This window comes from Sturnus vulgaris, chromosome 2 (assembly GCF_052056855.1).
Source record: "Sturnus vulgaris isolate bStuVul1 chromosome 2, bStuVul1.hap1, whole genome shotgun sequence".
Taxonomy (NCBI): domain Eukaryota; kingdom Metazoa; phylum Chordata; class Aves; order Passeriformes; family Sturnidae; genus Sturnus; species Sturnus vulgaris.
In genome coordinates, this window is record NC_142244.1 from 85,376,763 (window position 1) to 85,448,851 (window position 72,089).

At 37.8% G+C, this 72,089-nt stretch overlaps 1 protein-coding gene across 3 annotated transcripts; it reads left to right on the plus strand.

The window, feature by feature from the left end:
• The first annotated feature begins 22,664 nt into the window (after positions 1-22,664).
• Positions 22,665-41,911, plus strand: CRLF2 (cytokine receptor like factor 2). Of its 3 annotated transcripts, none has more exons than XM_088159922.1 (9): positions 22,665-22,750; positions 25,379-25,474; positions 31,595-31,709; positions 32,420-32,592; positions 34,085-34,224; positions 34,968-35,127; positions 37,139-37,253; positions 38,298-38,382; positions 39,546-41,911. In XM_088159922.1, exons 2-9 carry the CDS (start codon positions 25,399-25,401, stop codon positions 39,816-39,818), a joined length of 1,137 nt encoding a protein of 378 aa, XP_088016048.1. In that variant the 5' UTR covers positions 22,665-22,750; positions 25,379-25,398; the 3' UTR covers positions 39,819-41,911. The 3 variants fall into 3 exon arrangements, with proteins under 3 accessions (XP_088016048.1, XP_014747743.1, XP_014747735.1); XM_014892257.2 differs by lacking the exon at positions 22,665-22,750 and adding an exon at positions 22,844-23,100; XM_014892249.2 differs by lacking the exon at positions 22,665-22,750 and having other exon boundaries at positions 25,357-25,474.
• The last annotated feature ends 30,178 nt before the right edge of the window (positions 41,912-72,089 follow it).

The window sequence follows — 72,089 nt, forward strand, 5'->3', positions numbered from 1 at the left end:
ATGGCCAAGGAAAAGCTGTTTATGTGGAAAACAGCACCAATATTCCTTAGGATTAAATGTATGGTGCATGTGATGTTCTTAGCATACTGCCCTGTATTTCTCCATTGCAGATGTGCAAATTATCTGCTGGCATTTGATTAGCCAGTGCCAGCTGACTGATACAACTTGGTCTACTTATATTGAAAGGAACCAGATGGCTCCTACAAAGTAACTCTAAAGATAAAGGTGAAGATTTCATTGGGAGATAAAAATGCTTTGGTGACTGATGCAGCACAGGGTTGTGCAGTTACATTACTGACTCTCGTCAGAATATATACATCAGCCTATTTCTGGTAATCTCAGAAAAATTCCAAGTCCAGCTTTGAATGCCAATTGCATACAAAGCCATGTTCTGGTTCTTCTGAATCCTGACAGGTGATCAAACCCCTACCCATTGGATAAACTGTTAGTTTGGTATTTAGTACACAAAGACACTTGGAGAGACAGAGAACAAGCAAAGCAATTGATATCTTTGAGTAAAACCTACCATAGCTTTACTCAACTTTCCTCTTAATATTCTCTAATTTTTAAAGATTATTAAAGCAACCACGATTGTACGTATCTAGTGCCAGTGAAATCAAAACATGAAAGGATTAAAAAATGCCAAGTGTAATAGATAGGCAAAGCAAGGCATTGATAAAGAAGGCAAGAATAGATGAAAGTGGGAGGGAAGAATGAAAAGAATTAGTATTCCAGACCATACAATACTATTATTATGTTCTCATTAACTCACAAAATTAGTTTGGATTCAGCAAGCTGCCACTTTGCATTCATATAGATGAAAAATAACTGTGTTTTAAAGCTTGTTTCGGCTTCTGGCTGTCATTTGGCTTTTTTAACCAACGACAAAAATGAGAAATAGGGTGATTATGTAAATATTCTAGACCACAATAGCTAACAAAAATTCATTTCATCCTTGATTTTGTGCAAAAGGCTATTATGCAGGGAGCCTTTTTCCAGTTTTTAAACTACTTGCCGTAGGATGGTGAAAATCTATATGAACTCAAAAGGAAACTTGACAAAAACCATGAAAACATATCTTTTAAAGACTTGTTAGATACAATGTCAATTCTTCTGACTCATGTGGTTACTTGTTCAAAAACTGCAAGACACAGGGAGGATACTGCTGTCCTCTCATTGCTTTCTCCCCGGGCTCCTGCTACAGGCACTGCTTGAGAGAAATGGACCACTGCTCAAGGTCAGACACATCTTTGGAGCAGCTGGAGGAATGGCTGAGCCATTGTATATGTTTCCAGACTGAGGGATTAATGAGCTCACTGCTAACGTTGAAACCAAGTGTGCAACCTCTGTCTTCAGGAAAATCGCAAAACTTGTGGCTCAGCTAGCACCTAAACCCCAAACCAGCAGAACTCTGTGGCTGCTTAGTCTCCCAGTTCATCTTCACTGATGAACTTCATCTTCCAGGCAAACTGTATTTGCCCAGATTTTCAGTGATACTACGGCAAAAGTTTTTATCTCCTTGCATAATTTCAGTAGCATCTTAATTCACAAGGTGTTTTTTATAGAAAAAAATGTTTTATTTAAAACACACAGGATGGAAAAGCTTTATCCCTGATCCCTTTTGGACATTTAATAAAAGGAAATAGTGATGTATATATCGTGGCCTGTTTCGACATCTGGCAACAATAGAAAGAGATGGACACAAGCAAAATTGTGCCCACTTTCTGCAGGCTGGGGAGAATTTACAGTAACGTGCACTCATTATATTGTTAATATAGTCAGCTTTGATTCATTGTAAACCTGCCCTGCTTGATTGAAGAGTCTGGAAAGTATGAGGTCTTCAGGGTCATATAGAAATTGTAAATTATTTGCATCCTTACATCTTTCAATTTAGTTTTTTGTGAAAACCAATAAAAAAATATAACAGAATACCTGTCTCATGCATAACACATATTTTGGGTTGCTTGAAATTGAAGATAGTGTCTGTTATAGGAAAGGGCTGTGCTTGGTGAGAAGGCTAGTGCTGGTAATTTGAAACTAAGAGGCTTCAAGATAACTTGTTTGAGGATTTTTTCTTGTTCATCTCCTGCCCTATTTCTATCCCAGGGGCTTGTAATAAAACTGTTGATGAAACAAACCACTTCCCTGCAGTGGAAAGTAGGGCACTGCTGGGCTTTCTGGGAGCATGAGCTGCCAGGGCCACTCCACTAGTGAATGACAGGTTGCTTCCCTCCCAGCTCTAGAGCAATGGCTTAGATGTACCAACACAGGGAGATTTGGGGTGGAGGCAGCACAGTTCAGATGATTAAACTAGTGGAATCATGATGATTATCAGACCATGGTGATTATTGACTTAGCAAGACAGTACGTCATGTGGGCTCTTTAAAAGCTGCTTTTATGGAACATCTCAGCCCTTGTCTTGGAGGAATGCTGATGAGGTGGTACTTTGAAACAAATGGGAGCTCTTCTTGCTAGAAATAATCCTTTTTGGTTACTTTTTTTTTTTTTTTTTGGTGTATGTTTATGTGTGTGTGTGTATACACCTTTCTTTTCTTTTTTGAGTGTGACTGGATTTTAGACACTAGGTGTCAGTCAGTCACCTCTCAAAGGCATGCTCTCAAGCACTAGCACATTCGTCTTTGGCAGCAAAAACTTTTAAAGAGATAATGTACAACAATATACCCATTAAATTATAATTACAATCATGCCAAAGTCAGGTGAGGCAATTATTCCATAGGGCTGTTTAGCAGCCAGACAGATCCCAGAGCCTGGAAATGTCAAGGAAACCCTTTTGCAAAAAGACCCTTGCACACTCTGTGGTGAATATTCACACTTTCATGATAAAATATTTGTTAATCTGTTGTCTAATGCTACAGGTGACCAATAAATTTCTCTCTCTTTCATGCATTCAACTTCAGCTTCTGTACCATTTCTAAAAAACTTATGTTTCAAAAGAATGCACACCCATCCTGACCTGTGGAGGTTGCTCCCGACAGGGCATCCTTGGCATGTGCAAACTCCTGCCTGCAACAAAGCTGTTGTGACAGACAAGAACTCTCTAAGAAAAATTCTTATATTGACAATAGTTTGAGTACTGCTCCTTTTGCCAGTTCTTCAAACATGACATTTTCACAGTGAGCCACTGGACTTAATAGATCAGGCCTCTCGGGCTCCTCCACACTGAGGATCTCCAGTTTTGTGGATCTGGATTTTAGTGATCTGGTACCTCAAGAGATGCTGATAACAAAGCTGTCTCCATAGAATAATGGTATACAAAAGGAACTGGTTTTTTAAGCACTGCTGTGTGACTACAAACATACTGCCTGGGGACTCAAACTCATATGTCCTCACTCAGCTCCCAGCACGGATATCTAGGATATCTCTGCTGTGTGACTTGGGCACATATGTACTTTGGTTTGCATCATGGACCTGTCCCAAATGCTAGATGTCAGGATACATACATTCTCTGGGTCATTGAAACAGTTTCTGTATTTTGAATTTGTAGGTATTGAGGTTTTTTATTAATCTCTTCAGCTTCAATATGATTCAGTAATCTCAATAGTCCTCCAAGAATCTACTGCCTATTCTTGAAACACATTCAGACTGCCTTTCTTTCCCGGAATCATATAAGTGTGTAATTTCAAATATTGAACTATTAAGACAATGCCACTGTGTAGCTTGAATGGAAATTTACTCTGGAGTGCATGAAAAAATGTATTTTACAATTATGATCTTTATTCCTTTACACATATATTTAAAATTTCTTCATCTCTGCTGTGAGAGTCTGAGCAGAAATGTCTTTTATGATATGCTGACTCCATAATACATAATTTTTTTCACCCAGCCTGTGATATCCCAGGTTGCTAGGCTTATACTGCTCTTGACTGTCTGACCCTGGAGTATTAAAGGTTGGATTAGTGTAGCTCTCTCCATGTGTCAGCCCACAGATTCAAGGACCACTGAGGGCATTACATTAGAGAAGGTAACAACTTCCAGGCTAAAAGAACAGAGCTGGATTTTTCAGTGTTCTGTATTTTGTGAGAGAATACATCCATGTGCAGGGCTCCCCCACGAGAGCACTTGCCTTTCAATGCACATTTCACTCATCCTGGCTGAGCATAGGTCACTGCAGAAGGCGAGGGGACTGGAGAACCAACCCCTTTGATGTCTAGAGCATCACTGTGTTTGGGTCTTTTTTATTTTATTTAGTTTGTTTAATCTCACATCAGGGCTTTAGTAATTTTTCTTCCTGGTGATAGAAAGAAACAGCAATGAATGAGCTCCTCATCGAGGTGCCTCTCTTCCTACAGTGATCATTTCAGGGTACTTTTAGAGCTGCATATCATCATGATGGCCATGGCAGCTCCTCAAATCAGTAAAAATTAGACATGTTTGTATGACAACTTTCTACCAAGATAGCAGCTGCCCTGTGTGGAGTGACAAGCAAACACCTATACCCAGATTCATTTCACCTAAGAAAGGTGAATTTGCCAGAAAACCAGAACACTCCCATATCTCATGGAGAAAGACAGACACCACCAAAGGATGGCTCATGAGGATGGCTGTTCTCTTCTACTTTTCTCCCTGGATTTTCAAGACCTCCCTCTTGTTCCCACTCTTACTGCAAGAGCTCTAGTTCAGCACATAAACTCAGTTGAAAATAAAGAAGGGAAAAACACTAGTAATAATATCAAACAGCATAAATAGAAAACATAGTTAAAGCATAGAAAATACAGAGATGGAGGAAACATTATAGTGATGAAGAAAATAGCTCACAGGTGTCCTCTGTCTTCAGATCTGTCTTCTTACCATATATATCCACTAGTTTTTCAAGTTCTGTTATTTTTATAATTCTTTTGAGGACTTGCAAGACTGATAACCATCACCAAAAATGTCCTTCTGAGTGCTTGAAAAGGTAAATTATGACTGTCTGAAGTCAGTTCAGAAGAATGGATGAATTTTGAACTCATGTTCTGCTTGAAGCCTAAGACTGACCTGGTGTCACAAGTGTTGTCTTTGCCTGACTTGGGAACAGAACATGTGCTATTAAGCTGGTTTGATCTATGAGATGCAGTGATATGCAAAAATTATATCCTTCCAAATTATCATGTGGATCTTCTGTTCCAAAATGGCTGTGCAAAGCTCAATTTGGTGTTTTACTGCTGAAGTAGAGCAAAAGAACTACCATAACAAAAGAACTCTGCATTCTTTGCCTATGGGGAGCCTTTCATGGCTGTGAAGGTTGAATGAATTGGCTTGATAGAGTCTGCTCTATCCCTTCATGAGTACTTTAATGTTTGTGAACACTGAATATTTATCAGTCTTTTACTTTCAGTCAAACTGTAGCTGAATCTGGGGAGTAGGATTAAGGAAAAAAAGGTGACTAAGAGACGTAGGTCTGTATACACACACAGCAGGACCAATCCGACTTCATTTACCTAATAAATCAGGCTCAAAGTTCCTGAAGACACACTACAATTCTGAAAAATGAAATTACCAAAGTACTAAACTTATGCATATTATCTGATATGTAGATAGGTTGGTTATATTTATTTAACTCAACTAAATCAGTCTCATGCATACTAAGCAATCTTCAGCTAATGAGCTGATTGGTATGTCTCATATCTCATAGCTTTGAAGACTAAATTTTATTTTTGTAATCAGTAAAGAATAAAAGACTTTTCTTTTCTCCATATAAGGTATTTCCTTAAGTGACACTGAGTGAAAGGGCGCTCTAAAAAACAAAATCAATTGTTTTACAAGGCATCTAAAATCAGGAAATTGTCAAGGAAACCAAATGAGATAAACACTGAGCTGCTTGGAAATAACATGCTTGGGTTTGTTAAATATCTGCTTTAAAAGCATGTAACTCATTACTGTGGTTGCACACATCCTAAAGATGTGTTCAGCTCTGTCATTAAAAAATAATTTTTGCACTTGTGCTGAATGCAAATCAAGCAATTATGAAATCTTTATGAGGGCACACCAACCTTGCTCTCAAAGAAATTGATAGCAAAGTTCTCATTGAGTACGTGGAATTTCTTTATTCCTTGAAACACTCGGAAATACAGACAGTTCTTGCAGAAAGTCTGGCTGTTTAGCACAGCAAGGTAGAAACCAATGTCAGAGTCCAGTCTCATCCACAGAAGGAGGGAGTGGTAGGTGCCATCTGAGCAAGACATCCAGTGAAGATATATTTTTCTTGGCTTAAAAAGCCAGTATAATTGTGCAAGCAGAAACTATTTCAAAACAAATCTGAAGCTCTTGAAGCAAGTGATATTTAAATAATGCAGAATCACATAGTAGAAAGGATTAAAGTGTATTGGTTTTTGTTATCTGACTGGGGCTGGTTGTCTGGGGCTTTGTTTTTGTTTTGTCGCTTTTTTTATCTTTTTTTTTTTTTCCAAAGCCAGATGATAAGTGATATAAAGCAGCAATTTGATTTCTTGAATCATAACACAAACATCCTGTCAAGACAAATGGATGATCTATCTACTTTTTCTGATGTAGTTGTATGGGCATGCTTTATTTTTTAGTTTTGAATAATTTTTGGAATTATTGAGGTAAAAAAGAGCATACCAGAATATATTATAATAACATTGCAAAGCTTCAGGGTGTAACGGTGGCTCAAAAGCTGCCTGCAGGTTTGTTTGTCCAACCTAGAGGCATAAAATACATCTAGAAAATGAAAGGCAACAGAGCTAAAAGGTGTAAAGCAGCTTGTACTTGAAAAAGAGCTATGTGGCATAGGATCCTTCAGCCTGGAACAGAATAAGTGGAGGGATGGTTATACTGGTTATAAAATAAACAACTGGCTATCAGCTAAGAAAATCAGACACTTCTCTTCCAACAGCATGCATTGTTAATCATTAAAAACCTTTTCTGAGGAGTGCTATGAATGTTGATGAACATGGGTTCAAAAGGTGATTCAAAAATCTCGTACAATAAGCCTTAATTCATCAAGAACTGTCAAACACGCTTCTGTAACCAGACAAGGCACTGAGCTACTGTCCTGGTTTTGGCTGGGATAGATTTATTTTTCTTCTTAGCCAACCAGAGAGGAGGAGGTTGCATGCTACACTTCTTACATCTTTCCTTTGGCCTTTCCAGGTATTCCAGCTGGAGGATGGGTTGGCTCAGCAGTGCCAGGTGTCCTCCCCACCGATACTGGGACCTCAGCTTTGGCATGGAGTTTTCCAGACTCCCTATGGAGGGGCTCAGGATCTGCCCTGTCTGCCTGAGGAGGAGCGGGCTTTTGGGAAACCAAGCCATGCTCTCCCTGGGAGGGAATAGAGAGATTTGGAACAGAAATCCATCTTGCTTGTACACATGTCTCAAGGGGAAGAAAATATACAGTCTTTAAAATCTAGATAAGCTTATCACCTTTGATGAGTAGGTGTAGCCTATATATTTTTCCTGGAATCTGCTCGCTGAAAGGCTGTAGAAAGTTCCTAAAAATGGTGATCATTAAAATATAACCTAGCACAGTAAGAATGTAATATAGAACAGCCATCCATGATTTTGGGCAGGGACATACGACCTTCTGTGACCCTTTTTAATGGCCACACAGGCAGGTCTATTACTGCTGAGTTTTGGGTGCAGGCACATCACTGGCTGCAGCAGCTTCCATCTCTGCGTGTGAATTCAGAGGTGTGAACCTCTGAACCAGTGGGCACATTCATCTTCTGACTCCCTCCTCTACCTTCTTTCTTTCCCCTTGTAAAGAAAATGCTGCCTGAGCATGAATGCGGAACAGACAGAATCCATTTTGTTCAAAACAAAACTTTAAACTTGCTCAATGTGTTCTGCTTTCTCTGTTTTGCTGATTGATTAAGGAGATAATAAAATTGGAGATAAGAGAAAAAAGAAAACTGTTCTGTCTTGATCTGTCTGTTTTTTTCCCTGTAAGTAGTTTGTATTACATGTCTCTAAACTTTGCTTCTGTTTCTTAATGTGACATTGAATTCAGTAGAATTTCTTCATTCCATTTCTTACTATCCAATTTATTATCCCTAATAATCTGAATATATTCATCCCTAATTTTTGGTTGTATTTCAACACAGAATGGAGATAGATCATAAGCCTGACTGACAGTATGTTTGCTATCCCTGGTGAGAGGGGTGGCAGAGATGGGTTGCAGCCACCCACAGTTCTTGCAGGGTAAAGTGGGCTTCTTTAATCAGCAAGAGAGCGATGAAAATATTGTCTTTTGTTGTTTCATGGTTGATAGCTGAAGGATGTAGAGAAAAAAAGAAAAATTCCACTTTGCAGGCTGGCACCAAAAGCCACAATGTACACCAGGGTAAGACAAAACTGAAGCAATTCTATTATAGTATTGTTTTCCACTCATGCAAAAGAGCAGGGAATCAATGTCTGTGCTGAAACACCCTGAGGATTCAGCCTGACCCTTCCTTATCTGTGAGCTTTGGTCCTCTTGTCATGTAAATGAACCAAGAAAGCCTCTGCTCTGAAAGCCACACAGTTAAAGCAACATAAATAACTTTATATGGGAGAGGAGCAGTAGAGGTGGGAAGCCTGTATTTATGGCTTCTAGATCTCTTAAAAATATAATTTAGAAGTGCTTCTTAGCTAGCTTTAGAAGTGCTTTTAACTGGCAATGCAAACGGATAGACACATGACATTCCAACCTTTTGTGAGTGTGATCCCAGGAAGCCCTCTTTAGTTAGAATCTCCACAACTAGTTTTTATGGCTACTCCACATCACTGAAGCACCTTCTACAGTAAGGGATGGAATTGGGCAAAGGGTTGCCAATATTGTCAAACAATATTTCCTTGCAGTTATCCATGGATTTGTTAAATTAACCGTAGCTGATTTGGTTTCAGAAAAGAAAATTATTAAATATAACTATCTAATTATGAAATATCAATGTAGCATAGAAATTGCTTTGCTTTCTTTCATGTGCACAGGGAACTCTGTCAGACCCAAACACCAAGTCAAAAGAGAAAATTTTCATGGAAAAACAGATAACAAATTTTCAGCCTGATTTTCCATACCAGTATCACATTTTAAACAGAAGTAAATAGAAAGTATAATCTTGAAAAGATGTTCTATAACAAAAGTAGAGTCCTTCTTTCCAGCTCCAAAAAATATGATCTTTCCATGAGCCCTCCCAGCCTCTACTTGCCCTTTCCAGATTTCCTTCTAAAAAAATACTAAGGAAAAGAAAAGACCCTAAATACATGTTCTTCCTCTTTAGATCTAATTTGATAAAGACCACTACCCTGCATTCTCCATATGCTTGCTGGCCATGGCCATCAGAAAGTTAATATTATTACCAGAAATGAGCTCAACTAACTCAAAACATGTGTTTGCTTGTACAAGAGCATTTTAGGAAACTTTGCTTATATTTCCCCATCCTCAACTTTTCTATGGTTTGTTTGTTTGAAAACAACATTTGAAATTCAATTATATTTACTACAATTCTGAGAAGGGCCTCTGCTTCCTTTTTAAAACAACTCACAGAGAAAATAAAATGTTGAGAAAAAAACCCAAGCTGCGACTAGTGCATAAGACTGTAGAGACTGTCTTTCTCCTTCCTTCTTTAAGCAGATTTACCCATTTAAAAATATTGTTTCATACTAATTTCCAGTTAGTTTTGTACTGAAGGTTCTTCTCAGCAGTCACTAGACACTGAAGCTGGAACAGAGAATAACAAAGCAAGAAAATTTCCAGGTTGAACAGTCCCCTTTTCAGCACCCCAAAAGGTGGTTTTTGTGAAAAAATGGACAAAGACTCTATCTAGACACAGTGGCCTAAGATATAGCCTTGCTTTGAGTATTTTTCTATCCTTGCTCTTCAAGATTCAGGCAATCTTCAGTGTAGTCAGTCATTAAAAGGCACGAGAATATTTTGTTGTTATTATTAGTTCAGATAACAAAAGATGAACACCATGGACCTTATTCCTGGATGCAAAATTATCTTCCCTGAAGGCAGAGGATTGCCAGATCTCCAGAGAGATGGGTGGCATCTCCATCCTCTTTACTGTAGGATCACCTGTGAAGTATATAAATAATTCACTTGACTCATGCCTCCACACCTGAGCAGCTCTTCCCTCCAGACCTTCAGTATTACTTGGAGCACAAATAACCAAAGAGTAACTGAACAAGTACCTTCAAAAATCCGAGATTCTAATACAATTTTTCATAACTACAGGCAAATTGGGACCTGAGGGAGTAGAAATGTATTTAGCTAGTTGATGATGGGTAGCCAGCTGTTCAGTGCAAGGGAGTATCATTAAATGTCCACTTGTCACCCTGCCTTCTTTGCCACTACAAAGTTTTCCACAGTTGCAAAGAACCCAAACTCTTCCCAGGCTATTATATCCCATTCTGCTATATTGGACTAAGGAAATGGTAGGCAGGATAGAAAGCTTTCACAAAGTGTCCAGCACCATCTGTTGAGTATTGAGACAGAATCATTTTTAGGGGCACCCCCAAACTTTGGATGACTAAGACATGGGACTTCTTAGAAAGTCTTGGCGGGTAGGTGTGAGGACTTTCTTCTATAGTAGAAATCCACCTCTAATCAACAAGAGAAAGAAAACAAAGAAACAAAATCTTATTAAATGAAACACACACATTAAATAAATTGTAATTAGACGCATAGTCATAAAATAAAAATATTGAATTCCAGTATAGACTTTAAAAAAATACCTTGGATTGCATAGTAATCCAAAAACTCTTCATGACAATATAAGAAAAAATATGTACAAAAAAAAAATCTGGTATTGAATTTTCATCACAGTTTTAATCTTCTGAAAAAGTTGCATTTTGATACCGTAGGCTGAAAGAAAGGGAAACAGTTCAGATTACAGTTGGTTGGGATTTCTTAGTCCAAAATACAAACCAGGGCTAAGATGGAATGTATGAAGTTAACTTTCCTTTCCAATCTTACATTCATAAACTTTTACATATATGGATTCACTTGAGAACAGACGAAAGAAGTTGTAAAACACCACAAGACTTACATGAATCAACATAATTCTGCATCAGCCAAGAGTATGTAAAACAGAAGTCCAGGGTTTTTGGAACTTCATGACACTGAGACATGTTTCACTAAAGATTTCAATTGTTGCTGGTCTGTTACACTAAATTGTACTTTTTAGAATTGTAGAATTAAAATATATGACCTAGATAAAAACAACACTAATCATAGCTCTTCAACAATGGAGACACAGATGTTTACATGTTATTCTCGCATATTTTTATGAAGGCAGCACTGCTGGGTAAATGTAGATGCCTGAACATCGCCAGCCAAAACCCAGTCTGGAAAAGCTGCCAAAAGTCAAACCCAAACACTATATACTGTATATACACACTTACCAGAGTTACACTTTACAAGTGTTCAGAAAGTTTACCTGAAATCAGATCTTTCTAATTTGAAATATTTGTGTCTTTATGAAAACCACAACAATGCAAAGCACTTAAAAAAAAATAGATGTCATAATGTTTTACAAGAAAAGTAAGAAAATGGCAGTTACCCATAAAGAAGATTTCTGTCATATTCCCATTTTAACAGGAAGATTTTTACACTAAAACCTTTTTTTTAAGTGTATGCAGGAATATGTAGTGACAAAAAGTTTGTCAGGAAAGGCAAACTCACAGACCTGGAAAAAATCACAGAGAAGCTTTTACACACTGAAACTTTTACAAACTTGAAATGGACACAGGAATCCTGAGGCTTCACAGAGGCTGCAAACAATTGCCGTGGATTTACCATAAGTGTGTTCATCAGGATATTGTAGTGAACAGACAGGGGGAAGTGATAAGGTCTTAAACCTTGCCACACAGTGAGGCAACTGATTTTAAATATGAACTTGAGTGAATAAAATAGACTGACTCTTGGAGAAACTCAAAACAGATGATTACCATTTTCTGAACCAATTGTAAGACAGGGTGACTTAGCATACAAATGAAATTAGAATTCAGGTTGATCAGACCCACAGTGTTTTCCTTAGAGGACAGGGGAAGGGAGATTGGGGAAGGAAGAGGGGATGATAGGGAGTTTTAGGATTTTATTTTGTTTTGCTTTGTTTTGTTTAAAAGAGTGAACTAGATTGCTTCCACATCGTTGCAAGCCCACCAGTATTAAAAATATAATTACACAACATGAATCTCTGGTGCTGAAATGCTGGAGTTTATGGTGTCAGCACCAGGGGCCAAAAGGACAGTTTAGGTGATACACCACAAGTTCCTGCTGAGCTTTCCATGGGGGTTAAAGGGTTGATCCCAAATCCATACAGTTTGTTAAATATTCCAGGGACTTGGTTTTTGCCAACATATTCTCTTGGTTTTACAAACACAAAAAATAGAAATTTCCAATAGCTGAAATAATTCATCTGGACGTTCAGAGAATTTCCTAAATACTTGGTTTATCCTTGTGACTGGCACACATTCTTACACATTCAAACAGGTCAATTGAAAAGAATGATAAATCATCCATGGGGAAAAAACAAATTTATGATATTGGGACTGGGAGAGATATTTTTCCAGTTCTATGGCCTTCATTTGAGGGTTCTTTAAAGATTACTAAATTATTGATTTTATCACTTGGAATAGATATAAAAGTTTATAAAATATCTTGTTTGTGATTTGAAAAGGATGTGAAATACCCATTTAAAAAAATATCTAGAAACAGGTTATAAAGTATAAAATAAGTTTTTCTGAATTTTCTCTTGATATTGATATCTTTGTATTATAATAATCAACACCTAATTAGAATTGAGACTACACAAAAAAAACCTAAAAACGACCACCCGGAATAATTAAGTACAAGCTTTTGCTTTTCAAGTTTTCAAGACAAATGCCTATTATGGTTTATTTTGTAACAAAAGATTACTGAGCTTTTAGATATGCATGACATTTTGAGACTCAGAAATCACCAATGAATTTATCTGGATCAGCCAATGGCCAAAGCACTCAGGAAAACTCTGGATGATTCAGGAGCTGTCACTACTCTGTGAGAGACGTTGTGGGGTTGTCTGACAGCACTTCTCAGACCAGGCATAAAAAAGGCAATTTAAGGATACCAAGCATCCAAAGGTAAAAAGCATCAGGCATTGCTCTGGCTAAAAATTTGATTGTAGTGTGTTGGCTCTTCACTCTCTCCTCTGCTGGGCAATATGTGGGACTGTTTAATCTGCCAGTGGTGCAACTGTGAAAAAGGTAGGTGTGATTCGTGTCATGAGGCCATAGCAGAAATAAAACCATGAGGATATTGTGTGATGAGCAGAATAAGTGCCTAGAGTAATTACAAAAATCAATTTTAAGAAAGTCAAATAGGGCATGGAATAATGTCTGCTTGCACAGAAGTAAGGAACTTGTGGTTACATCTGTTTTCTCGTGGTTATGCTTACTTGCACAAAAAATAAGGAACTTGTGGTTGTATTTGCTTGCATAGAACAAAAATTTAGCAAATTGTGAAAACTATACTAAAAAAAACCTATAGATGTATAAATAGCTGATAACTACGCATGCAAAAAGAAAAGGTAATGAAAAAGACATTGAGGAAGATCATGAGCCTTCATCCAAAAGACCACCAAAAGAGGGCAAGAGACTCCCTAGCAACAGCCAACACCTGCACAGAAGACGACTATGGATGTGAATTCAAGGAAATGAAAGCAGGTGGGGGTTACCGGAAAACAGAAACTCAGACTGTATAAAAAAGCTGAATTAATGCTACGTGGCACACGTGGTGGGGCAGTGACTCCCCCGCACACCCAGCGCTGTTTGCTTGCTGCTTTCTCCATTAATAAATAATCATTGGAGAGATGGTAATTTCTCGTGAATTTATAACACAACCACAGTTCAGCAGAAAATTAAAAGCTCTTCACAGGTGAGTCTGCTTCCACAAGATCTGTGTGAAAATTTGAGGAGCACCAAGGTAATCGGAATGACCATTCATATGCTTAGCTAGGCATTGTGTCTAATTTTACTGAACTTATTTACTTTCTAAATCACTTTGGGGCATAGGCTGGTATAAATGGAAGAAATTCATATAATGAAACTAAAATTTTATGCCTAGGAAAAGTGCCAAGATTCATAACCATTCTGCCAGCTAAATTCTACTTTGCCTGATTTTCTGAATTAAGTGGTGGTAATTTTGTGCCTAATATGCATTCCTAGTTAACATGCTTGTCTCTATAAATTCTGTAATTGCTTATTTAAACAAGGCAACAGGCATATTACACATAATTGGCGTGCACAATTACCTCATTTGCATCAGCAGTCACTGTAATTTCATGTCACACCGATTATGCATGAAATCATGAGTATATTTTGGAAGACATTTGAAACCCAAACACAAAACAGAGGCACAACATACGTTTCTAAATCAATTATTCTTTTCTTTCACTTTTAAAAATATTTTCCTTCCCTGGTTCTATTCTGCATTCTTGTGCATTTACTTATGTTTGTCTATTTATTTTTGCTTTCATTAGCTCACTGTCCTGTAATCAGGTCTGTAGAAGATTGTTAATTATTCCCATGAATAATTCCTGCAGTTCTCCTGTGTCAGCTAAATGGTGCCTGGGTACGTCCATGTGTGTTCAAAGAAGCCTAGCATTTTCAATAAGCAAAGGTGCAGTGTTTTCATCCAGGCATGGCTACCTTCTGCAGAGAAAAGTTTTCTCTAAACACAGTTGATACTTTTGAATACATACTTTATGTATTTCGCCCTCCCAACTACTGGCATTCTTATTTCTATCTCTTTTAATAAAAACCATTTAAATCTGTTATTGCCATTAAAATTTTAATTTTTCATTTAATGAAATCAGAACTTTGGAGAAATTAACATTTTAAGATTTGCAATCTTTACAGGTGGTGATTTAAATGCTTTAAAATTTAATATGTATAAGTTTAAATAATGTTTTATGTATTAATTTTGTTTGCTAATTAAATATATACAATAAAATTTTTAAAAGAGATTGAAACCTTTATTGATGGAATGAGTTAAAGGAAGTTGTGCTCATTTCATTCTGAAATAAAATACAGGACAAAAAGAGCACTAAAGTAATTTAACAAGGTGAAATACAGATAACTGTGGCTTTGCTGGTGTTGCTATAATGGGAGAGCTGGAACTGATTGTGTTTTTTCAATGCCTATGCCTGCCTGTACTACACTTTTCAGCTCAGCTCTGCATGAAATCAAATGCTAATTTTAAAAATTTATCTGGTTTTTAACTTTTCACTACTCAGGCATTCTAAGCCATCTTATTTGCCTATGTTCCCCAGAGCATCCACACTTGAGATCCATGAAGTTGCTACTCATTAGTCCAACAACTTAAGTAGCCATAGCAGAGTATTAACTTAAGTAGATTCTGTGTTCTCTTGAGGAGTTTGTGGAGGGCTTTATCCCCATTCTCACACACAAAGACTGTGTCCTCCTGTGGGAGAGGCTGAGTTTGAAGCCTGAGGGCAGAGCTGGAGCTGCTGCCCTCGCAGAGCTGCTCCTGACCCCACTCTGGCTGTGGTCTCAAGGATCACTGGACAGAGCCCGTGGCCGTGGACAGCACTGCCTCCCTGAAACCTCCCCTGGCACAGTCAGCAAGACAGGACTCTTTCGGCTGGTGCTTCACATCTGGTCAAACCCAAGAAAAAAAAACAGTTTTGGGTCCAGTCTGTGATGTTTACAATATAAAGTCCATCATCTGAAGGCACTTGAGCATAGGTAGTCACTCCACCTGCTAAGAGAGTTCTTTCACTTGCTGTGTGTGCGTAATTTAGAAATGTAAACCAGCACATTTGGCCGTGTTCAACACTCCCACACCACAATTTGGAATGAGCCAGGAAGGCAGACTAACTGCCATATCAGACTTTCAGGGTATTAATTATGCAATATTCTGAGGGGTGCGCTGAAATCACTTTTGAAATCTGATTTTATTGGATCCAGAGATATGAACTATAAGTGTCTGATTCATCCCAGGGTAAAATAATAAAATACATGTTCATATGTCTACACAGCAATAATCTGTCATGGAATATGATTACGTGCATATTTATGTATCTATTTATATAGAATCTATACAAACAGATGTGTGTGTGAGTGCACACACAGACACATAATCAAGAACATAAAAACACTAGGAAAGAACTCAGTCTCAGAACTGAGTTCAGGAAAGAACTCAGTAAGATCTAAGGATAACCAGCCCCTGAGCTGAAAGACAAAAACCAGGCAAAGAATGAAGCCCCCATAAGCCAGCAGGAAATGGTCAGTAGGAATACAGCCCAAAGCCAGGTGACACAGTTGGCTTGTCTCCCCTCTTCTGTTGTCTGCAAGACACAAATAAATTTATTATGTGTGCTTGCAAATGAAAAACTGGCTTCACCTTGATACAATGTGAGAAGACGGTTGGGTAGGTCAAGATGCCTTGAAAGATCCAATTTTTAACAGATAGGGGACAATTTCTTGGGTATGTTATAAAAAGTGACCATTTTGTGTTTCTTTTGTAAATATTAGAAAACCTCACTTTTGGTATTTTAGTTAATTTATATCAAACCTGGCAAATTTTCAGTAGTTCTCATTTATTAAAGCCTCATTGAGAACAGTCAGAGTCCAAACCGGCTCACATTGACTTGCCAGGTGCTGGAAGTTTTCCCAGCTATTGCTCATCATTGGAAGACGTGATTTCCCTTGATCCCCCAGCAATGACAGCTCTCTGCTGTAGAAGAAGCTCTGCTCCTTCCTGGACAGCCTCAAGCAACGATTCAGAGAGCTGGGCACTTGCTAGAGTACCTCAACTCCTTGTTTTAAGAATCACAGCAGGCTGTCATGAAAAGTGCTGGCTGTTAGTCAGATTGAAACCACCCTGTGTAAAGCACAGGTTAAGTTAAAGTGGAAATATGCCTATTCTGGAGGGCACATTCAAAATAGCTGATGCTAAAATAACTGGGTGAAGAAGTGAAGAAAATAAACAATATGATCTTCCTAGAGCAAGAACCAAACTTGAAGGCCCTGTTTCTCTTTTCAGATGACCGTAGGTGTAGTTGGATGTGCTGTAGGTGTCTCCTTGATCAGCCAGGTCAGGGATCTCTGCTCCCTGCTTGCTGCTCAGTGCAGGTAACAATCGTCGGAGCAAACCTGTGCTAGATAAACTTTAACAGCTAATCTGTAGCTCTTCTTAGAGTCCTCTAAAGTTTTAGTACCATTAAAAAGACCTTCTCACACCTTATAGTCTGGCAAAACCCATCAGTCTTCAACACCCTGGAAAATTAAGGATTATTGCCGTCTGTAACAAATGCTTCTTGCTCAGTGAATTGCGCTGTTTGAACAAAAGGATCTATTTATATTTCCTTGATTCAATCAGGGGTACAAATCCACCACTGTGATTGAGGTGTATTTTTTTCCTGAGAGAAACATAAGGATTGCATAAGGAAAATAAGGACTAAGCATAAGGAGATTCTGTTCCCTACATACTTCTCTTTCACAGTTCCCTGCTCTCATATTCTGATTCCTTCACTGCCCTGTGACAGGTCTAAAATATTTGCTGATTTTAATCTTAATAAAATTTATTCAATACCTGATTTCAAGGTCAAGACAACACTGTTCAAATTATCTTTGATTTTATCATATTTTGTGCAAGAATTAAATTCAAGAAAACTGAAATATATTTAAACAGTGATTGCAGTCTGGAATATTTTTAGGACAGTGCCAACAACAGTGGTGGAATGTGGAGTTTTCAGGAGCAGAAAGTTCATGAGAGATTTAATCTGTTATGAAAATGAAAATGAACTGTTCAGTGTATCACAGGTTCACAGCTCAATACCAGCTGTGCAGATCTTTCTGTGATTGAATTTAGGCATGTTAGAGGTGAAAAATGATGCTTCTCAGTCAAAGTCCATGTGAGTTAAGAATTGTAATGATATGAGAAAGCAAATAAAAATTCTCAATAAGAAAATACCAATAGAGATCAGGTCCAGTTCAAAAATTAAAGTCCTCTGTTTCCAAATTTCCTTGCTCAGTAGTTTCAAAAGAATGGAATTTTCAGTATGCTGTAATTTTTGGGCAGTTTTTTCTTACCTAAAAAATGCAATAAATGTCTAAGGAATGAAATGACTGTGGTACCTGTATCTTTCAAAACAAATACCTGAGACAAGGATTAAAATGCTTTCCACAGTTAAGAATCTGCAGTCATCTCCGTACATCCTGAGATTATTGACTACTCTAGCTTTATTTCACACTGTTATGCTCTTTTAAAAAAAATTAAAATGTTTTCTTCCAGATGCCACAAGTTTTTGCTGCTGAGCACAGACAGCATTTAGCCTGTTTCAACACACCTTCTACCTGTCAAGCTTCTGAAATACAAACATATCAGCAATGGGTAAAATCTGGTAGTGTTTGGTTTTTCAAGGCTATGTCAGTGCATGTTGAAATTAACATCTTGCTGAAAGGCTATGAGCACTGCTTTGCTGGTGCTGTAGCTTGCATGACTGTAGCCACACAAGAAGCTGCAGGAAAAGCCTGACACTTGTCCTTTTCCAATGAATATCTCAAAAAGTTCTAAACAACGGAATAGATCTACTTCAATAATCTGACTCACAACGTTAAATTCAGCACTCAACAGCAGAAAAATCCAACAGCTGCATTTAGTCATAATACGTGAAAGTAACTGCATTCATAAGAAACTAAGAGTAGTATGGAAAAAATAATTCTTAATGTCCTTATCTTACTTTCGGTATCTCCTATATAACTGCATGTGCAGATGCTTCTCTGGAAGAGCTCTTAAACCGAATCCTTATCTCCTCCCCATCACTGTCTGCAGCAGTCAGGCGAGGAGGGGGAGGGAAGCCAGCTGGAAATCCCAGGGTGCATTTCATGGAGTTTCCTGACCATTTGGGACTCAGCAGTATGTGCAGGAGCCTTCAACATCTTCAGAGAACATAAGAATGCAATCAGTGCCTGCTTGGTCCCCACCTTCTTTGTGCCCTAGAGATGGTGCACAGGTTGCAGGCAAAACCCTTTTGGCTGTCAGCTGCTTTCCTTGCAGTCTTATCCCTCACATGTCACCCTTGGGGACAGTATCTATTCTCTACAAACACAGAAACAAATCAAGACCAAATCTTATTATTTTCCTCCCATACCCTTTCTAACATCTTAGCTTTCACAGGAGTCAAGTTTCACATGAGCTTGCTACGTGAGAACAGAATGCCACTATGGACTCCAGGAGCTGAAAAGGTGACAGTGATAGTCATGAATTTCTGCAATAGATAGGTCAGTGTGGGACATAAAAATTGATTTTCAGAAACAATGCTATTTCTCTCATGATTTGGAAGTCAGGTCAGGATTTCCATAGTGCAGCCCCAGTTGGTGACTTATGGGAGAGGCTATGATCCAATTTTGAGATGGTTATTAACCCACCAGATCTTCTCCATTCATGCTGTGATTTCTAAGATGTGTTTCACCACTTTACCTTGCATGTTTTGCTGGATATATTCCAAAGGAGTTCAAACTCAGAAAGATTAAATAATGCTCAGACATATTCCTGATGTGGTTTCCTGCCCGCTGCACTCAGCAAGTGAAGACTCTTGGAGAAATGACATACACAGGATGAAACAGCTTTATGGTTGGAGAAGGAAAGATTACTGATTTTATACCAGGTCCATTACTTATTCTTTCTTTTTAGCAATGGAAACACCAGTGACCAGTTTGAAGTTTCTTCTTGTCTCCTGTTTTACTTTTTTATTTAATATGGGAGAGGTACCTAGGTAGAAAGATGTACTTTAGTAAAATATGTTTTCTTCCAGAAATGTATTAGAAAATGAATATTTAGGTTTTGCCTTCTATGTCATCCACCATAGTTTCCTACCTATTATAGCTTATATATTCTTTAATGTCATACCTTTTTCTCATATGTATGTTCACTATCAGTTCCCATTGCATCCTTCTCATCTTCTTTACCATTTTAGGGAACAGGAATAAATCCTCTCACCTGCAATGCAATTGTTCCAGGATGGCAGGAGCCTAACCTTCTACCAGGAAAGACCAAGGACAGATGTGTTGGGCGTTTTGAAAAGGAATGTGCCAGAGCATTGGAAATCTCAAAAATAGGTCAAAATACTTCATCATGGCAGATGGAAACAGCAGACTTCTTCGAAGGAGAGTAACTGAAATGGACAGAAATTATATTTAGCCTCTAATCTTTCCTAGCATTACAGAACTGTAATACTGCAATTATGTAATTACATATTCTTATTTATTAATGATGTATTTAAGGTATATTAAATCATGAGACTCCTAATCTTACATGGTCATAAAGATTATGCAATCAAAAGGTCTTCATAAATTTACTTATACACAACTACTATGTCTTCTACAGATTGTTTTATAAACCATATGGTAAAATTTACTTTGGTGATTTTGACTTTTAATTGAATGACCCAACATGTGACACTGACATAAATAGATGGGAAAAGAGAAAGAGAATAGAAGTGCAAATGACTGTCAGGTTTCCATTTGATGCAAATCCCAAAATTGAGGATACATCCCTGAATTTATAACTTCATTATTTTCTTCCCTAGAAAACAAAAGCACAACTTGAAGAACAAAAATGTATTACTTGTTACAAATGTTTTTAAGGATATGCACAGCACGGATAAAGTTTAACACAGCAATGTAGTAAAAAATGGAACATACACCATTAACTGGCACAATGAAAGACTTTTTCTAAATGAAACAGGCAATTCCATTCAAGAAACAAATTATTGTATACTACCCATTATTTTTTTTTCAATTATATTTCAGTGCTATATGACTTCAACTATTCAATTATTGTTTTGTAGAGGTCCTTGCTTGTTTCTGATTTTTAAAAAGACATTTAACTTCAGCCACCAGATTCTTTATGGTTTTTTTAAGTTCAGAGTGGACATTGAGAAATATTTCTTTACTGAGAAGGAAGTCAAACACTTAACAGACTTTTCATACAAAAAGGTGGTCAATGCCCAAGCCTGTCAGTGTTTAAGAGGCATTTGGACAATGCCCTTAACACCAGGCTTAATTTCTGGTGGGCCCTGAAGTGGTCAGGTAGTTAAACTAGACAGTCATTCTAACTAGGTTAAGTCCCTTCCAACTAAAATATTCTATTCTATTATCTTCTATTCTATTACAGTCTGTTTTTAAAAGACTCCTTTTTTAGTTGCTGATGGAACATTTACGTTGATAAAAGTTTTTTTTAATGACCAAGCATGCTTATTCTTTTAGGTAGGATTTGAAATTTATATGGGAGCAGTGGATGTCAGTACCAGCCATGAACAAAGAGAACTTCCATTGTGTCGACAAAGGCCCTGCGCACCATGGGATTCATTTGGCAGCAGATTTATGTCTTCCTTATCCCTCCTTTTACTGTTCATACACTTGTGGATGCTTTCTTGTTGCCTTTCACATCCCTTAGCACGTTCAGCTCCATGGTGGCCTTGACTTCTCTAACCATGTCCCTGAAACACCAACCAGATTCCACCTCATGTGTGTGGAATCCATTTGATGTCTGATTTTAGACAGGAGGTCCTTGCTCATCCACATAGCCCACCTGCCATCTTCATTTGGTTTTTTCCTTCACTTCTTTCCTGTCATTCATAAAAAAGACTAGGAAAGCCATGATGATACAAGGAGAGACCACCAAGTGACACTTTCTGAAGTGATTGTATAAGAGTGTGAATTTTAAAAATTCTGGGAATACTTGAAGATTGTTGCCCCAGGCTTTTCCTGTGGGTAGAAGATGCCTCCAAAGTATGTAGCAGAGATCTCCACACATGCACATTAAAACAGGGAATCATGTTCTCCTGTCACAAAATGGGCTGCGCTGTCTTAAGCTGACTAAACTGATTTGTCATGGAGTGATGGGACTCACTATTTTACAGAAATGATTCACTGTTCCCTTTATCCCACTCACTCAAAGCACACTGAAATCACATCCTGTTAATGCTAAAAATTAAAAGAGGTCATTTCTGTAAAAAAAAGATAATCTTGCTATTTTTCAGGGCTTTATGTGGAGGCTGTGAGCAAGGCCATGAATAAATAAGTAATAATAAATGAAAATTACTCACAGACTATTGATTGTTTGGCTCTAAGTGAAGGAAAAACTAAACTGGGACAATTTGCTCTGCTGAACTATGTGGTGATCTAAGACCCATTTAACACCACCAATGAAATTATAGAAAGGGGAATAAAAAGAGAGGAAGGAAACTGATCAAAGTCAGCAAGGGTGCTGGAAGTTGCAGCTGGCAAGTGCAGCCACCCAAGAGCTGCTGCTGTGGGTAGAGGAGCTGGCAGAGGGCCAAGATCTGCTTGTGTGGTTTGATCCAAAATGAGAAATGAAGTCAAAAGGACTTCTTTTAATTTGCTTGTATTACTTGCATTGCTCTCAACCTCTGTGCAAACCACCACAGTGTCGTGCTAAGAATTTTCTCTTCCAGCAGTCAGCATCAGAGGCCCTGGCTGCTACTTTTCAGCACTCCTTCATCATTTGTTTTCCCTATTCCTACAACTTCATGTAGGATGAATCTTGTTTTCTCAGGCCAAACAATCCAATCTCCATCACACACTGCACTGTGTGTAGAGGGGCCACATTGTGACAATGCTCTGCCCTTGTCCTCTTGAGAGCAACGACCCAGAGGACATGGGCAAGATAATCAAGCACACTCCTGCAGGCAGGCAGACAAAGTCCTCAGGAGAACAGATCCTATGGTATCACTCACAGCTTTTCAGTTCATGGGCTAGGATCATGAAAAAATCAAATCAGGTAATCAGAGCTGGCTTCCAGTAAACAGAGCCCAAGGCAGGTGGTTGGGCCATGCCCTGTCTGCATGTGGGGGAGGTGGGAGGTGCCAAAGCCCTGCATCCCTCTAGTGCCAAATCTGATACTTCTCTCAGCAGTAGCAAAAATAGTGCAAGGCTGCATCAGCTTAATACAAGCAGATTTTTGACCTAGATGTCATTTTATTCCTCAGGACCTAGGTTTAGGTTCCAAGGTAGTAAAAAGAGAGATTTTCTTTGATTCATTTTTGTTTCACCTCAGTATACGAAAAAGAAGACAAGACTGGTGGGAGGGATAATTATTTGTGGTACCAACAGACATGGTATAAGAAAAAGGTGAGTGAAAACATATTGCTGTTGCTTGAGAATTAGACCTTGTTTTAGATATAGTGTCTCAAAATCAAAATAATTACAATCCAGAAAGTATTTTAGATATATTTCCATTGTTTGTTGTCTTCCTCTATCCCTTCCCTTCTAACAATGAACTACCTTAGGAGCTTTGCAGTCCCCGTGCATTTTACCTGTGGGAAAAGCAGGGAGGGACAAATTTGGCTCCATTATACTCACATGTTCTCTAAGGATAGATAAGACCCATTTTTGGAAGAAAAATGTGTTTTTAACCCAAATGGGGATGTGTGGGAGTTGCCAAGTCCTGAGGAACCAGAGGATTTTGGACCTTTGTCTTTGTTTATCTCACTGACTTTTGCAATGCTGACTGTGGAAACCATGAGTGATATTAGCTTTCCATTAACTATCACCTACAACCTAGTTTAGTGTTTGACTTTTGTGTTGCTTGTTACTTTAGTTCCAGGAATTAACGGCTCCCTGGAGGAACTTGATCAAAGCAGAGACCAGACAATTAACAGGACACTGTATGTGTGTCAGACAGTCGTGCTGGCGTTTCTAAGAATTACTGGGATTTGAATGGGTCTTCTTGGGACACACAGACTTTGATGATGTGACTAAGCTGAAAAAGGTCTCATTGGGCAAACAGTGCTGTTGGGTTAAAAAGGACAGTGAATATTTTAGGTAAGGATCTAAGAGGAATGAAAATAAGCCTAAAAAAATTCATGGCAGAACTTCTGGCTATTTTCCCAGCCATCCATAGCTAGGCATGGCAGACAATCTTCTACTCTTGAGAAATTTGCAGCAAAATGTAGTTCAGGGGTCTCAGGCAGCCTGGTGTGTGTGCCCAGGGCACTTCACATGCACCATGACTGACTTGATCATCTGCCCAAGAGAACCTCTGTGTGAGAAGGTTACTGTACATTAAAGCTCAAGACCAGCTAGGAAAAAATTATCTAACTGAGAACTGTCTGAATGGCAGATCCCAGAGGGTAATACGGTACAGGGTCGAGTTGGAGGCCTGTCACTGGTGGTGTTCCCCAAGGTTCCAAATATTGTTTAACTAATTTATCAATGACTTGGATGAAGGGGCACAGAGAACATCTCCTCGACAAGTTTGCTGATGACGCAAAGCCGGCAGGAGTGGCCTATACCCCAGAGGGCTGTGCAGCCCTTCAGAAGGACCTCGACAGCTTCAAGAGAGGGTCAGAGAAGAACTGTCTGGAATTCAACAAAGGCAAATGCAGGGTCCTGCACCTGGGGAGGAGTAACCCTGGGCACCAGCACAGGCTGGGGCTGACCTGCTGGGGAGCAGCTCTGGGGAGAAGGACCAGGGGGTCCTGGTGGACAACAAGCTGTCCTTGAGCCAGCAGTGTCCTTGTGCCAGGGCCAGTGGTGGCCGGGGATGCATAAGGAGGAGCATTGCCAGCAGGTCGAGGGAGGTGATCCTGCCCCTCTACTCAGCCCTGGGGAGGTCCCATCTGGAATGTCCAGTTCTGGGGTCTCCAGACGTGAAGCTCCTGGAGAGGGTCCAGCAGAGGGTGACAAAAAGGATAAGGTGACTGGAGCATCTCTCTTAAGAGGGAAGGTAGAGGGAGCTGGGCCTGTTCAGCATTGAGAAGAGATGGTAAGAGGGAGCCTCATCAATGCCTGTCAGTATCTGAAGTGATGATGCAAAGAAGAAGGAGCCAGGTTCTTCTCAGCATGACAAGCTTTAGGACAGGAGACAGTGGGCAGAAACTGATGCACAGAAAATTCCAGCTGAATATGAGGAAGAACTTTACTGTGCATGTGACTGCACACTGGAACAGATGTCCAGAGAGGGTGTAGAGTGCCCCTCACTGGAGAAATTCAAGAACCACCTGATCACAATCCTGTGCCAGGTGCTCTGGGATGAGCCTGCCTGAGCAGGGACGTTGGACCACATGACCCACTGTGGTCCCTTCCAACCTTGCCTGTTCTGTGACTGTGATTGATTCTGTGATTCTGTGTGATCACACCTCTGCACAGCTTGTCCTGGTTGGCATCAGGGCCATGGTTTCCTATAACTGATACAGCTATGAGAAGACACAGCTGTAAAAAGAGATACTCATATTCTGAGGATTTTTTTAACATTATATAAAGAAGGTCCTGCACTTCTGATTTGTTTGCAGCTATAGATAAGCCATTTTTTTATTTCCTGTAGTCATTTCCTCCACTTCCCTCCAGCATCTGGCATAAACTGATCAAATAGTAAATCCAGAGATTATGATTAATCATCTTTTCACAGTCTGTTGTGTCATTTCAACCATGAGACTCATCTTTCAAGCACATTCAATGGTCTTCATACTGGGCAACTTTGTGGCTTCTCAGTTACAATCTTCTGGTAAGTTCAAATTCCCATATATTTGTTTAAATGTTGATGTATCAGCTATCAATATTTCTGTGTATATTTTACTTCATGTGTTACAATATTCAGTGCTTTTTTGATTAGAAGATTAAACCAAACAAAAATTAATATCTGGCATAAATGAAAGTGGGCTCCTAAAAAAAAAGATAACAGATTTCTGTGAAAGTTTTCTAATGGAGTAGATTGCAGCCAAAAAAGACTAGCCTTCACTGAACAAAGAAGGATAAAACATTTAAGGTAAGACTTCTCCACCTAGTATTCTGAAAGAATGAACTCTATGGGAAAAGATCAGCAATACTTTGCTCCTGAGAAAGTATCAAGATAAAAATACTACTACACAGTGAAATTATTAAAGACCAGTTGTTTGGCCACCTAAGAACATCTCTGGTTTATGTATTTGTCTGCTATAGCTTGTCAAAGATAAATGCATTATTACAGAAATCAAACATAAAGCTCAACATCTACATCAAAAACCTAATCTTCACTCTAGTTAATTTCCCACAAGTTCCCTGTCATTCGATTTATAAGGAAAAAAAATTCTCTAAAGTTATGATCTCATTCTATCTATTCTATCTATAACCTATATAAGTTAGCTCTCTGTTCTGCCATACATATGGTAAATACCATTTTTGACAATGCTGCACCACCTGATTCCCCCGGGTTAATTGTCCCTGTGAGTCACTGGCTGTCCTGTGAAGGAAGGTGACTTCACCTGTAGCCATGCAGTGCTGATGGCATGCCTTTGTGGAACAAAATTATAAAATTAGAGTTGTGATACTTATTTTATGCAGTATTGTGATGCCTGGCAATGGTTAGGGATCTTCTGAGAAAAACCCCAAAGCACTCCATTCAGTGGATTCTAAGAATTATGCTGTAAGAATTATACCTTGTCTCAAAATGTTTATAAAAAACTTTCACTCCTTGTCTTTTTTCTCTTCCTGAAAAGATATTTTCTATTCATTCTCTGCCCTATGCACTCAATTCAGCAGCCTTGTGCACAAACAGTACTTTCGCCTACGTTTGTTCCTATTAAAAAAATGAAACTGTCGTTTGCTGACAGGGAGTATGAAGAGTAACTAAAGACTGTAGGTTCTTGTTCATGTTCTCCAGTAGTTTCTGTACAGTCTACTGCAATATGTGGAAGTTCAACATGTGGTTAGTTATCAGGTTTCGTCAGTGTAAGGAAATCAAAAGTGGTTTTTCTTCTTTGTTATGCATCAATGAGGTTGCAACTGTTCCAGTACATGCATGTTTCACTCTTTTATCTTTAAAGATTGATATTCTGCCTCTCTTTCCTTTTTAAAGTTTGTTCCATGACATTTAGCCTTTTAACATGTTCCCTTTCAATAGTATTTTTTCTCAGTAATAAACTTTGAAAAATAGAAAGGAGGTGGAATGTACTTGGTCATATTCTTGCTGATGGTTGTATCTGCATAATTTTTTGCTCAAGGAAATTTCTTCGTTTTTCCCCGTACTCCACACACCATAGCGGTATTTTCCATGCTTCTCTGTCCTGAGAAGAATGAGGTGCTCAGCAGGACCTGTGAGGTTCAAGCCTTGTGTGAAACCTTACCAGTCCCTGTCTGGTTTTACAGAAGGTGTAGGCATGGATAATCGTGTCTGAAGCTCTTTCTCCAGGGTACTGGTATGTGTCCTGCAGCACTGCAGCATGCTGCATACCTTGGTAGACCTGCAGGTCATCCTCAGACAGAATGTTGTGCCACCTCTTTTTGCCATGGGACTGCCTATTCATAACATTTTTGACCTTTTCATCTATCCATTATTATAATAGAATGAATAGTTATGAATGTGTTGCTTTGGTGTATTGTATGCCTCCAGGATCATAATTCAAAGAAGGCTTTAAATATTTGCAATTACTGTGGGAGAACTAACATGTCAGTTGCGGATGATCTATGATGTCACACCTGAACTCAAAAAAATTCCATCATAAATAAAGGGAGAGAAGTGGTCTCCTCTATTATCTTTCTCTTTTCACTAACTGAAGATACAAATGATTCTGCCTGCAAAAGTATAGGTATACACTTGCTTAAAATTAAACACGTTTTCAGTTAATGGCAAGGGGAACATCAAAAAGAAAAAACATATTTCAGATAAACTATATATATCCTCAGAGGATTTGATGTCAATTTAATCTAAACTTTAATGAAACTCACTTAGGTTATGCCTGCCTTCATGTTGAAATTCAAATTATGCAAAATATATGTTATAATTTGAAAAGATACACGCAAATACCCTACTGGACATTTGCAAAAAGTACAACTCACTACATTCAAAAAGGCTTCAGAACTCATGAACTTAGGAAGCACAGAAGAAAATTTCTCTGACTAGAGCTCTGACAACAAAGTCTTTATGAGAAAAGATTGGTAAGATTCTGTCCTACATACCTACTTAATTATGTTGAAACTGATTTCTTACTAGATTCTTTAAAATTGGAGCACAGGAAAGAATATGTGTATATATCACCACATGGTTTATTATCATTTCCATCCAATTTCAATTAACTTTCTATTTATTGTTAAAGAATTTAACAATAAATAATTTAATTATTACATTCTATTTTAGTACACAAATAACTGCAGTTGTTAGAGTTTATAATTTTATGTAAAAATCCCAGCAGTTAAATTCATAATATGTTGGGGTTTTTTGCAGAAAAAGGTTCTAATTAGATATATTTATTTATGTTGTTGACACAATCTGATCAATCCTGCTGAAGTCAACTATTCAGAGTTTGGTCTACGAAAGAATCACTGCAGGCGTGGAATCAAGAAGATATTCTTTTTTCACTGCCAAACCCAAGATTTAGTCTTCAACTCTGAATTTCAGCCTCTAATAAGTAGCGCAGAGTTGTAATACATTTGAAAAAAATAGAGAATAACGAATGCTGTTTGAGGTTCGGAATTAATTGGGGTCTTTTTTTTCTTCCAACAGGCTGGTCAGAACAGACACTTGGTTTTTACTTAGTGTCCACTAACTTTGTATTGTGTGGAAATGTGATATGATTCCTCTGGTTTCCTTACTAGCATCCTTCTCTTAGAGCCAGTCATACCTCAACTAACCCACTAAAGGTTTGAAGAGCTCAAACTCCCTATTGGAAGAACACTGTGAGATTCAGGGCTGTAACCTGGTGCCCTTTTCACATTGGTATTGAGGGAAAGTGTGGAAAAGGATTTCAAGAATTGACCTGCACAGAGATGGATGGGTGACTTACAGCTTTACCAAATATTTACTTCTCTGCTGGCAGGTTGTAGGATATATAGTCACAGGTTCAAGGAGATTCTCAAGCATAGATCCCCTATTTGAGAGGCAAAATCAGTCTAAATTTTGTCACTACATTTATTGTCAGATGTTTGAAAAAATTTTGGATAAGCTATTTCTATGTGCTCTCTCTCACAATTTACGAATCAGTGCTATCCCTCTTAATTATAACAATTTCCTCAGAAATATAATTTTCAAAAAAAAAGAAAAAAGCTGTTTATACTGTCCAGTAAGATAAAATCAATTCAGAAAAAAAAGCATTACAATATAATTTTAGCATTCTGAACTTGGAGGGATAGAACTCATAGCATTGCAGTTTTATCCTTTCGGAGATATTTAAAACAGACTTTTCCTCTTCTTGCCTCTGTTAGGTGTTCTGCATTTATGTTATAAACTCCTTTTTCCCTCTTCCTTCTTTTTTTTCTGTATCTGTACAGCCCTTGTGACCAAATTGACTGAACATCTCAGATCAATTGTGATGGAAAGAGACTTCTACAGGGGGCATGTAGTGACAGGACAAGGGGTGATGGCTTTGAAATGAAAGAGAATACATTTCAGTTAGATATTAGGAAAATGTTCTCTGTGAGCCACTGGAACAGGTTGCACAGAGAAGTTGTGGATGCCCCGTCCCTGGAATGGTTCAAGGCCAGGTTGGATGGGGCTCTGAGAAACCTGGTCTCGTGGAAGATTCAAAAATATGCCCTACATAGAGCATTTTGGTTTCTGTCATTGTGACCAACTATTGTACACACAGAAACAGCATCAGAAATTAATTTTGAAATTAATTACCCTTGAGAAGATGTAATTAAGAAAGCAAGTATTCTTCCTGTTCATATTTTCATAATTGAAGCGTTATTACTAGCAGTTCTTTCTCAAAGTTAAAATACAGGAAATCAGACTAATTACCCAAAAGTAAAAAGTATATATCTCGCAGCTTCTAAAGTGAATGGAAAGGATTCATGATATAGTCATAAAAATTATCTCAGGATAGTACAATATTCCCCATTCTAACATTTATATTTTTTTAATTATGTCAATTTTATTTAAATATGGAGAAAATGTAATTATACACTTAAGACACATTAAATATACCTTAAACTACTTTTATAGAAAGTCTAAGTCCAAGAAGTAAAGGATTTCAGTTACACTATATACTGCACAGCACAACTATGCTAAAGTAGTCCATAAAATTTAAAATGTGTTAGTGCAATCACTGACTAAGAATCCACTGTTAGGCACTTTGCCTGCAAATTTCTTAGTGGCTTTAGTAAAAGACAAGGTCATCTCTTAAACGTGCAGAAGGAAATTTAAAAAAAGCTTGAAATCTTATGAAAAAATGAGCTACCTAGGTACTTTTTTGCAACAGAGGTAGAACTAGCTAGATAAACTCCACTTTATTACACCTTTTAAGGTTTTTCACTTCTGGTTTTGCCTTAGCATGTAAACAAGTTTTTCTGTTTGATAAAACAATACAAAACAAGTTTGCAGGCATTAGATAAGAGATGGAGGAGGCAGTTTCAAATCCTTTTCTTGAATAAGAGCAGAATCTTTTTTTTCCACAGCTCCATGAGTCACACAGCAGAAACCTGAAGGTACATCTACCCAGTATGTTCTGGATTTTTGCCTTAACTGTCTTGAATGGTTTTGACAAAACTACTTGTTACAACACAAATAAAACTCCACAAAAATATTCTAACTCTAATTAGAGTAATAATAAAGCACCTAGACAGATACAGGCATGAAAATAGGCAAAATGCTTACTTGAACCCATTTCTCACTTTCTTCATGTTGATTACAGAGCATAAGATAGCAACCATGAGAATCATTATTCTTGATTCCCATTAAATAATGAGAATGACTGGATATGATGAAAAGCTCATAAGAAACATTTTAAAATTCTAAACCCCTTCGAAAGTCCAGAGAAACATAAAATGTACACAGCAATCAAAGCTAAAATCCTCTATTCTCCTTCTAGACAGGAATATTCCAGCAAAGATTCTTAGTGGTAGACACTTCACAGCTGGAGAGAGGTCTGAAAATTTTACCTTCAAGTGGTTTCTTGATGATACATTTTCTTCTTCTTTATTCATTCAAGTAAACACAATTTCACATCTTATAGAATGCAAAATAAGTATTTTTTGATACAGAATAGATTTCTAATCCTTCCTCCTTCTTAATTTCTTCATTTCTTCAATGTCACGCTTATCTTCAGTATCTGATTGTAGAATCCTATGTCCCTAGCAAGAACAGTAACAAGGAGATTATCAGAGAAGAAATAATATCTGTGTGCAGTCAGAGGACATTAAATAATCATGCTTGTGTTTAAGGTGGAATGGGCCATAGATCAAATATGCAATACATCTACTTGTGCTGATCTCCGTGTTCCTGTGGGTCTTGACTGGTCTGCATTTCTGCTGTTAGTTCCTTGGTTCTTACAGCAAACATCTGACAGTTTACACAGATGTTCCCTCTAGTGTTTTTAGATCCCAAACAGTTTTCCTCAGCAGGTATTATGGGGAAAGTTGTCTCAAGGTATGGGCTTTATGCAGTGCATGAATGTGTCCCCGTTTGCACTTTTTGGTCCTGGTCTCTCTCTCGTGTCATTGTGCATGCCTTCATTTCATTATTTTAAAATTCTAATTTCAATCTCTCTAAGTTATTTTACTCTATTTCCTTGTATTTTGGATGTTCTTATGTCTCCTTATTTTACGATTGTCTGAGCCTATTGCATACATATTTTAGAAATGCTGATTACTTACTAATGTCGAGGGACACTTTTCATACTCACTCCTGAAATCATATTCTCCATAAATGTCCTAGCAGGTGGGAAAGATGCTACCAACATCACAATAATCAACTTCAATAACGAGAAGATGCAGATCACATGGCCAACAAGAGGGGTTTTTTCTAATGAGAATGTGTCATTTTTTTACACGTGAGTATTGTCAGTGCCTATTTCTCTCTTGTTACAGGATTTACTTAGGGGGAATGAAATATCCAAGTCCATTTGAGTCTTCTGTGAACTAGAAATACTTTTAAAATATGTTAATATCCCGTATGAAACCTGTTTGTATTCACAACCTATAGAAGTGTACAAAACAATAAACCTGGTGAGTAATCAGTCACAACAGACATGATATGAAAGATTTGTCCCTCTTCCATCATTGTGTTAAATGCTAATGCTAATTACACCATTGAAAGTGTTTTTTCCACTTAAGTGTATATATTTTCCTTATTAACTGACATCATTAATGACTAACAGAATTATAATATTTTGGTTAAAGATAGTCATAGTGCTTATCTTTTCTTTCTGGGTTGTATTTGTGGAAGAACTTTTCACTGTGTATTCCTGGAAACAGGATCATGAGACCATGTGTTTGAGCAAGTCATTCTCTTTTTAGAAAACAACAGCATGAACGAAACTTGATTATTTCAGACTGCATCAAAACCCAGGGCTGGAAATTTGGTGAAGTTTGGGTGATGAATTCCCTCACACCACTATGAAATTTTTCACTTCGAGAAAAACCATGCTCAGATTTTCCTTGTAGCGTTTGAAAAAACGAAAAGAGAAAGAACAGTAAAAAAATTTAATTAACTTGTGTTAATTGTTAAGTTTTCCATTTACCAATATTATTTCATTTACAGATTTGATGAAGGCAAGCACAAAGTTTGGAAACCATGTACCACCTATTTATTGGATCAAGATTATAATTCTGGATGTCTTTTTAAGACAGAAGGACCTACCCTCACCATTTCTATCAGGAGCAGCAATGGAAGTGAAAAGCTCTTTTCTAAAACATTTAAAGCTGAGTTTTTCAGTAAGTATGAAAAATCATTACTACTTTGGCAGATTTTCCAGTTCTCTTAGTTTGAGAAGAAATTGGTTCTATGGCATATAAAATGTATTAATGTGCACATCAAAACAAAACTACGGTTATTTCATGCTGATTTTTGTTCCTTGCTGTCACCAGTAATTACATAAGCTTGTGTGCAGCTGCAGTTAAGTGAGATAACAGGGCAGTCAGACTTGTCCCGAAATACCATTTCAAAATCCAAAGGAAAATACTAAATATATATAGATATATTTAGGTGTTCTTTGTCTTGTGTAGGCCTGCTGATCAAGAAAATGAATAAGTTTTTTGCCTTAGTGCTGACTATGTGATCTTTCTCATACTTTCAACCTTCATTCTTTTGCCATCTTTCATGCGATGTGAGGTAGCAAACTGCTCCTTGTCAAAGATGCTGTCACAAAACCGTCATTGCATGACAACAGAAATTAGCTGAGTGGCTATTGTACAGTCTGGCAGAGTAAGAGGGACATCTTACTACTAGTAGAGAGATGATGTTCCCATTTTTATTAGATCTTTCCTGTCCCCAAATACATATTTAACATCTAGTGTGAGATTAGTTTATCAAAAACTCCTGGAATTTCATATACCTACATCATTCAAAGTGGAGGGATTTTTTTCTAATAGAAATCACACAGAAGATTATATAATGGAGAATGATGTGAAAAAAAATATATTCCAAATTTATTAATAATTTGTTTAGCAAAGGGAATTAAACACAAACCTGTCAAGGCATCAAACCTTGAGAATAGTTTTATATCTCATAATTTTATCAGTATCTCCTAATTATGGAAAACTGCAGCCTAATCCTCAAATTTTCGCTATTAAACACCCACTGATAACAAAATTAATTTCAAAAGGTTTAGGTAACAAAAGACAAATATCAAGGATCAGAATGAAATCTTTAAATTAGCAAGGCAGAGTTTTCATATACAAAAAGTCAACTAGAAGGATTGACAAGCAGGTAGCACTCTTTCCACCCCGTTATTTCCCACTGCTGAAGACTTACCAGCTACATAGGTCAAACCATGGAGTTGTCTTCAGGCCCCCTGGAAACAGTGGGGGCAGATTTGGTTGTGCTTAGGTAGGAACCCAGGGCTTTTGCAGATGCCCCACCATATCCCACATAGCCTCCAGCAGCTGCAAAAGTCTGTCTTGGAAGTTTTATGGTACTGAAATTGTCACTTCATTTCCCATGAGGAAGCTTGTTCCTTTGTGTGGATTGCAGGGAGTGTGAGGAGACTGGAATCCTTTCCTTAAATAGCTACAATAAGTTCCTGACTCAAGCTTCATTTTGATGTTTAATAGGGAGGTCAGCTGCAAAAGCAAAACCTCCAAGAAGAAAGTCCACCTTCTTCTCTGACTATTCAGTGAAATATTGAGCCAAGGAAGGAAAAAACTTATTTTAACTGTAAAGTGTTTTTTAGGACGCTATAGCAAAATTTGTTTCTCTTCTTCTCAGTAAAGCCCAGTCCACCAGAAAATGTGACCTTCTTCTGGGAAGAGGACACTGTTACTGTAAGATGTAATAGACCAGAGAGAAATGCACTGTGCTTGGGACTTGAACTTCAGTACAAAAGCAAGTTTGACAAAGAGTGGCAAGTGAGTTGTGTCACATTTTTAATTGACATTGAAAGCAGTTGGACATCACATTTTTAATCAACACTAGGAGTTGAAAGCAGCATATCCATGGAATATAAAATACAGCTGTTTCCAAATTTTCTCCCTTCCTGTATTTTCAAATACAGCTCTAGCAGAAAACATCTAGATTTTTAGAATCCTGGGTTTCTGCCATGCCAGAATTAATTTACAAGTTAAAGGCAGTTCCCACCCTAAGAGCTGAGGGCAATCTTAGGAAAAGGCATATATTCAGAATAGAGGAGTTTGGAAAGACAGAAACAGAAAACAGATTAGGGAAAAGAAGAGAGAGAGAAAAAAAAAGAAAAACTAATGAAATAGTATAAAAAAGAAATTACACAGGATTTTTATTTATTCTAAAATTAGGTGTAAAGTATTTCCAAATATTATTTTACTAACTTAAACCTTTCCATTTGCAAACATATGAATTGAATTGTCTTTTTGTATTGCAAATATGCAACTGTAACATAGTGCACTATGCAATGATTGTTAGGACATTCAGCTCAATACCCTACAACAAGGAATGGATATGAATAGTCAAAAGTCAATCAAGAAACAGAATTCCTCAAAACTCAGAGAAGTTGACATCCAGTTCTGAGGTTTTGCATTGACCTATCCCTTGTCCTAGTTGTGATCATGACTGAGTGCAGCATTTTGAAGCTCTATCTTGAAAACAACAATTAACACTGATAAACTTTCTTTCTCAGTCCAGAACTTCTAAGTGCTGCAGTGTTGGAGACCAAGGCTTTGATCCAAGGAAGTGCTACTCTTTCCGGGTCAGACTGCAGAGGCTGAAACACTGCAACGTAGTTACATACAGCAGTGACTGGGAAGCTGAAACATTTTGGATGAATGGCACCTTATTAGGTAACAGCTAATATCTATCTATCTATCTATCTATCTATCTATCTATCTATCTATCTATCTATCTAAACATTGTCTAGGTGCAAAAAAAGAAGGGCTGGCTGCAAAAGAAGCTGAGAACATGCAACAAATGAATGTTGCACTATTGTTCTCCATCTTGTGTTCTCGAAGAAAGTTCATGTGAATGTTTAATTGCACCTGTTTAATTTAACTCTGTCCACCTTTTTCCTGATGACCCCTGAAGCTACCAATTTATGTCATAATGAGCAAAGTTAAGAGTGTTATTATTTGTGGTACAATAGCACCAAGGATGCCCCAGTGACAGTGATGTGATGCATGAGGGCTCTGAGTGGGTGGATGTTGAAGAGGGGTGCCCATGTATGATATTTGGACATCAAATATGAACCCTAAGAAAATCCCTGATGTCCAATTTTTGAAGGCAGCTTGTTTTGCAAGTACATCCAATTGAACTACAGGACAACAGGTCACAGAAATCTGACGCTCAAAGGTGCTGCATTGATCGAAACAAGGAGGATGAGGAAAAAGAGGTTGAAGGAAATGAAATCAATGCCAGTATCCAAGCTTTCCTACCAGCCAGTTGCATTTAACTGAGGGTGACTGACATTAATTAGATTGTCAATGTAAACAGTATACCTACTGCTTATCAAAACCAAACCTCAGATTTGCTGTATGAAAAAAACTGTACACCATACCAACACATATTACCTAAGCACAAAATGCCACCCACTAGGCTTTATCAGAATGGCAAAGCCCTCAGTCGTGTGGTGTAACAAGATCTCTAAAATGCAATGGGCTCACTTGAAGAAAATCTATGTAACAAAGCTGGGATGAAATCCTGGACCACAGGGGTAGCCTGTGCACCCATGGCCACAGTGCTGACCTACAGATAAGACTCTTCCACTATCCAGTTGTGAGCCTGCAAGCATGTCCTCAGGTGTGGCTGGAAAATGCCCTTAAGAAATAATGAAAATGTCCTCCTCTGCACCTCTGATAGCAGACAATTTATCGGCCTTACCCGAACCATTTGGCCAGAGGCTGTCAGCAGGTACCTGCAAGGACGGACGTCACAGGGGAGACAGTCTAGGTGGTTGAGATATTCTGTGTGCCCCTGGATCAGAAGTGACATTGGCACAGCCCCTTCACTGGGGCAAGTAGTTTTCTTCACGACTTTAACAAGTTATTGACTCCAAATCTATAATAAGATGAAGCCATGAAGCTTCAAGAAATTTCATAAGCTTCGAAGACCTCACTTAGCAGGGTGTCACAATTTTACTTGTGGCTTCCTGGCATCCAAATAGAGAAAGGAGGTGGAACAGGCTGGAGAGTTGGTCCTGTGTGAATAATTATCCAGGGTTTTGGTATTTTTGTGGAGACCAGAAGGCCAGTGGTAGGAGGCGAGATTTCAGGTTGCATTACAAAAGCTGCAGGAAGAACACTGAGAATGCAGAAAAATGCACAAATTCATGTAAGGTGTTAGCCTGTCACTAGTTACTTTCTGGGTATCAACTCTTGTGATTTGATAGCTCTTTGTTTGCTGGGATTATTTGTTTTTGTTTTTTTTTTTTTTTTTTTGGTGGGAGATAAGACATTTGGACTACATGTAAACTTGCCTTTGCAGCTTTAGTGATTGTAAGTAGGTGTATGTAATACAGATCTTAGCATAAAGTTGCTTTATTGCTGTAAAAGCCATGTGATGAAAGTGAGTAGAAACACTTGATTCATTTATAATGTATCTACACTGCCTATAAGACCCCCCTGTTGTCCTGTACCAGGTCAATTTAGATAAATAAAGGCACAATTTTATTTTGTTGCAAGGTTTGGGGAAGTAGAGATCTTCTTTTCAGTCTCAATTGAACAATTAAACTTGTCTTATTTGTTCTTAAAAACTTTTTTTTTCTTTTTAAAGAAAAGTCAGCATTTTAGCATGATTAGAAACATTTACAGTTAAAGCAAAAAAAAAAATGTTTGACATTCTTTTTGTGATTGTTCTTAGATTCATGTGATGATGATTTAATTCCTCAGCCAAAACCAGTAATTGTTTTAAGTTGTTTGCTGGCAGTACTCTTAATGATGCTTATCCTCCTGATTCTTCTGTGTAAATGGCAGAGGTAAATAAAGTTTTATTGCTTACTACTAAATAGCCATGTCACGAAAATAGAGCTATCATTCTGGATGAAGCCTTTTAGCGATGAAAATTCTTATCAGATCAATGAAGTCATGGTGAAGATGTAGAAGTCAGTAGCTTAATCACTGTTTGAGGAATAATACATCCTGGCCTTCCAAACACCCAGGCCTTTAATTTGCAAAACTGGAACAATTCTGGTAAAAGGCAATGTTTTAGGATAAAACTCTGTCTCTTCCACTTAATTTCTTCTCTTCTTTTAGAAATCTAGTTAAATCCTGAGAAGCCAATTTTTCTAGCTTCTTCTTCTGCAAGGACATTCTTTTGTGCAACCTTCATCAATCAATCAAAATGTGTTTGCAGTAGGACAAAGTAAGCTTGAGTGCATTTATCTTGAATAAGACTACATCAATATTTAGATTGGCAGTTGAATAATGCTGCTCATGTTTAGAATTTACAATTTTAAAAAACCCCAAACAACTACCAAACAACAAGCAAATCCACAAATGCCCTGATTTTGGCTTTTTTTTGGTGGAAAAAAAAGCCAAAAATGACGTATTTTCAGAGTTGAAAGTATTTGTGACTCTAATTACCCTTTTAGTTCATAAACTGAGTGTTTTCTCCTGCACTTCTACAGTTCATATTTAAGTTTGTGTTCACCAAGTCAGCCAATTCAGCTGGTTGCTACACCCATCTTCCCTGCCTAGGGGAAAGTAACCAGAGAATGCAAGCTCTGACTACTGCATAGAGCAGAATGGCACATGCTGACTAGCTGGAAGTTTGTATAAAGTCTGGATTTTGCTAGACTGGGGTTGGGTTGAAAATTCATCAAAAAATTCTCTTAGCCTGATGATGTTATCAGACTGTTATAACTGCTTTTTGACTTTAGAACACATTTAAAAGAAATCAACGACAGAGTACTGTCATGTAAATTGTATTTGTGGGTACAGAACTGTTCAGAAGGAGATTCTTGTATGAATAACTGTGCTATAACAAAGCATCGATTTTTATTTTTCTTTCTTTTTTTCAGGGTTCACATGTCAGTCCTGCCTGCTATACCAGACCCAAAATACCTATTCACTGATCTCTTCAATGATCATAATGGAAACTTACAGGTAAAAATCACCTTCTTAGCAGGGCTGTAAACTCCACAAAAAATAGCTATTGATTCTTGCTCTGCACTGACACTACCACAAGGAGTCTCTGACCCAAGATAAAAGCCCCCAAATCCTTCTCCTTGTGCAGCATCACCAAGAGGATCCACAGAGCAAATGCCAGAGCTCATAAAATCAGTGCAGTGCTGCTTTGGGACTGTGAAAAGACACTTGCTATAGAGACAGGGAAACTGCTGTAGAAGAATTTAAGGGTGTTGAGAGGCACAATATCCACTGAAATGGCATTGTGGTGTTTGCATCCCTTCCTGCACATGATATGTCAGGGAGCTTACTTCAACCTGATCTTGTTATGTTTGTGAAGTGCTGAGTGTGTGAGTGCTGGCACAGTGATGGCACTCACACCTTTGGAGGCGTCAGTCACAGCAGGAAACATCTTCTCTTAGCCAGAGGTGCATGTTCACAAAGCCTTTAGACAAGGAATGGCCATCAGATGAATAGACTACAGGTTTTGCTTTCGTTTTCTTAATGCTTCTTATGAGTCCCTGACAACACATATGTGGTGTAGTTTCCTGTATTAGCTGTACTAGTGTTTACCTTAATTGCTAGCAAGTTTCCTCTGAAGGGGAAACAGGTTAAATTTTTACATTTTCAAACCAAATGCAATATCAAAAATCACTAATAATTTTTCAGTGAAAAGCTGAAAACTTTTTATAAAAAATACAGAAATTCATGTGGTACTGAAGCATTAATACAGATATGCTATGTTGCCTAAATCTTCATCTAAACTTAGTCTTAATTTAGATTAAGTCTGGGTTTGGGTCAAAGAAAGTATGAATCTATCAAAGAGGGAACACCAGATATTTTGCATATCAAAGGTTTCCTAAGAGCTCTAATTAAGTACAAAAATGTATTTTATGTGGTCTGAAGAATAAGTAGGAGTTTGTACACAGTTCTAGAATCCTGTCTTCTTTCCTGCCATTCTGTCTTTCTTCTATCCTTCTATTTTATGTCCTGCTTCTTTACATTACTTCCTTTTCATCTTCTCCACTGTGGCTTATCCTGGAAAGATGCCAATTCTGAAAGGAAAATTGGTTATCTGTACAACCAGGTTTCTTTTGACAGATAACTCATATCTGCCAACGTTAACATTTTAATTTTTCTAGGAATGGCTAGACAAAAATGACCATGTGGTGTTGCAAACCAAGCTAGAATGTGAAGAACCAGAGTCCATCACTGAGGCAGAAAGCCAGCAAGAAGATGGGAAGAACAGTGACAAACAGGGGCCTTTGGAAAAAATCTTCACTTTTTCAGGAGCAGCTGAAAATAATGATGGCAAAGCAGCTGAGATTGCCTGCCTGTTACCAGCATCCAACACTATGGCTCCTTTTGCTGGCTTCCATATTTTAATGAATGATGACATGTATGTGATGCTATAAAAGCTGCATAATGCAAAGATGTTAGGAAATTCCATAAAAATCGTGATGAGTTTGGGAGTGTGACTGAATAGAAAAGGTCATCATGATAAGATTCACATCAAAGAAAAACACTGGGCTGCGTTTTCAGATCTGTACTTTCCCAGCAGTTATGATCTCTTGGGCAGACTCAAATGTTTGAAACAAACTCCTGATAATTTATAGAGTTAGGATTTGCTCTTCTAATTGGGGTTGATCCCTAATCCTAATTTTCTTGCTGTGGACAGGAGAGCACAGGAACTCCTCCTTAATATACGTCAGCAGGGCTGAGATTTAGTCCTTCTGCTTATGGAATGTGTAGAGCGGGGAGAACTACACTATTATTGTTCCCAAATGAAGAGAGAAAATAAAGAGATTTTGCTGTCTCACGTAAAGAGATTTTTGTTACATAACTTTGCATTTCATGGCATGCCTTAAAGGTTTTATAGAGAAGGAGTAAGGCCTTCATCTAAGAAGAGAAGAGTGAGGATGCACAGTATTGAATCACATTTTAGCCTGCAGATACTTCTGTGTAGGCAGCTTCCTCCAGAGCAGCAGGGCTTCAAGTGTTTCCTCCAAAGGTAATGTCCTCTGTATCTTACAGTCTTTGAATAGTCAGCACCTTACAGCCTTTATTGTAGAAAGCTGAAGTTCATTTTGAACAGTATTTAACTGTGTTTCATTTTTTTCAAACTGGGGTTTAGTGCAATCAGCAGCTGTAGACACAAATTAGGACTTCTTATTCATACTGCATATACTAGTCTCTTATTTTGCTCTAGAAAATGGGCACTTTGGGTTTTTTAAACAAGTTTAAAAAAATAGGTTTAGAACAATATTCTAAAGTTTTCTAAACATACCATCTTTTAAAGAATGTTTAAAATAAAATTTAAAATGCAATATACTAAGCAATCAGACTTGAGAAAAAAAACCTTGACTATTCTGAGTTTCTCCATATCACTTGTTACATGCTATTTGAAAGCAAATTTTGTAAAAAATTTAAGTGTTAAAAGTGTTTATCATCTAAGCAGATGTAGTGTGATTATATGCTGAATTAGCTACAGTTGTTCACCTGCATATTAGTCAGTCATTAAATGGTTTTATCTGTTGACTAACCCTTGCCAATCACATTCTTTCATTATGCAAACACTCTAATTTATTGTGTAAATAAATTGTAGTATCAGAAAATTACAGTGATAAGTAAATTATTTTAATTCAGTATTTTAAAAATTTTAATTCCAGACCTTTTCAAGAATAGTAAATAATAATATGGATCATTAAATGTCAAAATCTGTCTAGGTGTTCCAGTTTGCTTTACAAGGGAAAACACAGAAATTTTCCAGCCAGTAAGTGGGAAACTTAATTGGAAGAACAGTTCAGGCACATTCTCCAAGCTTTTTTTTGACATTGCACAGATTTGACTGTTCACTAACAAGATTAACATGCTAGCAAAGGATTTCCCATAATCCTGAAAACAATTTTACCTTGTGTGTAAGTTTGGTGGGGGATGGTTCTGGAAATTTTTGTGAAAGGTAACTATGAAAAGTTTCAATAGCACTGTAAGAATGCATTGAATTTTAAGCTAATTCAAGCTCCATAAAATTTCATGAGCAGAAACTATCTCAGCTCAGCTCTTTGTACATGATATAAATTGTCATTATTGCCTAAGCAGCAAAGGAGTTATAGTGAATTACAACACACAAGAACCTGCTCCAGTAATAATTCTATGAATAAAGAGGGAAGTAAAGCACAGAATACATCACTTATTTGCTTCCTCTTCAACCCACATCATATGGCTGCCTGTAAAACTAGCTACTTCAATTAAACCACTTGCTGTTGGATAAATACTTGTCTGTCTGAATTCAAAATGTTTTAGTACATTTTCCTGAAATTTTACAGTGAAAAAAAAAGAGGAAAAAATCGTGTTGAATTGTTCTGTTTAGGCAGCTGTCCTGAAATGTTATAATCATGTAAGTTTTTAGTATAAACTATATCTCATATTGTGTTTTATGATAGAAAGGGGTTTTTTGTGCAACCACACATTGTATATAACATATTAGAAATAAAACAAGTAAAACACCCTCATACCTCAAATATTTATCAAAAAAATGTCCCCCAAGACAAAAATAAAACATAGGGAATTATTTAATTATTTGCATTAGAAACAAAGCTCCCCTCTTCCCCTTCCTTTAAAAAAACAAAAACAAAAAAAAAAAAACCCAAAAAAAAGAAAAAAAAAAAAAAAAGAAAGAAAAAAAGCCTTCCACTCCTTAGAAACTCTACAAGAACATCTACAGAGAGATAAAACACATAATTTAAGGAACAGGAAAAGTTCTGATGATCAATACCCCCAGGTACTGATGATGATTTATCAAACACAGTGGAAGACACATGCCAAATTAACCATGCTCACTGTTAGAGGGTATTGGAGGCTTCCCTAATCACCCCTTTCCATCTGCCATTTTCTACCATTTTGCCATCACTTTTTCTCTCCTCTCCTCTCCTCTCCTCTCCTCTCCTCTCCTCTCCTCTCCTCTCCTCTCCTCTCCTCTCCTCTCCTCTCCTCTCCTCTCCTCTCCTCTCCTCTCCTCTCCTCTCCTCTCCTCTCCTCTCCTCTCCTCTCCTCTCCTCTCCTCTCCTCTCCTCTCCTCTCCTCTCCTCTCCTCTCCTCCTGTAATTTATGTGACAGCTATAGCAGTACCAAGGCAATTTATATTGATAGATTGAATATCTCTATTGTTTGTTTAATTTTTCATGTCTGATTTTCAGTGAGAGGAAGAAGAGAAGGAAATAATGTTTTTGCTAAAACAAGCAAAAGAACTTACTGAAACCACTCTTGTAACTTCTACATTCCTTTTTGTTTGTTTGCTTGTCTTATTTTTTTAACAATAGTGGTTTTAAATTTATTTGGAAATATGCTTTGCTCAATTATCAGATGCATAATTTTGACCAGAAAATGGTTGCTTCTTTTGCAGTAGACCTAAAATCTTCTTCGTGTGATTTTAACAAAGCTTTCAAAAGCATTCTTGCTTTTTTTTTTTTTTTTTTTTTTTTTTTACGGTTACTGAACTCAGACATGCAAAACATAGTTTATTTTACTTTTCTCTTTTTCTGAAAACAATGGAAACTGCAAAGATGAAACTGGAGGGTCACGCTCATTAAATGCTTGAAAGACCAGACTGTATAAAAGATGTGACCCTAATTGATCTTTTGTCACTGAATATGTAATTATAGATCTATCACTGACTAATCTAGTGGCCGAAACAGCAGCATTGTACAACATGAGATGAAATACAATAATAACTCCTCCTCTCCTGGAAATTTCTTGTAACCCTTATGATTTGAGAACTGGGTTAATGCCTGCTGCATGGCTTGCTCCTGCCTGGTTTCTTGCAGGAAACTGCTGGCACAAGGTTTTGTAGGGAAATAGCAGCTGTATGCTCACCCTGAGCAACAATGGGTCCCTGCATGCATCCACACGTGCCACATTGCAAGTTGGAGAGGAGCCCAACTTGTAACTCCTAACTTGAGAAGTTGCATCTGTTTGGGGCTCCTCTCTCCTCCCTGCTGGGGTGCATTAGGGCCAGGAGCAGAGGGAGATCCAATCTTCCCTTCATGCCCCGCAGCTCTGAAGGAAATGCTCTGTCATGGGTGGCAGACAAAGGAGCCCTGCGTCCCTTCCCTAGTGAAATCACACAATTTCTTTTTCCAATCAAAATCCCCTGGTTTAGTGACAGGTGTCGTGTTTACCTGCTCTTTGTCTGGGGCTTCTGATTTCCTAGTCTTAGAAGATAAATATGAAAAAGAAACAATATGCAACATATTAGGAAAAAAATCTCCCTATATATGTGTGTAGGCAGGCTAAAATGTTATCAGAAGATGGGCCAAATAATATCTTCACTTTTCTGGAGTACTTTATAATTGTATTGAATAAAAGAGAAAAAAACACTGTCTCATGACTATTTTATTACTTTTTCTTTCTCTGTGTTTTCTTTGTATCAGTATGCCCTAGTATCATCCTCTTTGATAAATGTTTTCCTGTCCTACGCTGGCCTACAAAAGTGTTCTGTTAAAAGGCAGCATTTATCACTGTGTTCCTGGAAGGTTGTTAAAGGCAAGAGCATATTCAGTTTCAGATTTTTGATAAGAAAGCTAGATGGGTTGATAAATTGTAGGCAATAGGTTTTGCAGAATCTACAGGGAGAATGAGCTCTCTGCATTAACTCTCTGCAGCGCTAGGAAATTTTATAAATGAGAGGAAGCATTTCAGCCCAACCCCCTTAAAGGAGAAGATATCCCTATAACAGTTAGGAAGTGCCATTAGTGTATCTCTTAACTAAGGAGGAGGTTAAAGTCACTAATGGATGGAGAGGGACATGTATTACCTTGCTGCTGTATGTGGCACAAACAGCTCTGTTTGTCCAGTGATTCTTTCAGTGTGATGAGGTTTATGGAAAAAGCATCAATCCCCTTTTTGGTGGGCATCTGCATCCCTGGGCTGTGGAGTCATATATTTTCTTACCCCTCTGAGCCAGCCGGTTTGGAAAAGGGTTCTTCTTTTACTGTGAAAGAGCTGAGCTTCCAAAGAAGGATGGGAACAGCACAGAGAAATGCACCACAGTATTTAATGGGTATAGGATGCCCTTCTTACTAAAAAGAGGCGTGAGAGCCTAACTTCCACAAACCCTGTGAATTCTTTAAATGTTGAGCTAAAAGGCTGAGCAGGGAGAGGGAGAGGGAGAGAGAGGGAGAGCCCTGGTAAGATGAAGGGAAAATTTCAATTTTGCATGCACAAGGAGGCCTATTTAAAGCTGTGCTTGGTCAACAATAAAAAAATAAATAATGCTTTCCACCCAAAATTCTTAAAGGATGGATTTTCAAGTATTCTACCTCAATTTAAATGCATTCATAGATGCAGTGGGAAACCACAGCCACTTTCCAGGTTACACAGGCATTGCCCAGAATCTCTCCAACATCTAAGAGAAATACAGACTCTCACAGTAGAACCAGGCATACTGGTCTGCTAGGCAAACAAGCACAAGCGTTTCCAATACATTAAATTATCACAGACCAGATGAAACTAATCAATACAGACAAAAGTTCACTCTACAGTAAATCTTGCCATGAGCAATGCTGTTACCATTAGAAAATGGATATGTTTTGGGATTTCTCTCTCTTTAGGTAGCTCAGCTTTAATTTCCATATGAAAGACTCTTCATCCAGAAGTTATGTAGTTGATTCAGGCTTACTGTGGGCCCACTAATACCTGCTCCTCTTTTGAATATTTTACCTTTGTGTATTGAATTTGCCTGGGGTTTTTACATGATAAATATGGAGACAGCACCCCAAACAGCCCAGCTTCAGGTTTGTGTATGAATCAATAGAAAAGCAGAATACAGCAAAGCCACTGGAAACAGATGTTTTTTTCCTATCATATTCTGCAGATGTTGTTCATAAAGAAACTAAAGCTGAGTTGAGGAGTTACTTGTGTTTTCCCCTCATTCATTCCAAAATATTTGAACTTCAGTACAAAGAAAGGCAGTAAACAAAGGGTCTAGCAGATGGCTGATACTGGAGTTATCACTCATGGTATCTCTGGCGTGCAAATGTCTCCTGTCTCTTGCATGCTATTTTGCAGAAGTAGCAGGTGTTAGATCAAAATCAACAGCACAAAGGATTTAAACACCCAGGTACTGTAGAAAATCTCCACATCAGAAAAGACTCAGGAGTTACCCTCCCCCAGACTAAAACAGGTAGCACAAGTAGTATGCTATAGATTAAAAACAAGAGGCAAAAGAGGCAGCCCGAAAGGAGTCTGTATTTCCTCTCAATTTTGATTACACAAGAACTGTGAAGTTGTTCTACATCTTGGGTTGAAATTAATTAAATCAGAACTGTTTCCAACATTAGCACCCTGGCTGAGGTGCTCCTGCTGCCATGGCACTCAGTGGGAAGACTGTGCTCAGCAGCGAACTCAAGGGAATGAGGAAAAAGTGAGAGCATTTAAATGCTATAGCATTGACCAAGCTTGGACAATTGAATGATATAAAAGCCTTTTACAGCACCTTTGTTTTGATGTGAATAGGTGTTTAAAGAGACCATGAAAAATATTTTGCAACACACCCATAAATCTGCTTCACTATCAATGGGCTCAGTTGTACGCCAAGGAGGAATTTGACATCATTTCCCCATTTCTGCTGAACAGTTTGAAGAATCTGATATGTGTTGAATGCAGAAAGAAAATCCAGTTGATGTTTATTCTGTGGCAAGATATTTTGATGTGGTTCTTTGAAGCTGAGGAACCAAACAAATTGAAAGATAGAGAACCTAAGTAACCTTTTGTTCCAGTGTTGATTATACAGCAACAGGGAAATTAATAGAAAAATTAAATTAGTCCTTTAAGAAAAGGAAGAACAATTCTACTAGAAGAACGTTTTTTAAAGTCATGACTAGATATAAGGGTTTTTTTGTGATTTTGTACTTCAAGTACACTATCTGTACCACAGAGTCAGAAAATTTGTAACCAGTACATTATCGACATCCTCCATTAGCTGTTATAGTCCAAATTTTATTCTAGATATTGTTTGAGAATGTTGTGGTTTAACCTCAGACAGCAACTAAGTACCATGCAGCCATTCACGAACACCTACACCCCACACCCCCTGGTGGAGTGGGGAGGAAAAAAAGGGATAAAACCTGTAGTTTGAGATAAGCTAAAATTAGTAGTTGATTTAATATATGATGATAGTAATAATAATAGAAATAGTCATAATAATAAATTAGTACGAAAAAAAATCAGATATAGGAATAAAACCCAAAAAAAGACAGGTGATGCTCAGCAGGGTTGCTCAGCACCCACTGACCAGTGCCCAGCCCAGAACAGTGACAGGTCCCTGTCAGCCAATTCCTCACAGTTAATACACTGCACATGGCATTCCAGGGCATGGAATATCCTTTTGGCCAGTTTTGGTCAGCTTTCCTTGCCATGCTTCTTCCCAGCTTCCCATGCACCTGCTCACTGGTAGAACATGGGAAACTTAAAAGTCCTTGACTTAGGATAAAGAGGGTAAACACTAAGAACAATTAAAAAACCATGGTACATTTTCAATATTATTCTCATGCTAAATCAAAAATACAGCACAGGACTAGCTACTAGGGAGAAAATTGACTCTATTGCAGCTGAAACCATGACCAAAAAAAAATACAGTCATTCCTAGAGTTGAGCAGAGGGAAGGATCATCTACTTCTATGTGCTGGCAAAGCTCTGTCTAATGCAGCCCAGAATGTCACTGGGCTTTTTTCCTGCAAGGTTGCATTGCAGGCCCATGATCAGCTTCTTTTGTACTAGATTTGCCTTCCCTGCAAAGCTGCTTTCCAGCAGTGATTCCCAGGCCTATGCTGCTCCCCAGGTACAGGATTTTGCATTTCTTTTTGCTGAACTTCAAGTTCCCATCACCTTGTTTCTCTAGTCGTTTAAGATCACTGTCTAAAGGTATGCATTTTATTTTGCACAGGTGACACTTCTATGTCAATGCCAAAGGCATTGTTCATCCACTCTTAGATCAGCACTGGTGTTAGAAATAGTGCATTATGGAGGGTGGTGGTGGATAACACCCACTGTTATAAAAACAGCACACTAGATTATTGTTTATCCCATTTAATCAGGGAGTATTTAAGAGAAAACTGTTATAATGGAAGCCATGCAAAGAATGCACAGAATTATAGACAGCATCTACAGAGAAGAAAAACTGAATGAAAAAAAAAAGAGGCTAAAAAGGTTGCAGTAAACTTAGCTCTCAAACAGTAGACAACAAATCTTTTTGATGTCTTGTGATTTTATTCTTATGGCTTTAAAAGAAACACGAGTTGAAGATGAAATACAAATGCACTGACATCATTCACACATTCTGTCAGCATTTACATTGGTGTTTGCAGCTCAGTCTTTGAAGACACAAAAGAAATTTTGCAAACAAAGTCAGCCTGAGGGGCAAAATGATTTAGCAAATCTAATAAATATAAGTCCTCTAGGACACAGATAAGCTATTGGACCACACACCAGTATAGAATGCATCTTACTAGGATCAGATGTGTTTTCTGCTCTTGTAGTACTCTGACAATACAGTCAGCTGCCTCCGGGTATTTTGGAAAAATACCATGATCATAATGTTCTATGTTATTTTGAATAGAAGTTCAGTTTAATCCTCCAGCACATTGACTTTGAAGTGCAAGAAGCCTTAAAGGTTCTTATAGGCTAGATAAGCATGCAGATCATACTCAGGAGGCCCATCAAAAGTGTTAGAGAGCTGAAGACAGCCTTGCTGGTCAGAAAAACTGACACAGCAAGTTACTGTGTTTGATGAAGATAAAGGGGTAATTTGATTTCTGTAGGTTTTGGCTTAAAAATAAATCCAATAACTAACATGCACATTTAATATTCTTAAAATAGGATATTCTTTTCTGGTTACATAATGAAAATATTTTGAAGCATCAGTATTTCTTCCACCAAACTCTGTAAAATCACTCAAGACACCTTCATTCAGAACAGGTGATTCTCCAGGGTGGAACAATGCCACCAAGTACAATGAAATCTTCACGGATAAAAACTTTCATGCTGCTTATGTTTACAGTCCAGTGGGACATGAACACAGGAGTATTATCTTTCCATTGCTGCCTGGCAAAATACTATATACAAGCCATAGAACATGTGAAATGTTGTCAAAAGTCATCACAAAAATGTTTTCTCTAGACAAATAATGAAAAAATTAGGTCAAAAAAATCTTTCATGCGTTTACAAATAAGAGAAAATGTACTCTCCATTTTGTATAGTCTTACTTCTAACTTTCTAAAAGGAGAGAACTATGTTTTCACTGTAATTCCATATACAATATAGATGAGCATAGGAGAATATTTTTTTTATTTCTGGCTCTCTTATTTTCTTTTCCAAACTCTCCAGTAAAGAGGTCTCACTGAAACTATAATAGTATCTGAAAATAGAATGATCAGTTTAAGAAACTGAAAGCATATAAACGAAATTTCCACTGTCTATTCTAAGTTCAGATTAAAGCCTGAGTGCTACCAAACAGTACTCTATTATCTTCCTACTTGGAAGATTTTCTTCACCTTTTTTTATAAAGTATATACTGTTAATGGTAGGATAGCAAATTTTTTTGTTTGATTCAGCATGATAATTTCTATATTCTTGTTTCCCATTAACACTGAAGTTTGGAGAGGTTCAAATACCCGTATGGACATGCCTCAGTCTTACAGGACCCCAATACCACGAGCAATGAGCTTTCTTCTTCATTTGAAACTGCCATCATCTGAACACAAGATAAAGAAATCTGATTGAGGGAAACTACAGAAAGATCCATGGGGATTCTCTTGCTCTTACTGGTGAGTCCATGCACAATCAAGGGTGAGAGAGAATAAGCAGTGATAAAAGGTAGCAATTGTTACTTGAATTAGACCCTACGGCTTCCTCCCTGGAGAGATTTAGGGGTGGGTTAGTAGAGCAAGCCCAGCTTTTTTGCTTTTTTGCTTTTTTGCTTTTTTGCTTTTTTGCTTTTTTGCTTTTTTGCTTTTTTGCTTTTTTGCTAAGCCAGTATTATAACTTTAGGCTGCAGAGAGAGGTCAGCTGTCACAGCCTCCCTTCACCACTTTCAGGATTAGTGATGCCCCAGTACAGCAGTCTTTGCTCCAGAGCCAGAGGGCTGCTGGCTGGGTCGTGGTCACAGTCAGCGTGGTTCATACACCAGATAGATCAGCTCTAGTACAGATATCACCTCAGAGCTGGGGACCCCCAATTCTCTTCAGAGTCACTAAAGAAGAACCACCACTTTCAGGGGACTATTTTCATCCTAAAGAAAATATAGTAGGCCAGGTGACTTATACCCCAAAGTCCTTCCTTTCTCTGCTGATATTGTAGGCTCAGGACAATTAACTCAGAGGTAAGCATGCCTTTAAACTGAGTTGGGATGAGCCCTTCCTGAGGCTTCTTTTAGTGTAGTATCCTTTTCGGTGATGACTGTGTGTTTCAGTGGATACAAATCCCACAGAATCAAAAATTAAATGACAAAGGAAGTTTCTTCCTTTATGCCAGGTGAGCAGTGCAGGTCAGATTGAGCATCAAACTGCAACTAGTTAAATGTGAATATATGAATGCAGAGATTGGATTTAATTGCACACACATAGGTATCTCATAACGTTATCCTGTTCTCCAAGTGTCACACCAGACCTCACAGTTTTTCAACAAGGAGGAAATATTCTGTCTAATATCTAATGAAAAATGTCAGAAACTGCCCATGAACTGCAGAAGGATGAGTCTTTGGGTAGCACTTTCACCTTGGTGTTCAGGAGCAACATTCAAGACAAACAGTGTGACATCCTTAGCAGTCTCTCCAAAAGCAAATTGGTATGAAAGCATGACATCTATCCTGCTGAGCTGACCAAGTGTTGGTTGCCTCATATCCAGTCGAGGAGATTGTCGAGTGATATCCCCATGGAAAGTAACAGATATCTGTAGGGAGCAGTCCACATCATCTGAGATACCTACCAGGTTGAATAACTTCTGGGGCTTCCTGTTTTCTTTTCACTGACTAGAGTGTAGCTAAAGCACCCAGCTACTACCTGAATCTCCAAAACTTCAGCTATCACTGGCTATTGTGGTTTGCTTTTTACACAGGAGGCACTGAAACCTTGCATACTCAGGTTAAATACTTCTTGAAAATGAACTCTTCTAAACTAAGAGGTTATCAGAGGCTTCTAAGGAGTATGTACAACGAATGTCTATAGACATTTCATAAATGTTTCAAAAAAGACATTCCTGTATACAACAGCTACACATTAAAGAGCATTTGGCTACACTCATAGGCAAAATAGCAAAGAAAACATATGGAGATGTCAAATTGCTCCAGATCTGTCATCAGGTTTGTCCATTAGAAACAAAACTTCTTTCCAGTGGTCACATGAAAGAAGTTCCCAAGTAATCATTCACACATAGTGCATGTTTTGCCTCCATCCCATCTTCAAAGCATACCCTGGTGGTCCATTCATAGGTATGAGATAATCCTTTTCTTCTACACCCACTTAAAAGTCAGTCCTCCATCTCAACCAATAGTTTCCATGTGAATATGGCATTTGCCATGGGGAGTATTAGCAGAAAAATAAAACAAGTTTTGATTTTCCAATAAGATAATATGAGACCACACGGACAATTGTCCCTATGCAATATTAAATGCAGATTCTTTTGATCTCAAGAAGTAAGATGATAAAATAATTTAATAAAATACTCTGAAAAAAGAAAATAAATAATAGTGAATGGAAACACACCAAATATTAATATTTTTAATATGGGTAGAGACATTCCACATCATTTTTACTTGTGTTCTTTTGAGAAAGAACTGTTCTGATCTGAGTTATTAAAAATATTTTTATCTGAATAATTTATCCTTTCAAAGCTTTTATAAACATTCAGAAAATTAAAAAAGCTGAATATCTTCTTTTATGAGTATATCTCCACACATGGCCACTTAAAACTAGGTCCATGACGTCAGAACTGGAATATCATCCAAGTTTCTTAAAAGCATTACTGGCCAAAACTGAAGTCAAAAAGTCTACAAAAATCTCATTTTTGTGACAGAACTCACTCTCACAGAAGCGTAGCATGGTTATAAGTGACATATTCATGTGTTGATTATATGATTTCACTTAGTCTATCATGTTTCTGTGACAAAGGAATCACCATAGTTTGTTAGGATGAGAACATGGAGGATTTTGCCAAATACGGTTTTAAACATAGGAATTGAGAATGTGGCATCAGTGGATAGGTCTTCACCAAGTAGTTACTTAAGCAAGTATCTGTCACTGATATCATAGCATGATTTGTGGTAACTTTGCAAATTACAATTGAAAATGCTTTTTTAGTTTCTATTGGGAGTCTGGTAGTATTCAGAATGGGTTTATAGTGCAGGAAGTTTACAACATAAATTATGTCAGCTAAAATTCATATTGCTACACAGTTTGGAACTCAATAGATGTTTAAAGCTTGGTAAACTTCAATTATAGAGCTGAAAAATCCCATGCCATAGAACTGTTGACAAAGTTTTGCTTCTGCTATGCTTTTCATATGCTTCTGCTATGCTTTAGGAACAGAGTTGATTTTCTTGTTCAGTGTAAATGGTGTAGTCACTTCTGAGAATGATGCTGCATAAAATATGCTTTAGATCACATTACAAAAGAAAAAAAAAAAGGAAAAGAGAAGATTGTGTCTTGGACATGTTCTGGATCCATTTGGTATGAGTTCATATAAGGACTGTGCCTTGTATTATGCAAATATGCTCAATTCTGGCCAATTATAAATTTGTGAAAAATCTCTGAAACCTCATATACACTTTGAAAATTCTTTCCAGTCTCACAACTACATGAGATGCTGCTTGACCACAGAAACATAGAACCACATAGTTGGAAAAGACCTCTAAAACCACCAAGTCCAGCACTAACTCAGCAGTACCACGTCCCCCATTAAACCATGTTCCCAAGTGCCACATCCACATATTTTTTGAACGCTTTCAGGGATGGTGATTCCACCGCTTCCCTGGGCAGCCTATTTCCACGTCTGACCACCCTTACAGTGAAGAAATTTTTCTTAATATCCAATATAAACCTTCCCTGGTCCAACTTGAGGTAATTTCCTCTTGTCCTTGAGAGACAGAAAAGAACACTTCTGGCGCCCCATATCCTTTAGCCAGCCAAACAGAACATTTGTATAGCAAAAGGTCGGTGCCACAGATTTCCTACTGCTCTCCAATATATCTATACCTCTTAACAAATCTGCCAGTGTGAAATCAACAGCTTTTGAATCTCAATACTTCAGCTGTGTCGTGAGGCTCCAAAGTCACTGGTCAAATGTGTTCCTCCACTCCCCTCTAGTGGGAGGTCCACACAGCCAGTGTTTCCTCCCTCTCCCTCTTTCCACCCTACTTTGAAGAATGAAGGGCTGCTCTGCACACCCCACAACCCCAGCTCTGCTTCGATGGTTTTGCTTGTGTGGGGACGCTTGCATACGTGTTCAATTTACCACATTTTTTTCACCACATCCTTCATTTTCAAATTAATTAGTTCTAAGCCACAAGGCTACATTGAAAGAATCTTTAAACTGCAAAATTCCCCAGCAGTCCAAAATTACGAACTGTTCACATAAAGTTAAGTTTAATTCATCACTATATGAATATGTGTTTTGCCTAAGGATTGAAATTAAAGATCATAAGACTCCCACTTCATTAAAAATATAGGATGAACAGTGCTTGGACATGAATCAGTTTTATGTCACGACTGAAGATCACTTAATGCTTTGGAGACAGGCACTGCATGAGGCAGATGAACAAAAGACATTGTGATAAAAGTCATTTAATGCTCTTAGAAAACCAGTTGCATCCTATCTTTGACAGATTTTCTTTAAAATCATATAAATTCTATATTCTCACATTTTGAACGTAGAACTTGTGATTTTGAAATATTTTTTTATTGGAAGAATCGCTGAGCTTTTGCAGCAGCCACTAAGATAAATAGGAGCACTACCCTGAGCATACATGCTGCTACATAGTCTGAGAAATCAGACCTCGGGCATCTCGAATTAACACCCCAAATTAGCTGGCACTTTCCACAATTCCCTATCTATAAAATGAGGAGGAAAATACCACAGGGACATTATGAAGATAAATTCATTAATTTCTGTTAATAAGAAGGATACTATAAAAAAAAAGCACCAGGGAAAAGCCCATTAGGAAATGAATAATTATATATTCAGTGCAAGGTTTGGATGGTGTGCAGAAAATTAGGCACAGGGACATGTATTAAGTGATGAGATGAAAAAGGAATACTGCATGGCTGATCATTCTGGGAACATAGTCTGCCTTTTGCACTGAGTGAAGTGCACTCACCCCTGTGAGTGGACATGACTGTGCAATTAATGACTACATTAACACAGGCTACCATAATTTTCTTCCTTTTCTCTTTGTGACTTTGTAAATTTCATTACTAAGTATATGATGAGATGACAAACATATATTTAGAATATTAAATAAATTTTTTAGCATGAGTTTTTCTTGAGAGGAAACGAATATACTTTTATCTACAAATGAATGTGTATGTGAATGTATGTTTGAATGTGTGTGTGTGTGTGTGTGTGTACACACAGTACATGTAAAAAGCTTAATTTAATCTAGTAATTTATTGGTTAGTCATCAAGCTTCATAAAGATAATGCCATAGATGCTGAAGATTGGCCTTTATTAGTATAATAGTAGCCAAGTGCCTCTGGAAATTTGGACAGCACTAGACTTCATCATAATATATTTATACGACTCTTTTAGCCTGACAAGGTCCAGTTTTAGCTAAAATGCAGAATGGTTGCAATATGAAATTATAGGCATGCTGATTTTCCAACATAAAATGAACATTTCTGCATTGAGCCTTCTGATTAAGCAAGTCAGCACCAAAGTAAATTGCCAAGAAATATGCAGGGGAAGATATTGTTTTTGTTTTTAAGTCTATTTCTGTTATTGCTTTATATTTGATAAAATAAGGACTTCTGCTTTATGTGAGGTTTCACCCTATAAACAAGTCCATGTAGCAATTCTCAGCTGAGTGTCTTATTTCCCTTGAATGATGGACATTTCTAATGTGACATGGTGTAAGTGATGTTTTTTGTCTTTGACAGAAGGCTGAATAGTGATGGTCATTGGTGTTTGGGCCTACAATGTTAATTCAGCAGAAAGAAATAAGACAAAATTTTTGCTCTATGTACAAGGCTGCATAATTAGCTGAACTACTGAACTGAGTGTAACCAATCACAGGAACAAGATAAAACTAATGGCTGTGATGAATGATGTGAACAATAGAATCTAACTAAATAAGGGGTCTGTTCAGAAAAAATTAGGCTCCAGCACTATTAATGTTTATTAGGCTCAGTAACAATCACTGTTGTGAAGGAAGAAAGGAAGGAGGATGAAATTGGGTTCTGTTAGTTTGGGATGAGGGGATTGGGGTAGCAATCCTAATAGATACTGTTGCCAAGATGAGAACCCCAATTTGATGGGGGAAGAGTAAGGAGATGCTTGAGACCCTGCCGTAGTTACAGACATGGTGAGTTACACTGCCTTGGAAAGACAAGCTTGGCATTTCTACACATGAAGTATCAACCAGTGTTCCTAAAGCACCTTGGCACACGTTGAATCAGAATAGGGATGGTGAGGGATGAGAAAATGAGACCCACAATACATGTGTGAAGCAGAGGTGGCCTTTCAGTGCTCCCTGCTCTTGTCTGAGGCAGCACTTGGAGTGTTAGACTCGTTCCAAAAGGACCACTGGAAGGGAGGTGTGCCATCTAGGAGAGGTGTAGTGGTACCTACTGCAGAGGAAAAATGGGACACTAAAGTTTTAATGATCAACCAGGACCACACCTGTGACTGATGTGATATTTCCTGTCAGTCCCTCTAACTGTTCAGATTGGCCCTTTTGGATCTCTCTTTCAGAGTTGTCATTTTCTGTTCAACTGATACCACCTGCAGCTTGATCAGCTACTCTTTACATTCTAGGGTTGGTTTCTATGTGCTCTGAACATTGTGTGGTTGCTTGGAGATAATATTTTTTTCCCTACAAGATTTGTAGGAAATAATGTCTCATTATTTTATTACAACTCTGAATACTGATGGTCATCAATCACTGCATTTATACTTTAAATAATTCAGTAAAGATGATTTTAATGACTTCTATATATTTTTGAAGAGGGAAGAAATAAATAAATAATTAATTGACAGCATATTAATGAAATTAAAATTTCAGTAGTTGTATTCTAATATCAAAATGTTAATAGTGAGTTAATAGTGGTTTTTTCAGAAGTATAAAATGAGCAAAAAAGCTAGAACACCACATTACAGGCATTTATTCTCAAACTAAATCAGAAAATACATAAATTCAGAAAATAACTATTTTCTCAAAATTAATATTAGTCCCAAAATTGCCCTGTATCGTCCTGCGTATCATTTGGTATTTTACATTTCTTTTCCAGATTTTCGGAATAAAAGTTGCCTATTGAGCTTCCTTGGAGATATTTAGCAACATGACGCATTTGGAAAAGTTTCTCATCTGAGTGGGTGATTGGTCACTCTAAGTGGTCATAGAACCAAGCCTGCCAGAGTTCAGGGAGGATATAGGCTGTGCACATTAGCTACACGGTTTAGCTGTAATTAATCCTGTGAGGAGCACGGAGTTGAACTTGATGATTCTTATGGATCCCTTCCAACTACAGATATTCTATGACTCCATGATTCTTATAAACATCCATGAATTCCACATGTATATAATGAATATATAGTTTCTTTCTGGTACAATTTCCTAAGTTGCTAATTTATTTTGCAACTATGGATTCTGACAGACACGTGTCTTGCTTAGAAAGGAAAAACTTTTAGACCATCAACTTATTCACCAGTTTGTAAAATTTTATTATCATGTTTCTTTTCAGGTTCCTAACAAGGATGTCCAGTGTAATGCACTTCTGCAGAAAGTCTCTATTTTTATTTTTAAATCAGGTATAAAACTGCTGAATCAGATATAAAAAAAACCCTCTTCCCTCAGCCTCTATCTTTGAAAATTTGATATCCATAGAGTTTCTCAAAAAATACACTGTCTCTTTTGAACTGTATGCTAATGTCTTTCTATCGCTAATTAAAATGATTGCCAAACCACGCATTTTCTCTGAAGCCCTCTTGTTACAGATCTGCCTGTCCTTTGTCACATTCTTTGTGTTTTTACTGTATCTTAAAGTTTGTTCTATTTTTTAATTTTCAGGATGTCCAATTTCTTTTCGCATTCAGTAATATGGTATAGTTGTTGGACTTTCTAAATTTATTCTAATTCCAGGATTCTGACAGATATTGTTTCTTCTTAGTTCTTGTTCTCTTTTTTAAAGTTGTAAAACTTCAGTAACAAAGATATTTCTCATTACAGCTTGCCAGCAACACACAACATTTTAAAATCTATTTCATCTTTAGTATTTTCTTTTGGAAATTTCAAGAAGCACCTGTATAATTTTTGTACTTTTATGAGGTCACGGGATATAATTCTGCTCAGACATTGTAGTGTTTGCTTTTTGATTACCAGCATATTAACTCCAATTGTAAGTGATGATGACAGCTGATTGTTGAGAAGAATTTGGGAGGGAGGATATCCATATATTCTCTACTGTGGCAGTGAATGGTATATGTGAGTTCTAATTTCAAAGTTAATAATTTTACAAATACTGTTCTTTTATATAACATTTTACGAGCTCCTTGTGTCTCTTCCTATGTCCAGTTCTCTACTCCCTTGACCTACAGAGGCAGTTTATGGCATTTCAGGAGTCCCTTGCTCTCTGAATTTATTAAGATACCTTAAAAACAATAAAAAGAAAATAATTGATTTTGCCTATAGGCTCATAGGAAAATGATTACTTCTCATTCTTCTTTTAATCTGCCTCTTTGTTCTTCTAACTCTGTCCTAAACCCACAGTGACTTCTAGCTAATAAAGTGACTTTCATTTTCTCAGTTACTTCTAAGAGAGAACAATGTGCTGTGTATGTTGTTCCTAGTTATTTTTTGTATCCCCAGCTTACAAATGGGTTTAGTTTACAGTCTATTACCCAGTATATCTACCTGTATCACCTGTAAAACCTTCTTTTTCTTGACAGGGCTATTTGGATCTTTAACTTTTATAGATGTAATTTTTATTGACTCAAAAGTCCACAGTTTATCAACACATATTCTCTTAAACATTTTGTCTTGACAGTGTAATTCCAACCCTGTCAGATTAAGATCTGCCAATATAGTATTAAGCTGTAATACTGAGTCTATAGTTAAAAATTGACTTTCACTTTTTCACAATAAAGATATAATACATTTCCTGGTCATTTCTTATCTCCCAGTATATATGGATTTCTAACTTCTTTCATCATTGTATAAAATTAACGTTTTAACCATAGTCCCAAACAGATAAATATGTCTTCTCAGACAATTCCTCAGCCTCTGCTGCATCCTTATTTCAAATGCCCATCTATGTGGATTCCCAAATAATCCTTTCCACAAATCTATTTTCTTTTACCTCTAACCCTGGAATGAAGAAGATCCATCCTCTCTTCATCCTCCAGTAGAAGTCCCACCTGGAGGGTTCCAGCCTGTCACCTGGGTGAAGAAGCAGTATTGTATAAAGACAGTGGTGTTTGGGCAGAACTGGGAGGGTATTTCTCCTTGTTGCAGGTCATCCTCCTTCTCATTTCCTGTGTTAATCTATTCATATCCTTCTATTCTTTCTTCTTGGGTTTAGAATGGTCCTTTGCAACACCCATGTTTCTTCATATGATTGTGTTTTGGTTTAGGAATTCTTTTGTCCAGTTTCATGTTCCCATTGAAACCACTGTCTGCTTGCTCACCTCCCCCTCCCCTTCCCTCCCCTTTGGCAAGAGCTGGAGAGGAGAACTGGGGGCACAAAAGGTGAGATAAGACCAATTTACTGGAAACAGCAATGAGATAAGAAAATTAACAGTAACAGCAACAATATTAATGACAAAAGTGTACAAGAGAGAAGTGTGCATTCATAGGATTTCCATCATGGGAAATGATATGAGCTGGTGTAGAATAACCTGTGTGGTCCCATCCATGCTCCCTCCTGCCTACTGCAAAAATTAACCCTGTCCTGGCAGGAACCAGGACAGTCTGTTACCAATAGCATTTCTTTTACTGCTTTACATATTATTTCTCAGTTATGCTTAAATTCCCTCAACCAACCATAACTTCACTCCTTTTATGTGACACTTCTCCTTTCTTTGCTATGGATGCCATCTTTGTTTTGGATTTAAAAAATCCCCTTCTCTAAAATGGTAAAGCCTTTCACTTTCTAACAAATTTGGCTTATAATATTTCTGAAGTAAATTCAGTTTCTGTAGAACTGCATTCTTTTATTTTCTCTCCTTTTTGTTGTGCTACTATTCTTGATATGTAAAATACACTAAAATACAAACTGCATTGAAACTAAAGTGGTCTCTCTTTTTCCCTTACTATTTTAATATGGGCAGTAGTCTCATTGAGTTCCTTTATTTTCCTCTTAGTAGCCCTTTTGCCTTGTTGGAGACAGCTAATTTTTTAGCTTATTTCTTAAGGTTCTGAATTTAGAACAGATTAGAACAGAAGATTTCATCTTCCAGATTTATATAGTTTTGTAGTTTTATTCAGCATTCATAGCTCACCAATCCTATTTCCAGTTCCTTTTAATTGATTCAAATTCTGATTGCACTGACAATTTAGGTATCAGATAACTGAAGTTAAACCAGAGAGGAAAGGATAGTGCATTTTTATTGGAATATCCATTTTAAGTTGTTTCAGGTTGCGCATATTTCTTCAGGTTTCAGCCACAATATATTTGCTCAGGTTGTGTGAAGTCAAAGACGCTCATTTTCATATAGTTCTGACAGTATTTTTCATTTTGTAGAGAAAGTAGAGGCTATCAAAACAGCCTGTTTTATTCATTACACTCCCCATGATTTTCTTTACAACTCATCAACAAAACAGAGAGAGAACTGGAAGGTGAGCACAAGAGAGAGAACACAGACCGTTTTAAAAATTGCAAGACATATAAATAAGTATCTTGGTAACTCCAGTTCTAGTTTGACCAAATAGAAAAAATATTTTGCACAAATTACATGGAAATGAGTGTGTACACTAAATATTATGAAATAGCTTGATATCATCTGAGAAATACCTCCAGCTGTCTCAACCAAACTCTGTATTTTCCAGACTGGGTACTTAAAGTTTCAGTCAATACAGTATTTTCTGCCTTTCTTATTCTTTTTGCACAAATGGAAAATATTTCTCTTTACCTAAGCCCCACAGCCTGAGGTAGAATTCATCTGACTGAGTGAAGAGCTGTTTGACTGTACTAATAAACTCTTTGAAAGCTGATGTGGGTAAACAAGGATTTCTAGGACATGATTTTTCTTTTCTTCATGAAGATTGCTATAGTGAGCCCGGTGAATGATGTTTGAAGCAGCCCATATATCTCTGTTAATTTTAAGGAAAGTCTAGGATACAAGAAGAATCCCCCATATGTCCAGCTGTACTTATATACACAATAATTTATATTATCTACTGGCCAATGTGCATGTTCTTGAAATTGAAAAAGATCCATGCAATTACATAATCTGATTTCCTGAACAACCAAGACCTGGTAATTTACATTATAATCTTTTCACTGAGCCAAATAAATTGTGACCCAATGAAAAAAGTTCATTTTTCCTTATCTACCTTCTTCTTCTTATAGGATAAAACTCTTAAACCATCTTAAATTTAAAGCCAAAATGTGATGTTCAAAAGCTAGAGTCCAGACTAGAGTCTGGAGCGATTCCACAATGCAGCTAGTAGGTTTGTTTTCAGCCCCTTACCCAAAAATATGAATTTCCTACTTACTTTACAGCCCTGTTTGTAGAACAGTACAGCCCAGTACTCAATGCTTTGAAAATCACTTCATATTTTCAAACTTATGGTGAAAGTAAGATTGTTTGGGGTTTAGAGTCACTTTATTTTTGGTATTTTATGTACATTATATCATGAAACTGCTTTTGTTTTGTCTTTTTATTGTAGTGCTAAATTTGGCTGTAGATTTTAATAACCGTGTAGTGCTTTGAGACCATGCTGAAAGGTATTTTATCAATTTATTCTGTTATTACTCTGCCCAAAGGCTCACCTCATTTTCAGTAAAGGCCACTTATTTTTTGTGGAGTCATCACTTTTCCCCTCTATTAATTCATCCTCCCTTTTCCCCAGACTTTTCTTTCTCCTTGAGAAGAACAGCTATTTCTAAAGCGTGGCTCTATCTGGTAGGATTATTCTACATTGCAATTTGCCTGGTGCCATCCTCCTCAGGAGCCAAAGGTACCAGGAATCACATCAGGTGTACCCTGACACTAGGAAGGAGGAGTGTAAGAGACATATGAAGGACCACAGCTGGGAATTTATATTGGGTTCAGAAGAACCCAAAATATATATCCAGAATTTGAAAATTTTCATCTCTGCTTTCATAACTCTCCCAACTACTAAAGCTAGACTTGAGCAGATGGGACAGTGTTTAATCTAGCAGTGAGAAATTAATTTCTTACATGCTATTTTTGTTAAGGGAAGGAAAATTTCACTGAACCACAAATCTCTTAAGTTTTTCATCAGAAGGAGACCTTTCCAAGCCTCACTTTGAGGCTTTCAACTAAACTCTTAATGTTCACCCTGGACCTATAAATTGTGAGCTCTTCTGTGATGACTAAGGATGCATCTTTTTGGAGTGAAGATGAAACTTGCAGAAACAGAGAAGCTCAGTTTTGGCCTGGACAGTAAGAGCTGTATATGGCTCCATGGTATTGTTCTGGATTTGTGTCATGTTCCATGGCCTTGCCAAGGGCATGCTGTCCCATCACCCAGACCACCAATGAAGACATTAAACAGGGCTGAAGCCTGTACTGATCCCTGGCCTACACCGCTGGTTACTGGCCTCTGATTAGCACTTGTTTTGGATTTGGCCATTCAGACATTTTTCAATCCACATCACCTGTCATCCAGCCACCCTGCAGCTTCATCAGCCTCCCCATGAGAATGTTATGGGAGGCAATATTGAAAGCCTTTCTGAGGGCAAGGTGAACAACATCCACTGCTCTCTCTACTAAAGAGAGAGAAAGGACTTTCAGGAAGTCTTTGTCTAAGTCTTTGAGGGAAGAAAATCCATCAAATAAGCTGGTTTATGGTGTGAAATTAAAAAAAAAAGTCATTCATAAATTATCCTTTTCGGATGCCAACAGAATAGTTCTTTTTACAGAAGGGAGGATAAAGGTAGATCCTTCCAAGGTAGGCTATTTATAGATTGCAAGTGGGACACTTAGATTGGATTGCTTCTACAGTTCTACAACTGCTTTCCTTTCCACAACAGCTATAAAGACAGCCTAGAATAGGGTTATGTATTTGGACCTCAGCTAATTTCTTAAAGCTAGATTGGCTGAAATCAGGCTACAATTTAAAGTGCATTTTTCAGCACTGCATACCTTAGCATTTTGCTGCCTCAGTGTGTTTGAGTAGAACTGTTTAACATAATTGCTAGTCATTTGGCTAGGATGCTGAGTACTGAGATGGTAATATTTGCAGATGATGCATTTACTTAAATGACCAGGGCTGAATTATCTGTCACTACCCTTTCTTGGAACAAAATATGAATTATGTAGAATGCTGATCTGACTTGGTATTTCCTGTATAGCATACTCCCTGCCTGATGCCTATACTGAGCCTTTATCACTCTTGACTAAAATCTATAAAACCCACCAGCAACAGCAGCAGAAAACTCTCCAGTGGATTTCACACATTGCTCTCTTTTAGGGAATCAAAGTCCTGCTGAAAAAGAGACAGAAGTCTGGGGTAATTTGGGGCATTTAGGGGTTGAGAAAAGAAGAATACAGACGTATTATGAACCTGACTTCTGCTCAAAACATTTGGGATTTTTTCAGAGGAAACTTTTCAAAAGTTTCCTGATCTTTGTTGGAACATTGTTCTACAGCAAAATCCCTTAGCTGCATTCTCTCAGCCAAGAAAGCTTTATTCCCAGTTTTCACACATTTTGCTCTGGATTCCTGGCTCAGAAAGAGAAAGGAAAAGAGGCTCAGCCTCTAAATTTTTTCCAAGGAAGAAAGATGGCAATATTGTCTTGCAGCATCTCAAAACCTGTGCATGCAGTGCCAGCCAGAAAATAGAACTGAAAAGCACACAGACACTTATCAGTTTTGAAAATTATTCTTTTTTTTTTTGTTTGTTTTCTTTTTTTTTCCCAAATGCTTGAGCTTATGAAGGTAGTCTTATTTTATCCACATAAATTTTCAACAAACAAAATTTGCTGGCAAGTCAAGAGCTATGCAAACACTGGACAATTTTTTCTTTGCTTCAACTCCAAAACACAGTAGGACGAGAAAAGAATACTTGTTACTTACTCTCCACAGCTTAAAGACAGGTCTATATTTGGCATGGATCAAGTATGGAGCAACTTTAATAACAACACACGACATAGTACTATAACCCAGGTTCATAAGTTTCTTTTTCGTTGCTTCAACAAAACCACCACTTAAATCAAACTCTCCTTAAGAAATGCTGATCTGCAGAATATTACCAGATGGGTCTCCTACCTTCTGAAGAAAGGGGGAAATGAGAGAGCCTCATGTTTAACGGCATATGAAAGAAGAAATACAATGTGTAAACTTTCCACTGACGGATATAATAGTGTTCTCACTTTTAAAGAAAAACAGTACTTCCTAGCAGGAGGCCTGCAAGAAATTTAACAATTACTCAAGATTTAGTTGTACACCATGGCATTTTCAAACATGTGCAGAGTCTGTTATTTTTTGTAATTAAATTAATTTAAATAATAAATAATGGAATTAAAATACATTTGGACTCTGCAATCCCTAGGGCTTGAACGGTGTGCAGAGAAGTGATGCATATTCAATGTGAAGTTTAATGAGTAAGAAAATGCAGAATCCTGGAAATCTGGCAATGCACAATACATTTTTGGCACTCTCCCCCTTCTCCCCCATACCTTTTCAGAGCAAAAGAGGGCTCAATTTAACAAATCAGGCTTTAAATCATTCACAACTCTCTTTTCCTAAAAAGGAAATATTGCTAGTGTTTAGGATTTTTTTAGCACAACATGTGGTTACCCAAATGTTTCCCTACAATACTCCTAGTGAAAAGTGATAGGAAATTGACTCTGTAACCCTGTAAAAGCAATGTTTACTTTACCATCATCAGAATTTTACAGACTGTAGGAAATTGTTACTTGTCTCTTCATTTCAAGGCTGACCCTGATTAAAAACTCCTGCTGAGATTTTCAGAAGAGACTAATACTGTCAGAGCTTTGCTTTTAGGGATCATCTCTGTTGTTTGATTTTCTAAGAGTGGCTGCTTTCTAATGAGTGTTTTCTTAATATCAGTCTCTGTGAAGCCCTGCAACAAAACCTGAGGGTCCCCAGCCCCTCTACCTAACTCACTGAAGATGTTCAGTTTTGATGTTCAGTTTTCTTGATGTTGCCAGATAAATACAGTTTTATCTCCGTGGCTTAGGCTGCTGATTGCATGCAGAAGGACTTGCCTCTTCAAGCATGTTTTCCCCCATGACTGGATCAGGCACAGAACACAATCCAGTTACCTCTGCATTTGGGCAGGGCTGCAGCAAGGAAGTGTGAGGACACAAGGACTTCCAAGGCTTAAGCAGGGGTGCTTAAGTCCTCCCAAGGACCAGGGTTTGTTGCTTTGCAAAAAGACAACAGGAGGCTCACTGTCTGCTGGCCACAGCAGGATGGCAAACTTCATGTGAGCCCGAGCAGTCAGCCTGAATCAGAGCTGCCCTCACCCCCAGCACAGAGCAGTACCCATGATAAAATGTCAGCCTAACCAGGCTCTGATATTCTGCACACTTTCTGATTTCATAGCCATTCAATATTTAACATTTTCACTGAGTTTTCTTTGTGTGTGTGTGTGTGTGTGTGTGTGTGTGTGTGTGTGTGTGTGTGTGTGTGTGTATGTGGCTTTTGCTCCCTTTCAAGCCCCAGTTCTTGCAGTAGAGGAAGTTGAGTTTCTCCTAAAAACTGTCTGCCAGGATGATTGACCAAAATTTAAAACACAGAATTGTAGATTTAAAAACCAGATGAATAAATAAAATGAATTTTAAAAAGCTCCTTACATTTTTATTGTTGTCTTAGCACTGAGCCTGTCTAATGGTTTCAGGAGGCCTGAGTCAGGGGTTTGAAATCATTAGCAATATTGATGCCTCTAAGAAGTGAATGCTTAATACTGCCTTTCTTCTGGCTGGGTAAATTGCTGTTCAGCCTGCTACTTTGATTATAGACAAAAGAGCCTTTGTTTCAAGTGCTAAAGTGCAGGGAGTTGGTGCTGAAGACCCAGGAAAAATATCCTGACATGAATATGGTGTACACATGTGTATGTAGCCACTTTCTATTATGTTTCGCTATTATCAGTATTTACATACCAGAGTAATTCAAGGTTTGTAACAAGTGATTACAGAGCAGCCAAGGGATAGCTCCCCTGAGTGTTTTAAAGATTCCATCAATGGGAATAAGCTGTGTGCACATGTCCTTCTCCATCCCTGACATGTCAAAAATTCAAAATTATGAACTTAAGAGGTTCTTAAGAAATTAGAGTAGTGACTGGTTTAAAGTTCTTGTGATTGTTCAGAGTAAGGTGAATTCTGCGTCTGTTTCCAGTTTTGGTCATGCCACAGAAAAGTATTTCCACTTCTAACACTGACTGAGCTCACTGGAAACTTTGTGTACCTATACTATAGCTGGGCATGTGATTATTTGCTATAGTATATGCATAAGAGTGGGATCCCTTAACTAAATATTTCCTTCAATATCGTATTCACTTCAAAGTTTTAATGTATTTATGAAAACTAATAATGTAATATCCAGCTGCAGATGGCAGAAGGGTATTTTCACCATTCAGTGAAATGTAGCCACTTCCATTCCACAGTGCTGTTTGCTGTGTTGAGGACATGGAAGGATTTCCCAGTGATCAGAAGGTGGCAGCAGATCCCTGTTTCATTTCTCTTGAGGTGCCCTCAAGCTCAGAAAGAGAGAAAAGAAGAAAGGAAAGAATAAAGTTTTAAATTAACTCAATGAAGAAAAATGATATCTGAACTTTAATGCCACAGGTAGCCATGAAAGGATTGTCTCTCACCTCTGCTGATCACATTGCACTAATTCAATACTAGATCCTTACCTTGAAATGCCTTGAAAATTCAGCAGAAGAGGGGCAGCATCCCCAGTGTGAATGGCAGCCTGGGAGGCAGCCAGTGTCTGGCCTCAGTTAATGTGCAACCAAGGGCAAAAGTGGCCTCGGCTCTCACACCAAACTCACCAGCATTGTATCTTTACTCACACTGGACAAATGCAACTATACACAAGCCTGATGCATCTGAGGTTGAGCTAAAGGGTTGGGTAATGCAGCTGTCATCCCTTCCAGGACCAGAACCCATTTGCCTTTCCACCCCTCTGGAAGCAATGCCTGGACGGATGCAGAGGGAAGTCTTCTTTTATACAAAGAGAAAAGTTGCTGATTTTTATTTTGAACCGTGTTCAGAGAAGTCTGTAGGTAGGTCACAATGGATCCTTCTCAGATGAGGAGCCTTCCCTGTGCACAGGGGTCCCCAAGTAGTGCCCAGGCCACATAGGAGTCAGGAATGGGAGCAGATGCCTATGGCAGCCCATCATGCTTGCTTTGGGTGCTCACCTGCTGGACAGATACATGCAGCCTTCCCATCTTTCCTAACAAGTTAGACACTTATAGGATTTAAAATCCTACATTTCTGTGAATCCCGATGAACGTGTCTACAGAAGCACCCCCAAACAATCCAGCTCATAATAGGGGCAAATAAAGAGGAATTATTGATGTCCCTCTCCATGTCCCGCCTCTTCCTGTGTTTGCTGCATTGTCCTCTTCAGTAAACTTATTTTTTCGCTTTTGATCTATGGATACTACTTACAGGTTGCAACTGCTGCAGCTTATGAACCACTGACACAGAAGGTTCACTGTTAAAAAGGAAAAGAATTTGAAGGGAAAGGAGGGAACTGCTTAATAACAGCACTAAAAAGGTCGTAATTAATGATTTAGCTGTAAAGGTGAGAAGCTGAAGCCCAACATTTACTAAATAGTGTATTGTTAAAAAGGGAAACTCCATCTGTGTTAATATTTTTAAGCAGGTGAGGTGGAGCTAGCCAATGAAGGGCAGCTTTCTTTCTCTAGGTTGATCTCAGGTGTCAAAACACATTTTAAATGAACTTATTTCCACCGGGGCAAGACAGACAGCTTTGTTTGTTCAAGGACTGTCTCTGATTGTTTAACTTAGCTGCTCTGGAAATAAACCAAAGCACTAGGTCTGATTCATGGATACCTAGATCCAAAGAAGATATGAGCCTCTCACCTGACCACAACATAAGCCATACTCTTTTACTGCACCAAATCCAGCAGTGTGGGCGGTTAATTTAAAATACATCTCTTATGAAAATAACCAGGTTTGACTTAAGGACTGCATGGGAGGTAGTGGAGAAGTCCTGATGATTAGTTATCAGTGCAGTTAAACACTGCACCTAATTTCCAGGTTGGATGTTCCTAACTGATACAGGAAAGGAAGCAGCTACAGAGTCACAAGGACAGTTAATAAGTTAATACACTCACTTGGTCAAAAAGGTATCGGATATCTAGAATCAGAAATGGGAAATCTTGTCCATCTGTCCATGAAGATTTGTACTGCACCATGCACTCCACAGTTTTCTCGTGTCTGTAGTTTGCATCCACCAGCAGGAAGTTCTCAATTTGTCAGTATTCAGAACTTTGCTTCAGATAAGAATATATTCCACTGGACAATGTTAAAGAAATAAATCACAATGTACAGATCAAGCTGATAGCTGTCTTTTTCTTGACCAGCTTCTAACGTTAAGGACTCCCCACCTCCCTTCCTCTGATTTTCAGTGGGTACTACTGAGCTCAGCTCTTGTGCTGTAACTGAAGTTATATTACATGGTTCTCCATTCACATAACTAAAACAGAAGCTGGCTTTAAAGTCTTTAAATTCAATTTAATTACAATGTTAAATTTTATAATGGTTATTTTAATTTATTCTGAGTATAATTAAAATATACTTAGTAGAAATTATTATAAAAATTATTTTTCCTCCTTCCTAGAAGAGGGAGAGAGTTCAGAAAGACTATTTCTGGCAGACGCTTTTTAAAACATCATCCCAGTTGAAAAGAAGGATAACACACAAAAGGTTCAACCACTGGCATGAAAAGAAAAAGAGGAAAATAATGAGACAAGCAGTTCCTAGTAAAGGCTTCAAAGGGTGATGCTGTTTGGTGGAGCTATGCCAGATTAGTATTACAAAATCCTTCAGGATAATTTACAGGAAGAAGTTCATTTTTTAGGAAGGGGATGTCTGTAGTAGAAACAGTGCCAGTATTGTTAAAAAAGGTGGTTTTGGAAAGGAGGTTGGAATCTATTAATTCAGAACCTTACCTCAGAACCTTGAGGTAAGAAGAATAAAGGAAAGAGATTTGGGATAGTTTTGTGCCAAACTAGTCAACAGATGGATTGGGGCCAGGACTCAGCCTGTAAGGACATTTTTCTACCTTGGGGAACACTGGTCAGTCATGGGCCTGTTTCTGTATCATATTGAAGGAGGGAGAAGGTGCAGATCTGGGCTAGATCTGGTCAACTGGAGCAGCACTGTAGCAATATGTCTATATCTGTTTGGCCTCATAACACCTGTCTGGGAATACAAATAGCTTTTAGAATATGAAAGTTGGCCATCCATGCTTTAGAGGATGAAAGAAACTCCAAGCAGGTGTGAGGGTCAGACTCTGTGAGACATTTAGTCCACCTCTAGCAACTCAAACTGAAACTGATATAAACTATGTCTGAGGTAAAAATAAGGACCACTTCTTTTCTAGTGTCGTTTTTCCCAAGCTATTTTAAGACTAAAGGATGCTGATTTCCCTTGCCTTATAACTATGATATGAAAGTATTTCCATTTGCTCCCTTATTTCTACAATGGTAGCAACCTGAGCTGATTGTTACTATTATTTATAGACTTAGTCATACTTAAATACTTTCTGTCTAAGTTTGACTAAACTCTTTGTTAAATTAATTAAAAAAAAAAGCTTGCCATGATTTTTTATAAGTTGCAAGGAATGTACTACTACACTCATTGCACTATAGAGAAGGTAATATCAATACAAGAAGCAAAGTACAAGACTAAGTTTGAATCAGAGATGACAAAAAGGTATTATACTTTATTCTGGTAGAAACAAGTTGTAGGTCACTCTCCTCTTTTTGTGTCATGTTGTAGACTTGTGCTAGAGGATAACTGCAGTTAAAGTTGTGATGGCCCATCAAAAGTTCAAGGTTTGTTTACCTGGCAATGGGGAAAGCAATAAGAAGTCCTGATTAGCTCTTTCAAGCTATGACACTTGAGCTACAGCCCCATACTATACCAACTGGAAGAAGGCAGAGTGATTTCACCAAAAGATAGGGAGGATTGTATTTCCTACCTTGGTTCATCCTGACCTGAATGCACCCATATTCAAAACACACCACTGTTTTTTCTGAAGTACATTTCCTGGAGAAGAGAGACCATCTGAAAAAAACAGGGTAAAAATAAATTTGCTCTTGCTGTTCAGCTACTGGTTTTTGTATCTCAGAATTAAATACTTTAGAAGTGAAACACTAGTGATACAGGTAGGCTGTACAGATGAGGAAAACCACATGAATCTAAGAATGCCATAGTATGTCAGATCAAAGGTCCATTCCATCTAATATCTTCTAAAGGAACCTAAAGAAAGACAAAATTAATCATAATACTTTTGTGAAACACATTCCCCAGTCTCTATTGATTCATGGCTCAAGAGCTCCTTTGCATGTGATCTTCGCATTTAGATGAACAAAAAGTTGTACAGCCTGTAGTTGAGGGAGAGGGCAGGTGTTTAGGGGAAAAGATGGTTGAGAACACAGTAGAGGAGTTAAGAGCAGGAGGAGAGAGAAGGCATTTTCCCTGGTTTCAGTGAAATGGGGACACTGACCTCAAGGACAGGGAAAATGCACTTGTGATCTACTGGTATTTGTTTTCTTACTCATTACATTCTGTAGCTCCTTTCGCATAAACTCTTGTTAAATCTGTGAGACAATCCACAGAGTACATTATTACCCTCTTGTACCAGGTTCAATAGGTCTCTTAAACAACCTGAACTTTTTCTGAGTCCTATGGATAATGTAGCTTGGACTTTTTCTGATGTCCACTTGAGATTATATGAGCTACAGTGAAAACCTTTTAAATATGCTCTTTTATATAGCTACTATTTGCTAGTAGGAGCAATATTTAGAGTAGGGAAGGACTAGTGGTGAAAAGAATGTTTTATTTCACAGTAAAAAGGAAATATTTTAAGAGTACTTTCTATGGCAGTAAAGCAGGGACTATTTAAACATGACATACATATTTATAATGAGTGCACTTTGATCTGTAAACAATCCTTAAAAATTAAGTAGGGATATTGCTTTTGCTAGTCCTGACCTACAGGTGTGCACAAAGAGAGCATGTTTCCTACTGCAGTCAATTGACTTCCCCTGATTTACAACGTTTTCACTCCCTGCTCCGTGTGCTTCAGAGGTTTGAGTTCCATTTTTCTATTTGGACCTGACCTGGATTTATTTTATTTTATTTTATTCCCCAGCTACTCCAGGCAGCAAGATAAGAATTACTTTCACACATGACTCTTTGTTTGCATAACACTTGCTTCCACTTAGTAAGAAATACACAACTATTTCAAGTTACATTTCCTTTGAAAAACAATGGTTTAATTTGAGCTGCGAAATGTTTCTTTACACTGCTTTTTTCCCTAACCTTTCTCAATATGAAGCTTCAATTAAAATCTAAAAGGCTGACTCAAGTTTTATACCCAGATGTTTGTGCACTTAAGGTTTCTCCTGAAGTTTGTACTAAACGGTCATTTTAGAGACACATTTAATTCAAAATTCAGTAGCTCTGTGAGAGAGCCATGCACCATTTCTGTGTGCTATCATTCCCTCAGAGACTTTCCAGGTGTGAATTTCTGTGCTTTGAATGGGTAGGAGGAAGGATAAGAAGGTGGGAAACATAGACAATTCCTCTTAGCCAGCAGAAACACACTGATAAGGAAGCTGTGATTAAATTGTTGTGGCATCTACTTTACTCTTTTGAGAGAGGATTCTGGGGCAACTAGGAATTGAGTAGGTACTGATAATTCTGTTTGTCTGTGCAGCCACAGAGAACAAAACATTATAGGAAAGTGAAGGGGAATCCACCTTATCAGCTACGTCCACAATACATCCTAGGCAAAATAGGCAACTTTCTGTGGCTCCTCACTGTTTTTAAAATGTTGTTAACTTTACATGTTTAGCTCCTGAAAGAAGAATTTATAGCAAGTCTCATGAAAGAAACCTGGCAAAACGTGGTTCATTATGGCACACATTTCTCCAGAGGGAAGTATGAGAATGTTCCTGTTAAAAGTCAGGGTTCAGGAATTACTCCACAGCCCCACAGCCAGCAACCTCAAGCAAAGCTGTTAACAGCCCACTGCTTGCAGAAGGTCCATTCTCTTAATCTGCAATCCAAATACAAGAACACCAAAATCCAATGTAATGACTTTGATATATAAGTTGCATTTAACCAGGTTATTCCATCATCAGCTATTGCAAAGGTAAGGAGCTCAGCATAGATGCCATGTTTTCCAAATGATTTTATGCCCTCAGCTGATGAGTCACAATGAACACACATGTGGCACTGTTGGGGCAGTAGGAAGTTAAACAAACCATTTCAGTTACACCTGCACCACATCCTTGGATGCAGTGTCTGTGTGCAGTGCTCCTCCTGGCTCCTGTTCCTGCTGGCACTGACATTTCATACTGTCTGTGCTGACTATCTGTGTCCTGCACCTACAGGTTTTCTTTTCTGAGGCTCCCAACACACTCTTTAAATACAAGGTTTCAACAGGACAAGCTGTTCATACCTGAATATAAAACCACCTGCACCCCAAGGTTCCTCACTCTTCTGATTGAAAGAAAAGAAGAGCCTGGTATCAGTGATAATCTCGCTAACTCAGGCAAACAGTTGGAACTGGCCCCATTTTTGCTGTAAATGAGATTACGTTTATGTGACACACAACTTGTTTGCTTGGTTTGCCATGTGTGACACAAGCTCATTGCAGAAGGTTGAGTGAATATGGCACTTGAAAACTTGTGAGGAATAATAAACTTTAAAAAAACTTTCAGTGCAGCAGCATTAGAATCAAGAAATATATAAACTATTTCTTCTTTATAAAGTTGCAGAAAACAAAAGATGGCAGGTGTCTCATTTATACTTTTCATAAGTATTTCAGGAGCTGAAAACAGAATTACAACTATGGGAAACCCCAACCAACCTTTTTCTATGAGTTACAGGAATTATTTAGAATGCTACTCTTTTAAATTAAAAAGCATGCTTCAGCAATTCTTTTTAATTATTAGGAAGTAATTTTTTGTTGAATTTATCTTTCTTGCATATTTGTCCACGCCCTGGCATCAACACAGAACATATTGTATAGGCCTGATCTGCATTCACATCAGTACAGAC

What these genes read in the sequence shown, in the direction of transcription:
- CRLF2 (XM_014892249.2), top strand. Translation starts at nt 25,357, where the DNA reads ATGATTAATCATCTTTTCACAGTCTGTTGTGTCATTTCAACCATGAGA. An exon ending in AATGTGTCATTTTTTTACAC is followed by an intron (nt 31,710 to 32,419) that starts GTGAGTATTGTC and finishes TTTCATTTACAG; the next exon opens with ATTTGATGAAGGCAAGCACA. An exon ending in GATGAATGGCACCTTATTAG is followed by an intron (nt 35,128 to 37,138) that starts GTAACAGCTAAT and finishes GATTGTTCTTAG; the next exon opens with ATTCATGTGATGATGATTTA.